This window comes from Spermophilus citellus (assembly GCF_964194105.1).
Source record: "Spermophilus citellus genome assembly, chromosome: 4".
NCBI lineage: Eukaryota > Metazoa > Chordata > Mammalia > Rodentia > Sciuridae > Spermophilus > Spermophilus citellus.
This window is the reverse complement of record NC_138185.1, coordinates 37,322,543-37,394,631: the sequence shown is the minus strand read 5'-3', so window position 1 is coordinate 37,394,631 and position 72,089 is coordinate 37,322,543. Positions and strand designations below refer to the sequence as shown.

Genomic DNA, 72,089 nt, shown 5'->3' with positions numbered 1-72,089 from the left:
TGCATATTATAAAGGAAGAGTCTACTTTATATTTCACACAAACAGTCTTGGTTTTGATGCCCAGAGCCTAGGGATGAAGAATAAAAGATTTGGAATTCTCTCCAAGAAACTTTCATTTCAGTTCTACAGGAGTGAAGACATTTGTTCGTTCATTCATTCAAACAATATTTATTGACCACCTGATATATGCCAAGATTGTTCTGGATCTAAGACAGACAACTTCCTGCACTAGCAGAACTAACCTACATTTTAATAGGAAGGATGGGATATAAGTAAATGATTAAACAAGCAATGTTGGACAATGAAAAGTAGTACTGGAAAAAGAAATTAAACAGAGCATTCCCATTATTAGTGAATCATAAGAAACCACACCAAAGGTTAATAGCAATAAACAATCATTTTATTATGCTTACAGATTCTATTACTTGAGAATTTGGACAGTGTACAGGAGGTTTGATTGTCCCTGTTGAGATATGGAGGGCCTTGGTTGGCGAGATTTGAAGGCTGGTAGGCTATACCACTCAGGGTTGGAATTACCTGAGGGCATCTCATGCACATGAGATGGAGATGCCCACTCTTACCCATGAGTGCTACCTGGAACATCTCCATGTGGCTTGGAGTTCCTCCCAGCATGGCAGCTTCAGGGTAACCTGCCTTCATCTGTGCTGGCTTAGATTTTCACAAACAAGTGTCCCATCAGGCAATGTGGAAGTTCTGTTATCCTTAATAACTTGACTTTAGACATTACATGAATTATGGACTGCATTTCTGCTGTATTCTGTTGGTTCCAACAGAGCCTTCAAAGTTGGTCAAAATTCAAGAAGTAGGCACTATCTTGTGATGAAAGCAATGTCAAAAAACTTGTAGGCATGTTGTTTTAAAACTACAGAGGGCAAAGTGACAGAGAGAACAAGCAGGAAATCAGAAAAGGCTACTTATGAGACAGTCAGTTGAGCTAAGGTTTGAGAAAGACCCAACCATACAACACTACAGAGAAAAGACTTTCTAGACGTAGGAAGCAACAATGCAACAGTCCTCAGGTAGAACAATATGGGGTGGAGGGTAGCCAGGGCTTTGGTATCTCTAGGATTATCAGCACATGGTCCCCAGTTCTAAGACTTTACCTACAAACCACTGAGGGATAGTCTGGGTTCATCAGTCTCATGTTTACCCAAATGTGAGTCTGAGTGGGTTATTTTCTATTCTACAGGTGTGAGCATAATCAAAAGTCAATTGTGGAATATTCATGGTATGTCGGCAAAGCTGCACTGTATCCCACCAATGAGATAAGTCTCAAGTAAGTTAATACCTCAGAAGAGAGGAAAAGAAAGAACCAGACTCCTAACAGACTTGAAAAAGGGTCAGTTCTCCTTCAAGACATTATGAGACAGGCCAGCCTGGCAGCTTCTCTGAATATCCAAATCTAAAATGTACACCATAACATTCCTAGAAATAATATGAGAATTTTAAAAAAGAAAGAAATCCAATTGACCAGCTGTATTTACTAGAATTCCTTGTGTGACCCTCCTGGACTTTCTTCACCAAAGCAGATGGAAGGGCTTTGGAAAAGCTAGGACTGCTTATTCCAGTCCCTTTCTTTCCATCTCTCTTGGGGTTAAGCTGCTTATAGGAAGTAAGCATTGACTCAATCCCCTTTAATAGAGAGGCCCACTTAGGTGCCCTACCATGTCTGGATGATTAAATCTGTGCAACTCTGGGGTTTCGTATTCAGAAACCCATTTCTCCACAGATATAAGCCACTCCCTCCGATATCAGCTTTACTTTAGAAAAAGTAAAGATCCATCTCTGCTCACAGTATTTAAATCATACTTCCCATTTGGTTCAGAACTTGAGTGGGGAGGAGAGAGACTTCTTATTGACACCCCCTGAAAAACAGTGGCAATTGGAGAACTGTCACAGGAACCTCAAGGAGTGTAAAGGGAGTATAATTCATGGATCACGGTAACAGGTGGAGAAGCTGGGGTGTTTCTGCAACAGGAGCATGGGCAGCCTTTTGTGATCAGAGAGAGTTGCAGATGATTACCTTGACCATGAAGCCTGGCTTTATCATTTTGCACTTGGCCTTCACCTTGATGAAATCTTTGTCCAGGGGTGCAAGATATCTTTATGGAAGCAACTGTGAACAAAAGTGTGTCTTAGTAAAGATACTGACCTTTGGTTTTCTACAAGGCACGACCTTAATCCCATGACAGGTGGACAGTGAGCATTAGCCAGTAGATGTAGTCTGGGAAAGCAAATGTCATCCTGGTGACTCAGTCCATTTTGTGCTGTAATAACAAAACACCTGGAACTGGGTAATTGAAAAAGAACAGACATTTTGTTTCTCATGGTTCTCAAGGCTGGGAAGTCCAAGATCAAGGTGCCAGTAGGATAAGAGGACTTTTTTCTGCTTTGATGATGAGGCCTTGTTAAACATACCCCAGAAAGAAATGCTTTGTCTTCACATGGCAGAAAGCAGAAGGGCAAGAGGACCAAAAGCCATGGGAAGCCTCTTTGATAAGAGCCTTCCTCCTATCCATGCAGGAGGAGACCTCATGTTCAAATCATCTTTTAAAAGCCCCCACCTCTTAATGCTATTACATTGGCCACTGTGTTTTAACACCTCAATTTTTGAGGGGTCAAAGGCTAATATGTGGTCTTAGCATGGAGCAGTCTCAGTAAAGACATGAAGTGTGTGGGTAGCTGTAGGCAAATCTGAAGGTTTGAAGGTACCAGATGCTGCATCTTGTTCTCATAAAACATCTGTGCTGCCCTCAGCACACATCCAAAGGCCAATGGGGACTGATGCTTTGACTTGGCTTTAATCCAGTAACAACTCACAGTAATTGCAACAGTTATCTATGGTTATACAGCAAACCTGGAAACCTATGGCTTAAAATAGCTGCTTATTATTTTCCCTGAGTTTATGGGTTGGTTGGACAGATCTGATGATCTAGGCTCAACTTGGCTGATCTTGACAAGGCTTGCTCATCTGTCCAGCTATCTGCTAACAGTTTAGCAAGGACAGATTGCCTTTGCACCACGTGTCCCTTAGATGCCCCCAGCAGGTAACCTGGGCTGGTTCTCATAATAATAGTGAGGACTGAAGGATGGGAATAAAAAAATACCAAGTTCCTTTTAAGTTTCTGTTTGTGTGTCATTTGCTACTGAATTGCTGGCCAATGCAGATTGCCTGGCCAAATGCAGAGTCCATATGGGCATTTACCGCAATCAAGTTGTCACTAGCGCTAACCTGCCTTATGTAGGATCCATAGAACTGTAGTTTCATAGGCTTGTGGGGCTAGAGTGAATAAATTGAGGCATCCTGGAGAGACTGAGTCCCTGCAAGAGTGGCTACCTCTCTGCACTTTCTCATTAAAACAACGACTGTTTTAAATCAATATTGACTCAGTATCTAAAGATACTTAGAATGTTGAAGAAATACATCAGGAGTCAGTCCCAGTGCCTACACATCTTGGTCCAAAGCTGGTTCTCCTGAGATCTGGAACCAAGATAAGAGTTATGAAACCCATTATCACACAACTGAGAGTTCTTTGCAGGAGAGAGAGCAGACTGGATTCTGTGCCAATTCTGACCTAACCAACTTAATGTCTTCAAGTTCCATTCTCTCGACTTCAAAAGGGGGAAAGAGGGAATGCTCTGCCTTCCCATGAGAAAGAAATTAGATAATGGGTAAAGCATTTAGCACGATGCTGAGCATGGAGTAAATACTCAATAAATTATAGCACTTACCATTATTATTGTCATCTGAGAGGACATTATAAGTGTTCCTTAAGAGTGGACATAATGAGAAAGGAGTGGAGAAGAGACTCCATTAACAGTGACAGGCTTTAGCAGAGCTGCTACAGTGATAGTGGAAAGGGTTTGATGTATATTTAAGCAAAACCTTCACTGGGATGCAGAGGAAAGTGCTGTTCTCAGGAAAGAGAAGAATCTCATGTGTTTAGCTGATGATAGCTCATGGGAGAAAGAGATAACTGGTTCACTTGAGATGGGTGTTGCTGCCCCTTCCACTTCCCAGCCTGATATTTTCATGCCCCTGGGAGATGCTCAATGAAAAACATATCTTAGGAACTGGGTCTTTAGGCTTGGGGCAACTAAGGAGAAATAATGCTCTAGGTCCTCTTTTCCTTTAGTGGGCAGGGCTTAGAACAAAAGACTGAACAGCCAGAGGAATTAGAATTAAAGCATTTAAAATTAGATATATCGTTCTTGTGTCAACCCAATTAACAAACAACACCAGGGACTTGATATGCATGGTTGCTTCATACAGCTGTGTATATTATGCTTGGATCAGCCCAGGGGAAGTCATTTACATCATAGTCTAGGAAAGCAGAGCCCCTTGACATCTCACAGTGTACAAACTATACAGCTGTATATGGTTGCTCTGCATAGGCCTAACTTTGCAAATTATTGAACTAATATGGAAATTCACAGACACTCATTGATATTAGTACTTGATCTTTGAAACATTGACAACTTTCTCTTGCCTGGACATAATGTAACATCAGTGTAAAAAGTTGGATGATTTTTGGAGTACAACACAACTTTCCTTCTTGAGAATTAGGGCAGACCTGGGATTGTGTGTAATTTTCTGCATTGCTTCCTAATATTTCCATCTACGTTTGCTCTCTCATCCCAGTGGGGGTGAAATGATGCTCTTTATCCTCAGAGATGTACCAACTGACTTCATTACTATTATTGGCATTAATGTTGTACATTAAAGCTTTATATCTCCATTTACTGTTTACATTAATAAATCGTGAATAATGTAAAACCTACACACTTGGCAAAGATGTGTCTCAAAGTCCTTTTGTGAATAAATAAATTTTCAAATGCCATCGAAGCTGTAATTCTCAAGCTAGGTGGAGAGGTAGGGTGTAAGAAGACTTATTTAAAAAGCTCAATGCCTTCTAAAGAGGTTTTTTTTTTTTGAATCTTAAAGAATTGTGTACAGTTTGAGAAAAGTATATTCAACATGCCAATAGTATTTTTAATATAAACTATGAAGGCCAACAAAAATCTTGACTAGTGGGAACAGAGATAAAATAAACTGAGAGAGCATTCAGAAGACATAAGTTAAAAAAAATTGAGTAACTATCTACTGAAACATGTAATTTCGCCTGTAAGAGTCGGTAAATTATAACTGAAAAATTTAAGTGACCCTTTCAGACTCTTGAATATTCCATAAACATAGGATTAAAGTTGCAGATATGAATATCCTTGAATAAGATATTTTCACTCTTTAATTTGTATAAAACTTTGACTCTCTGACTCAGGACTGCCTCCTACATTCTTTGTGTTGTCTTCATTTCCACAGAAGCACTAGCAGCTGAATTTCTTGGAGGAGGAACCATTTTAGGTAGAAGCAAAGCTATTATTTTGTTGAACTTCAGTCTCCTTTAGATGTCTATATTCCAAGCAGAAAATTCCAGCCACACACATTTAAATAACATCAGAATTTACTGGTTTAAACATCTGTGAAGTCCAGGAGGGAATGCTGGCTTGATTCTGGTGTCTACAAGATGAGGCTGTCACACTTTTCTCCTGCAGTTCTAGTGTCTGTTTTCCACTCTGTGTTGACTTTGTTCTCAGACTGTGACCAAGAGAATGCAAATACCTATGTCCTTGTTTACATCCTGGAGTGAGATACAGACAGAGACAGTCAGTCTTGATCTTAGTGGCAAAATTGGCTCCAATTCTTCATCCCTTCTGGAATCCCCATCCTTTGTAATATGAACTTGTGATTCCTCTCATGGGGAAGTGCAGTCTATTTTCCCACTTCGAGTCTGTGGTGGCCTCACAACTCACATTGGCCAACAGAACATGGTATACATGACAAAGTGCTAGTCCCAAGCTTAAGATTCAAGAGAATCACATATTTCACACTTTCTTGGGATTTTCCCTTCACCTCAAGCACAAACCACAGCTACTCTGATGGGAGATTAGATGGAACAGCAATAAGCTACCTCTGCTGGGCCCAACCCAGCTAACCTCCAAACACAGGAGTGGACCCAGTCTGGAGCTATAGAACTATTTCCTGATGTATAAATGACTATAATGGCATGTAGGCAATCTCAGCTGAGGTCAGAAAAGCTGCATGGCTTACTTAGAAAGTGGTGAGTTACAACAAATGTTTATTGTTTAAAGCAACTGAATACTGGAGTGATTTGTTACACAGCAATAGCTAACAGATACCTAGACTTCTAAGGCTGACTTGACTGTGCTAGGTCATGGCAAATCTTTAAATCCCTCACTATGTTTGGACCTTTTCCAATCAATGCCCACGTTGAGCTGCAATGGGGAAGTCATAGTGTAAATCTGAATGAACAACCAGGATTAACTATTAGGAAGGGAATGGAAGGAAAATGGGGAATGAAGAGGGATTGTATTAGTCAAGGTTCTCTAGAGGAACAGAACCAAAAAGGGGATTGATTAGATTGGCTTACACATCCAGAAGCTGGATAGTACCACAATGGCCGTCGGCAGGTTGAAGAGCTAGAGGAACCAGTAGCTGTTCAGTTCAGATACTGAAGCCTCAGAACAAAAGGGATCAATGATTTGACCTCAGTCCAGGACCAAAGGCTTCTGGAAACTCCCTGGAGAATCACTGGCAGAGTCTGCTTTGGAAGACTGAAGGAGCTGGAGTCTAATGTTCTCAGGCAATCGCGCCAGCAATGAAGAACTCGTTGGAGCTTGCATCTGTAGCTGCTTCCTTGTTCCAACTTTTATTCCATCCAAGCCTCCAACCTATTGGAGGCTCCACTTCAGTTCAGTATCCCATATGCCAATCATTCCTAGACATACCTTCATTGACACACCCTAAAGCCTCTTTATATTTTAAGCTTCTTTTAATCTAATGAATTTGACAATTCAAATTCACCATACAAGCTGCAATCTTTGTGAGCAAGCAATCTGAATACCACCATCGCGTCATACAAATTTTCAGGTGGATGATGATGGAATGAGACAAGGAATATGGGGTGGCCTCCCTGGATTTAGTCACTCTAACCCAAAAGCCAACTTCACAGCATATTGAGATTAAATGACCTGCCTCAACAAAACTATAAGCTACTCACTGCTCTAAAGGTTTAGGTTATTTGAAAATTCTTGTCAAATCCACCAAAGCCAATGTTTTAAGAACTAGTGTTATCCTACGCTTCATATAAAAAGTATTAATAGACCAAATCCCATGCCTTTTAAGCTCATAAAGCCTTTAAAGAACAGAGCTTCCTGAACTAAGTTGGGTGCATTTTCCCATGAGGATCCAACATAGGCTTTCAAGGACCACAACCCACACATCTTTTCCTTCCAAGCTCCTCATACAGTACATATCAATGTAATGAAACTACTAGGTAACTCTACTTAAAAACACTGTCAGGTATTGTTTCAATTTTTTTTTTTAACATTTATGTTCTAAATCTTTTTGATCAAATACAATTGGAAAGGGTTTGAAATCACCTTTAGAAAAGAAAGAATATGCATTAGAATCATGCTAACCTTACAGGTATAAATATTGTTAAAACATCATCCAGTACAAAATCAGTAATGGAAGAGGGACTTCAAAGGGCAGACATCTACCATTAAGGGAAGAGAAATCACATTGCCTTCCAATTTAGGGAAGAGATAATCACGGGGTTTAGAAGAGCAAACATTTCACAAAACTGCATTTTCTTTTCTTCTCCTTCTTTTTAATCTCCCTTCTGCTCTTAGAAGAAACATGCTAAGAAATGTATGTGCTGGGAAAAGTGACCTGTAGTTCTAAGACAACAGCTGAATATCATTTTAAAAATAGTACCTGCAAGTAGGCAGTTTTTATTACTATACAGCATATCAAAGCTTAGGGGACACCCCCAGCCTTTGTTACCAACAAAAGAGGTAACACCAGGGGATTCTGACATTAAAACTGGCCAGCTAGATTGAAGAGGACTTAACATTAAAAATTCTGTGTACATTTGATGGCTCATTCATTAAAAATTAAGGAAAATTGGATTAAACAGTTATGGAAAATGGACATGAGAATATAGGAAATGTTCACTGAGAATGCTTCCCTATAGCTTCACATATTTAAAGAGACTTTAGTAGACTGCTGTGGTTTTAAAGATCCCAATTTATTACAATAAACAGTATCCCAGGCCCTTGAGTATTATTACCCTACCAGGTGACTGTTCTTGGCCATGTATGTGTTCCCTTTGACCAATGGGGTAGCAGCAAATGTGACTCAAGTAGAGTCTTCAAAAGTGCTTGTATGTTTTCTTTCTCTTTCTATCTCAGATTCACCATCTGTTGTCATTGGATTTATGAGCCTTGGCTAGCCTGTTGCAGCCACATGAAGCAGAATTGAGTCATTCCAGCCTAGTGGAGTTTAAACCCATAAAAATATTATATTCATAGTATCTGTGAATAAGTACATCCTGTCTGATCTCATTTCCAGTACTAAAATTTGTATCAGCTATTTCTGGCTATATAACAAATTGTCCTAACATGCAGGGACTTAAAAAAAAACATTTATCATTCCATGAAATTTATATGAGTCAGAAATCTGGGCATGGCTCAGCAGGGTGGTTCTGATTTGGGGTTTATCTTGGAGTTGAAGTGAAGAGGTCATATGAAGGCTTAATTAAGGCTGGAGGATCTGCCTCCAAGATGGCTCACTCTCAATGCTGATAGCAGGATACCTCAGGTCCTTACTGTCTACTGATGGAGGCCTCAGCACTAAACCACTTGGATCTTTCCATATCAGGATCTGAGTGTCCTCATAACATGGCCACCGGCTTACATTATTGTGAGGGATCTGAAAAACTAATTCAGAAGCTATGATGTTGGCCTGGGGATGTGGTTCAAGCGGTAGCAAGCTCGCCTGGCATGTGCGGGGCTCTGGGTTCAATCCCTAGCACCACATAAAAATAAAATAAAGGTGTTGTGTCCACTGAAAACTGAAAAGTAAGTGTTAAAAAATTCTCTCTCTCTTAAAAAAAAGCTATGAAGTTTTTTATAACATGGTCATAAAGGCACACACTATTATTTATATGACAGTCTACTGAATTTCACAGATCAGCCCATTCAATGTGTAGGTAATCAATCACACCGTGATTTGAATACCAAGATATGGGGATCACTGTAGACCACATTAGAGGCTGATTACCTGAATAATTTTGTAGATTTAGCCCTACAAGTACAGAACTCCAAGAGTTGTCTGCTTTCTTCTAGATCAATCTCTTAATTATCTGAATATCTATAGTCCTGCCTAACTTTCAGGTCCCATGGAATACTACTTCAAAACTTGTTTTGAAGTCCATAGACTTACTGTCTACTGCAGTCCAATGGCTGGAGTCAGTCCACCTCATCCCTGTATCCCTTCAACAGCCACAAGAGTTGGCAGAGATTGGTCTTATCTAGTCTCATGTTCAGTTTTTCCAAACTTTTGCTTCTTTTAGCAATAGTTGCCTGTCTTGCCTTGTTTTAGTCAGCTTTTGCATCACCTTGAGCAAAATAACTCAAAAGAACAACTTAGAGAAGGAAAAGCTTATTTTGGCTCATGTTTTCAGAGGTTCCGTTCGTGGTTGGCCATAGTTGTGGGCCCAAGGTGAGGCAGAAAATCATGGCAAAAGGGTGTGGTGTAGAAAAGCAGTTCAGGATATGGCAACCAGGAAGGAGGGGTGGGGAAGCATTCACAAAGAAGAAGGACCCTTCCAGGACCTGCCCTCAGTGACCCACCTCTTCCAGCCACGCCCCACCTGCCTACAATTGCAGCCAGTCCATTCAAATGAGGGTGGACGGATAACCTACAGCTCTCATAATCTAATCATTTTACCTCTGAATATTTCTGCATTAACAGGAGCATCTGGGGGATGCCTCATGTCCAAACCATAGCATGCCTCATATGTTCACATGACTATATCTGCATGGACCTTTCCTCCTAGGCACCTATTATTTCTGATGCTGCTGCTGTTGCTGATACTACCACCTGAACTTCCATCCCCAAATGCCTCCAGATGCCCTTGTGGAGTCATGCTCTCAGAGATATGAGCTCCTCCTTAAGCTCTGACACACACCCCTCTATGTACATGTGTGCATTCCTCTGGGTGAGAATCATTTCCCTATCATAGTCTCTTCTTACTGTGGTGCAGGGAACCCCCCCACCAACCCACAAACACACACACACACACACCCATCCAGTTGGAGATCTCACACTAAATCTAAGAGTTCTGTTCTCTCCCAGCCCAGTTACTGAATATGACCAGCAGCCTTCCTTAGTTATGGGGATTTTCTTTTTCCCTCTTGACCCCATGACACTTCCTGCAATCTGGCTTGACTTGTTCCACTCTTCAAGTCCATCAGATGTGTCTATAAGTCTGAATCATGATTCTGGTTCATAAATTCTTGTTCTTTTCCTAGTGCAAGTAGGTATATCTATTTAATAGGAATATCTTAATAGTACTGAAAATTTGTATTAGAATCTTTTCTAAAATTAGTAGTAAAAGGAACTGAGTTTGGGGTGATTTTTAAGATAGCAATAACTAACCTATGCACAGATGCCCTAAGAGTGAATTTACATGCTTATTTTAAAAATTTTGTTCTCTTTCTTAGCATCAGATTATTTTGTGGTTATGAAACTTTTTACTTAAAGTCTTGTGTCAAATGGGAGATTATCCTACAACAAATAGCTCCTTCCCTTTGTGGGTACCTCATCCGGTCTAGTGCCTTTGCACCCACTTCCACCTGGACCTCCACATCTCACTTCAGAAGGAGATCTCAGATGGTGGTGCAGAGATGGTATTGCCAGTATTTGCCAGAAACAATCATCAAGGGCAGCATTGGGTAGTTGGGTTCTTCTTTTCAGTCTCCTTTCACGAGTTTGAAAAACCACTCCCAGCCTATGCCTTCAACAGGGGACACTGCAGGGAAGCAGTTCAGGAAACACTAGAGTCTTTCCAGGACCTACTAACTGTTGACAGAAGACAATAAGAGCAGTTTCCATGCTCCTTACTCTGGGAGTGTGTGTGTGTGTGTGTGTTACTGTTTCCTTTTCCCGGAAATTTTTATTCTGAATTTGATCCCAAATTTGTCTTTTTCAGTATTTCACTTTTAAGATATAAACTTTGTTATGATTTGTTTAGACCACTGGGGAAGGGAGTGGGAAGCAATAAAGAGTTCACTCATTGCACCCTTCTGACCCAAAAATCCTGGTTTATGTTTTTAAAAGGTCTCCCTTGCTGCTGTGTGCAAAGCAGACTAGTGTGGGGTAGGTTTAACTGCAGGCAAAAGCATTAGGAGGCTGTTTCAGGTAAGAGACCAGGGTGGTGAGGGCTTGAATAAAGGCAGAGGAGTTGCAGAGAAATGGACAGATAAGAGAGATATTTTCAGTGTCAAAACAGCAGGATTTGCTAATAGATTAGGTAGAGGCAATTATGGGGAAAGAATCCAAAATGATTCTGTCTTAAGAAAATTGATTGGAGTTGTGTCTTTTACCAAGATTGAGATGATGAGCATGTTGTTTTGGTTTTCTTTTTGTTTTTGCAGTGCTGGGGATTGAACCCAGAGTCTCTACTGAGCCACACCCAAAACCCATAGGTTGTTTTGTGTTTGTTTCTTTGTTGTTGTTGTTCAGTTAGCGAGTGCTAATCAAGACTTTCACTTTGGAAAGAAATCTTTCGGATGCCCATATAGAGATTTGAATGGAGTTATGAAAAGACAGCTAAGCATACAAATTTGGAACTCAGGCATGGAACTGCTATAAATTTAGGATTCATTATTCATCCTGTCCCCAAACTTAGTGAATAATAATCATTTTATTCTGTTCAGAGATTCTATGGGCTAATATTGGATAAAGCAGAGCAAGGACAGATTCTCTGTTACCTGAGAATTCTCTGGAATTTCAGCGAGAGATGACTCAAATGGCTGGAGCATGAAGGAGGATCCATTTCCAAGGTGGCTTAACCAGAACACTAACATGCCACCTCTTCAGCACAGCCACCTTGGGATGTGTAGTCCATCTATTTCATGCCCACTTGGCATTTCCAGTGACCAAGGCCATGTCCTTGCACGTCCCAGCTTGGGAAGTCACACAGCATCACATCCTCTGGGCACCAGGACCTACCCAAGTTCAAAGGAATGGACATCAACCTTAACTTCCTACTTGATGGAGTAGCAAAGAACTTAGAATCATGCATAAAACTGTCACAACTTATTTATCATCATCATCCAGCTCCCTCACTAGAAAGAAAGCTCTATGACACAGGGATCATTGTTTTGTCCACTGCTATAGCCTAACATATTAGTTACAGATCTTTGGAGAAACAAAACAATAGGATACCTGTGTGGTGTATATAGAGATACATAAAGAAAGACTTATTTGGGGAATTGGCTAATGTGACTACAGAGGTCAAGTCGTCCCATGTCATGCCATCTGCAAGCCAGAGACCCAGAAAACTGGTGGTATAATTTAGTCTGAGTCTGAACCCTAGGAGTCAGGGGTGGGGGTACTGGTATAAGTCTCACAGTCTGAATGTCTCAGAACAAGGAGGTGTAATGTTCAAGGACAGGAGAAACTGAATATCCCAGCTCAATAAGAGAGAGTAAAAATTTGTACATCCTCTGCATTTTTGTCCTTTAAGGGACCTCAGTGGAATGAATGATGTCCACCTACATTAATGAGATGGATCTTCTTTATCCATTACACTGATTCAATGCTGATCACCCTCAAAGACACACCCCAAATAATGCTTTATCAGCTATCTGGGCATCCTTAGCTGAGTCAAGCTGATACATAAAATCACACCTCAAAATACAAGCAAAGATGTGTATTTGTTGAATGAACGAATGAGGGATATAAAACTATGGAACCTGATTAGGCAGAAAGTACCAGAGGAAAGAGTACAAACCTCAATAACAAGCCCTCAGGGGTATGTCACCACTTAGGGGTCTGATAAAGGAAAGGTAACAAAATTCTTTCCTACAGAGAATCTGAGCCCTTCAGCCAGTCAAGGAAATACGGCCATCTAGAATCCATGCTTCAACCTCTGCATAATGCAATATCTGGGGCACTGTATTCTCTAGCCTCATAGCCTCAAGTGCCTCAAGTGCCCTTCCTCACAACCACAGGCTATGCCACCAGCATGTGAAGTTCTAGGCCCTAAAGGCATTTCTTCAATTTTGGATTGGAATGGACCAATTCAAATGTATGGATTGAGGAAACACACATGAGCAAAGAGACTCCTTGTGTTTCTAGATAAAATCTGAGGAGAAAACAGATAGGATGTGGCTATAGGAAAGCGGCCGAGGATGTCAGGGCCATCTCTCCTCAACTACCACATTCCCTGACACAAATCTGAGAGGCTGAGAATTCAAAACTTGAACCTAGCCTTCCATGTTTGCTCTAAAGATGTACATATATCAAAGTAGGGTGCCAGAATATATTTTTACTTATCAGTTGATTAGTTTGATGAGTATGCTAGGCCAGATTTAATATAGCAGTTTGCTTAATTTATAACTTTTAATATTTAGATATATATAATTTGTAGGTAGACATTTGTGTAATTATACTGGGTCCTATAACTGTCAGAGCTGGGCATAGCTAGATGGAGAATCTGCAGCGGAAGGGACAGTATTGCTATATCCAGAAGACAGAATATCAGAGACTCAACTCCAATCCACGTAAACCCTTACTGCACTTGCAATTAAAATTTGCTAAAATTAGATTATGTTGCCACCAGGGAAACTGTGAGAATGCCCTAATGAAATCATGATCTAAACTTCCAGGCTTTTCCAGATATGATTAACGAAGAGGAAGAATTTAGAATGCTTTCCTATTTAATTAGGAATTTTATGAACTAGGAACCCTCATTTAAACAGCTAGGCATAAATATCAATCCCTGCATTTTGAGAGGATACATAATTTAAGTTTTAAAATTCAGAAGTCGAATGTTTATGAAAATCGAGTCTCTATTACATGCTGCTAGAGCTGGGCTGATCACAGAGACCCCTTTGTCCACAGGAGGGTCTAACACGAGCCAGGTTTACTTTGAAATGTGTTTTCAGCTGAAAGTTATTGCAGTGGGTTTTGCTAGAATTGCAAATTAAATTTCAGGGGAAATGATCTCTACCCAGGAACGACATGCCATACAAAAACTCTTTGATCCTATACCTGCCACAATTTTAACTACTTTCTTTTTTTTTTTTTTTTAATTGTGGAACTTTCCAAACAGAAATATAGGTTGTACAATTCAATGATTATCATCATTTCCTTCCATTTGTTCTGTTTGGTGATAACTCTACAATAGACTCAAATACAATCCTACTCTTTACTGAAGGCACTGATGGTTTTTCTTAGTTGGTTTTGCTTTTATTTCTTAACTTTCTTTATGTGGCTACTGAATGAGATTCATGGGGTTTTTGTTTGTTTGTTTGTTTAATCATCCAGAATGATGAAAACTTGCTCCCCAGATGGACATCTGCAGATAAATAAAGGCATTCATCCTTAGTTATGGATTTTCACAGCATTCATGTTGGCCTCCCTTTTCCACCCATTATTGCACAAATGTTTCCATTGTTAACCAGAAAGGAAAATGCTTGGGGGAAGAAATGGAAAAGGTGACATCAATTTAACATAGCCTTTTGGAGTTAGCACAAAACGACAGGACAGCAGGAAGCAGTTCAAAAGCTTCCCCTGACAAGAGAAACTAAATGATTCTGAGAGCTGCTCCCAATCAGGCATGGTATTGACAAGAGACCCACTCCAATAATGACCTATGGAAGATTGCATTCTGGCCGCACACAGTAATTTGTTTTTCTAACCAGGGCATAGTGGCGGGACATTGGAAGACTACATGGTCCCTGTGTAAATGGCAGTCACACTGCGAAAACCAAGGACTAGCCTCTTCTATTGATTTAGTCTGCTAAAAAAAAAAAAAAACCACTTAACTGGGTCTGGTGACAGTGACCTTCCCCTGTCTCCATTACTGTGACAAGATGGTATCCATAAACTCTTCCACCAACCTGGTCCCTCCCTGTTCTTCCCACCTGTCATGAAATGTGGTCTTTTAGCTGTGACATGTGAATGTCTTTCCATGAGAGAAAGTCTTCACCTTCAATGTTTGCTAATGAATGCGGATGGAGGGGGCAGGCAGGAAATGGGATAGGCTGCTCAAGTTCAAGCAGAATTTAAATGTGAAATGAAGCCATTAGGGCAAGAAGGACAGAAAAGGAAGGAAGGGTGTGGAGATTCAAGAGGACCTTTGGCTTCCTGTATGAGACTGATTTCAAATGTGTAGTAAGGAAAGTTCCATAAGGTCTTCTGGCCTCCAGGGATGTCTGAGCCTGCCAGGGCAAGGCCTGGTTCTTTCAGGTAAAGAAAGCCTGTAATCTTTTCAGCTGCTGCAAGGGCTCAGACAGAGCTCTGTGGAGAGGCGTCAGGAGTGTCCTTGTTTTTGGCTTCATCCCTCAACCCTGAATGACTGTGGGTCTGGCCTGCACTCCGGACTATTTGGAAGCCCAGAAGCTGAAAAGCCCCCAAGGAAAAGACCTGAGAAGGTCATTCATGGAACTCTGGCAAAAGGCTTGGTCAACTCACAAAGGCTCCTTATAGGGTTTGGGAGACAGGCCAGGGAGATCTAACAGAACCACCTCCCCTACCCCTGGCAGCTTGTCACTATGCCACATCCCTCCCTCCACCCAAAGGAAGCCAACTCCTTTCCTTCATCCTCCTTCCAAAGGCTTTGCATCTCAGAGGAAATGGTGTGGCATGCTGGCTCTCTCTCTCTCTCTCTCACACACACACACACACACTCTCTCTCATATCTTTCTTTTCATTTTCTCTTCTTCCCTGATTGAATTTGCCTATACTTTCCTTGTTTCTAGTGAGGTCACATGCATGTTCATTTCTGGATATTTCTTAAATCAGAGGCCAAGGTTATTTGCATATATGGAAGAAAAGATTCAGTTTTATCATTCTATTAACTGTGTACCTGGAAAAGTGGGTATTTCTTTGCAACTATAGGAATGAGCTCAGTTCATTTTCTACCCAGCTTCTAAACTCTGTCCCCATGCATGAGACATCACAAAGAAAACCCATCACAGATACCCCCACCCAAACACCCAAAGTTACATAGTTATTAAATCTGTATATTATAAACTATTAGAAATAAATGTAGCTACCTCTGCTTGCTTATGCTTTCCTGGAGTATTGCTGTTGATGGCAAGATGTTTCTCCTGAGTGCTGTGGGAGAAGGGTGGAAAGGGGATGGGAAGCTTTAACATGTGGTAGATGGGAAGAGGTTTGGCCTGGGAGGTGCTCAACTGCAGCTCCAGTTTTTTGTAGAGCCATTCTCTGAGAAGCCGCCATGTCACATTGAATGTTACCAACAACCTAAACTAGATCTATGGTCAAGGACTTTATTATAGGTAAGAGCCTGAAAATATTTAAATATTTAAATACATTGCAATTGTTCCATGTTGGCATTTGTTTATTTTTAAAAATGTTGGCAGTCTAAACAAATGGAACAGCCTAAGAAAGTAATGCTCTCTAGATTTCTGACAAATCTATGATGTAAAATAAATCTCAAATTTGAGGGAAAAGTGCAAGGATTCAGTAATTCTTCCAGTAACTAAGTTCTGACTAGTTACTAATAGTAATCAAGTACAATTCCTAGGTGAGTGCTGTGGTCTGGGTCTTAATATTTGGGTCCTTACTGCCAATTCATTTAATGCAATCCTAATCTCCAGTGTGATGGCATTGGAGGTGGGGCCTCAGGGAAGTAATCAGATTATGAGAATAGGGCCCTCTTGACTGGGATTAATGCTCTCATAAAAGAGCTGGAGAGACCGTTCACCCTTCCACCCTGTGAAAACACATCTAGAAGCTGCCAATTATGAACCAGAGAGTGAGTCCTCTCCAGACACTAAATCTGTCAGTGCCTTTATCTTGGATTTCCCAACCCCCAGAAAAGTGAGAAATGCATTACGGTTGCTCATAAGCCACCAAATTTATGGTATTTTGACATAACTGCTCAAATTAAATATGACAGTGAGTAAAGAATACAGCAGGATCTGGGAGACTTCGGCAATTGAAACTTTCTGTGCTGTAGAGAAAGGACATGGGGAAAGCAACCATAGTGCTGTCCTCCAGGGGCACCAACAAGGGAGGGGCTTTTAGAGAGGAAAGAATAAATTGAATGGGTTACTTCTCTCAAGACTATAAAAAAAACTGGCCTAGGAATGTGACAAAAGACACCAGGACAAACCAATACTGGAAAGGCCTCATGAGAAACCTGTTCTGGAAACTGGGCATAGTGGTATACACCTTATAATCCTAGCTACTCAGAACCTGGGGACTTGGGCGAGAGGATGGCAAGTTCAAGGTCAGCTTGGGAAACGCAGGGAGACTGGAAGGAAGGAAGGAAGGAAGGAAGGAAGGAAGGAAGGAAGGAAGGAAGGAAGGAAGGAAGGAAGACAGGGAGGGGGAACAAAAAGAAACCTGTTCTGTTTAAGGAGCTCTTTGGTGACATGGTCACATATTGCAGTCTTTAATTAATTAATCAAGTCTTTCCTAAAAATTCCTTTGGAGTATGGATGGGTGATGTGTCCAGGTCACTGGCAGTTGGAACTTCTCAGCTCAAACAATATGGGCTGGTCTCATGTCAAGGAATTATGAAGAGATGAAGAAATCAGAGAGAAACTCCAAGTGAAAGAACTATGTGAAGCCTCTTGCTAAACAGAGGCCCTATTCTTTCTCCCACTCCCAGTCAACCCTTTCTGTAGAGCTTCTCTGGCCCTAAGGGGTGGCTGGGCTGTTATAGTAAACTGCAACTCCTTCTTTCCTGCCCAAATTCTGAGAGCCAGCAATCAGTCTCTTCCCATCTTCCTGTACCTGGATGAAGTCAGGGATCATCTAAAGAAAGTTTTCTGGGGGTGATGCTGTAAGTAAGAATAAAGAAACAGAGGAGAAATGTTCCTTTCTATTCATCCCACAACCTTTTCTTGCTTTACTAGGGTGTGGTTTCCAGAGTAAAATTTAACAGTGGGGCTAATAGAACTATATATGAGAATACAAGTGAGGTCATAAATGACAAGACAAAAATGCTACATCTAATGAGGCATGCACTAACTCCAGATGAGGGTTCCAGTTTGAGAAGCTGGAGCTAGGGGATGAGACATGGTCTGATGAAAAGCTCTGCCTGGAGGGCTGGATCCTGGGAGGGAACTCTCCTTAGCAGAGTAAAATAGCTATATGGGGAGGAAACTTGCCAAATAAATATTTGGGAAGTTTGTTCTCTGAGTACGACAGAGATTCTTCCTTCACTCCCCTATGAAAGCTTTAGTATTATCTTTATGTTCAGTAATGTTTCTTGCACGAATAGATTATCTTTGGGTAATTTCAAGTGGCATTGAGTCTGAGATCCAATTTCAAAAGGAGCATCTTCTTGATTGGTAAGCTCCTCCAAAACTCCATTAACATGGAGACTGACTGACTGCATGCATAAATCAATAAGCTACTCCTCTATGGACCCACAATGTTGGGTTATGACTTTGTAACCCTTCTCAGTAAAGAGGAAGAATCTAATTCCTCAGACTTGTGACTTGCTTTGCCAATGAAATATAGTGGAAAAGATGGTATACAAATTCTGAGCCCAAGTCTTAAGAGATTGTGCATGTTTTTTCTTGTTGCATATGACTTTTCTTGTGCCTTCACCTCCGCCATGAGAATTTGCCCAGATTAGCTTGCTGGAGGATAAGAAATAATGAAAGCAAAGTTGCCCCAGCAAAAGGTAGTCAAGTCCAACACATGGGAATGAGCCCAGTCAAGACCCACATAGCTAGCTGCCTAGAAAATCCGTGGGAGCATAAATGCATTGCCGTATGCCACAGAGGTTTTGTGTGTGCGTGTTAGGTGTTGTCCAGGCAACAGAAGGCTGACAAAGGAAGCAAAGAGAATGTATTTCATGTGCGACATTCTGGGTATCAGATCAGCAGTGAGGAGGAAAAGAACAAGAAACCGGACTACAGACCAGGCTGCAGAGGGCTAGCTAGATCAAGGGCTAGGGAAAAAAGAAAATCAGCTGCATTTGGATGCTGGAAGAGAGGGTAGCGCAGGCAAACACATATCTGAAGGAAGTGGAATGGGCACACAGGACTCAGAACTGGACTTAAACATGGGAAAGCATTGACTGTGACCTTAAGCAGGAGCATGATATGTGTTTGAGAGTTGGGACCTGCACAGACTAGACCTCTGGGCTTCTGAGGTATAAATGGAGGGTTGGGGGTCCAGGCAGACTGTCAAGCAGAAGCAAGATCAACAAACTGAGGTCAGGATTAAAAGTTAAGGAATCAGAAGCTGGGTCTTCTATACTCCTGGCTTACATCCATGATTTCAACATACTTCAAATTGAAAATACTCAATCTGGGATGCAAAAAATTTGCAACTGCACTGAACATGCACAGGTTTTTTTTTTCTTATTTTACAAGCAATACAATATGACAACTATTTTTGTAGCATTTTCATTGTATGAGGTATTATAACAATCTAGAGATGATTTAAAGCATGCAGAGATTTAATGTAAATACCTTACATAAAATGCCATTTTATATAAGGGACTTGAGTATCCACAGATTGTAGTAGTATCCAATGGGGGTCCTAGAGCCAATTTACCCATGGACAACTGGATTTCATCAGTAATGTAGATGGTTTTGTTTGGGGTCATCTCCAGGGTTCATGAGTTCAGGGTCTAAGCACTGGGCTGATTAATGAGAGTGTGTGATGTCAGGGTCCCTAGCAGGGAACATGGTCCTGAAGTTTTAAGTCCATGTGCATGTGAGTAAAAGTCTCAGGATCTGTCTACATAAGGGGCTCTCAACCCTTCAGTGAATCACTGGGAATCCCAGATCTATGTAAATCCAGGTGCCAGGCTTTGCCCTGGACCTCCTAAATGAGACTCTCTGAAGGTGAAGATCTTACAGGTTTCTTTTGCAAAACAGCTAAGAATCTGATCCTGAAAAAAAGAACCAGAAATGGACTTTGGGAAGCCAGCACCTTTGGGAAATGAGATCCTAGCACTGGCTCAAGGACTTGTAGTCTGCAGAGAGATGGTTACTCATGGGGAAGTCAGAGAACTGCCAAGAACTGGGAGGCTTTTGGCACACCTGTGTTTACCTGAGTAAAATCAATTAACCACTCAAATATTCCCTGTAATATTCACTTCACTCATAATAAAGGTCAAACCTGCTTTTGACACATGATAAATAATTTCAATGCTAAAACTGATTTTAACACCAAAATATTTGGAAAAAGGGGTTATTTTAACACTAGAACTAGTAAAGGGGAATTTTTTTTTTAACTTGCAAAAAGCATACCTCTTGGAAAATGTCTCAAAAACTCGTTACGCACACATGCGTTCAGCTTTTGCAGACAAATTTTCTGAGGAATCCTAGACAATTCCCTAGCAGAGAAGGCGTCTGATGTGCTAGAATCCATCTGCATCAGAATAAATCATTTCTGTATCTCATTAACATGACAAAATTGAAATACTTATTAGAAATTTGGTTAAAGTATGAGAATTCCTCAATACAAATCCTTTGTAGCTTCATATACTCTGAAGCTATTGACCATAGTGATTTAAAAGAACAGCAACAAAATTACTTTTTAATTGTCTGCATTGATGACTTGTTAAAGGGTGTATAAAGGAAAAGCAAACTGGTTCACATAATGTGTATATAAGGAAAGCTCATGAATTTAGTTTGTGGCCTTTAATATTTTGTTCCACTTGTAACACTTCATGGCACTTGGCTTGCCAGACACTGCTATAGAAATACTGATTTAAGTAGTTATCATAATAACCCCCTGAGGAAGGCGTTATTATCATGGCCATCATTCTGGGGGGATCGGAGGCTCAGAAGTTGAGTAACTTGCCCTAAAATTTCCATGCAGATGGAGCCAAGCTTCAAACCAGGTGTTAGACCTGCTCCAAGTTCTGAGTTAACTGCTACACAATGTCCATTATCTTTTTACCTCTTACCTACAAGAACATAAAGACAGTTGGGCACAGTGGCACACATTTATAATCCCAGTGACTTGGAAGGCTGAAGTAGGAAGATCACAAATTCAAGAATAGCCTTAGCAATTTAGTGAGGCCCTAAGCAACTTAGTTAGACCCTGTCTCATGATAAAACATAAAAAGGGCTGGAAGTGTAGCACAGTGGTAGAGTACTCTTAGATTCATTCCCTAATACAAAAAAAAAAAAAAAAGGAATGTAAGTACAGAATCAAGAGGAGTTATCTATAAATCAACTACCTAGAGAGGATGGTATAGGAAAAATGTTTATCTGGGCTGGGGTTGTTGCTCAGTCGGTAGAGCACTTGCCTGGCACAGGCGAGGCACTGGGTTGGCTCCTCAGCACCATAAAAAATAAAACAAAGGCATTGTGTCCATCTACTAGAAAAAATATCGAGAGAGAGAGAGAGAGAGAGAGAGAGAGAGAGAGAGAGAGAGTTTTTCTTCCTGCTTCATAAGAATAAATGTGAGACAAGAGGTTCCACGCCAACTTCAATCAGTCACTTTTCCACTAGAGCCTGGGGGATCTCCTCTGCTCCTCAGCTTCTTCCTTCTCTCCATTCCCCACCCTGCTTTAGTCTTCATTTACTTTACTCAGAGCCCCAATTGTTCCCCTGCCTCCGGTCTGATCCATTCTAATCTTCCTGAGCAGACCAGTTTCTAAAACACAAAGCTGTTGTCTACTCTAACTCAAATCTCTTCAATGTCACTGCTTTATGTTGAAGAATCAAGTCTGATACAAAAAGTGCTTGCTTCCTGCTCTTGCCAGTTCATTATCCTATTCCAAACCTGCCACAATAGGTAGTTTCTTTCTTCCACATGGACATTTTACCAAGCCACATTTAGCTGTCTACCATTTTCTCTCCCCTGATTATTTCACTCCTGGAATTTCCTCCCCTTTCCAATGACAATTTGAATCACCAACCTTAACCTAGCTACTTCTAAGATAGCCTTCAAAGCCCAGCTCACACATCATTTCTTCTTCCTCCTTGCCCTTTCTCAATCACGTGCATACAGACACAAGCATTCTTATCCTGTACCTTATCACTACTGATTTGTACCTACAAAATCCCCTCCTCTAAAAACTCTTCAGCTCAGAGATACTCCATGTGAACTTCATAGTAACATCACAGGGAGCAATTTCTCAGACCCCACTGAAGACCTAACAAACTAGAATTTCTAGGTTGGGGTCTGGTCTTTTGATTTTTCTGTGTGCTATCAGTACAGCAGCAATGCACTGAACTTGCCACCATCACACACACTGCCACATCTTATTGGTTTCTGACTCCCTGGTCAGCACCTTTGACTGTCTGGGATGAGGAAAAGGATCAATAAAAGATCAATGAATGAATGAATGGTGAGTTAATCCTCTAAATGATTCATTAAATCTTTCTCTTCTTCGAAGCTAAATTATGCAGGAAACACTATAAATATTCTTTGGTCCACTAGCACCTACACATATTCTTAGAATTGGAATTTGCCTTTAAGAGTTGAGATCTATGACAATTTTTAATTTTGAACTGGTTAAGGATCAGTGTATTGTGCCAACATTATAATAAGGGATACTAAAATAAAGTGAAGTTATTGCTGTTCAAGACAAACACAAAAACAAGAATTCCATAGTATGCACAGAATGTCTCTAAAGTACATTTTCATCTATTCTACAGTATAGCAGAAGGTGGTGCCCTCTGCTTCAAGTTTTAAAAGATTATGTGAGCTACCTTAAATAATCAATATCTTTCTTTATACTACTTTTTGCACATAGTAGTTTAGGAAGGAAAATGAAAATTGGAAAACCCCAAGAATGCTATGTATCAAAATATTATCTCAGACCTTTTTAGTTCCTCTCATCAGTGTTCATGCTACATGTTGCTCAGATATATTCCAGACCTTCATGTTAAAATTAATAAGGCCACTGATGTGACTTTAAAAAAAATCACTTTTCTAAATATGATTTCACTCCTTTAAAACAACTGATAAAACAAATGATGTAAACGAGATAAACTCTTAAATATAAAACTGTCCAACCAAAGTAATAAAAAGTATATCATAATTTTTGAAGCAATATTCTGGACTGTTGTCACATCAAGTGGAAAACAACATCATCCTAATGGTAACTTTTAACATACCTGCTCTGGTTACTACCAGCAGCTTGCAGAGAAATATATAACACACATTTAACTGCTGACTTTTAACTATGTAGCTATGTCCTATATACAGACCTGTTTAAAAGTAAAGATTTGACAAAGCAAAGAGCAAATTGTTTTTAACCATTTTGAGGTTAGAGACTTTAAATGACAGAGTATAGATTAGCATCTACTAGTAAAAATATGTCCACTGGACATTCAGGTAGAACGGCAAATAGAAAGGACTGGGGATATAGCTCAGTTGGTCCAGTGCTTGCCTTGCCTCCTATGCATAAGGCTTTGGGGGAAGGGGGAGATAGGGATAGAGATAGATAGATAGATAGATAGATAGATAGATAGATAGATAGATAATCTGAGAGAAAGGCAGGCAAATAGAAAAAAAATCATTATAAGGCATTCAGAGCCTGCATAAATAGGAATTATATCCTGCACATCACATTCCACTCCCCAAAGAAGTTTAGAAAAGGCTACCAAGGGGAGATACCCATGCTGGGAAAATGTACCCATTCTTTAAAGACTAATTTGTAGCTGCTGGTGTCTTACATAACTTGACATATAATCAATGGTAGTTGATTCATCTCTTCAGAGATTCATCTCTTCACAGTTATTTCCATCTTGCCTACCTGGCAACATCTTGGTTGAGAAACTTCGACAGTGCTAACATTAATTATGGAAATCATGAACAACAGAAATAAGTAACTAAAGAGTAAACTCAACTTTTAAAAAAATTGTCCAGTATTTCTGTTTCTTGACTACAAAAGACTTGTAGAGCAAGGGAAGTAGTTCATCAATAAACATAAAGGACTCTGAAAAGAATGTTGAAATGTACAAATTAGAAACTCAAAAAGCATGCCCATCTTCTATGGAAGCACCTCAAAGGACTCAAAACCTTGCTCTGACAGATTTTTCAGGACCACCTGCTTGCTTTGGCTCCTAAATTCTGTACCATTTAGTTCCTCAGAAATACTTTCCACCTTCTCTGTTTTCTCCCAAGTGTTAAGTTCCTGATTTTCCCAGGCAAGTCAAACAGTCAACTGGGAAGAAAGTATAATTTCAGTTGACTTGTTGATCTTGAGCCCCAACAATGGAGGAGGATCATTCCCAACTGTCTTGGGATAATGAAAACAAACATATGGATTAAGTTTAAACAGCAACAGAAAAGAGATAATGGCTAAGACTTTTCTGGATTAAAGATCTTTGCAATTCAGGTTGTAACTATGATTAAGCTGATGAGAATGGGGAATTCCCTTCTTCTTTGGAATAATTCCAAAAATCTTTTGAATAAATGTATGCTGTAGAAACTGAAACCCAAGAAGATGAAGTGGTTAACTATATAGGGATTTCACAATAAATTCTATCAGAAAAGCATCAGAAAGTGGCAGAGAAAAACAAGGTGTATGTAGACAATTACGAATGAATATGGGTGTGTTGTGTGTGTGTGTGTGTGTGAATAGAATGAAAAACTAATTGAGTATATAAGTATATTCAAATTTCTTGTATGTCACTTTATCTTTTAAAAAAATTTTTTTTTTATTCCTAGACTTAAGCTATTTCACACTGAGAGAAGCAGCAGCACTGGATCACATCGGAAGCCAGATGCCATTGAGTACAATACCCTGGTTAGTACAGGGAGATCCAGACATTTGATCAACTATAGCTTCAGAATGCCAGCCAACCACAAATTCCATAACAGGAATATAAATGCATCCATTCAACTCCCTCTCATTAACTTAACAGTCAGGCTTTGAACAATGCAATTGATTAACATATCCATTGTTCTCCTATGCTTTTGCCTCAAAATTTTTACTTCCTTAGGGATCAAAGATATCTGAATACTTAGCAAATAAATGCTCCTACAAAATAATTTCTGTAAAATATAGTGGCACCAAAAAGTGCCAGAATGAAACTTTTACTATTTCAAGGAAGTGACAAAATGCTAAGAAAACAAATCTATGAACCAGTTTTATTTTATTTGCATTTAACATGAGTATACACATTCATGTGTCTAACAAGATCTGCACTGTTACATTAAAAATACAGTACAATAACATTCAACATGAGGTACTTCATATTTATAGATTTTTCCTTCATAAATAATGTTGTAAGCTGCTAAAGTCAAGCACTGATGCATAAGTTGCTACAGTGTCTTGAGTTAGCTGAGCTTATTAAACACCTTAAAAAAAAAAAAGACAGTTCAGTGCAATAATTATGTAGAAATTAGACCATTTACTTAAATACTATTTTAAGATATGCTTAAAGAATGTTACATTAGAACTGCTAGCCTAGTTACCCTTTATCCCCAGTATGAACAATGACAAAAACTGCCAGATACATTGGGAAAAGCATCTACAGCGTACTCTGTTTAATAAAGTTGTGTTTATACACTAGAGTTGCCTGCCTTGTCAGAACAATGGTTTCTAATTTTAAAAGCTACAAAATTCAAAATTACCAAAGAAAACAAAGCAAGTACATTAGCTTTCATTCCATTTTGTTGAAATGCAGAAAGGAGACTTGGTCTAAAATATATAATTTTTATTCTAAATACAATTTTCAAATTTTATCCACAGGCCAATCAGATGGTGAAAGTGTTTTTTTTTTTTTTTCCTTTTTATTTTTCTTCTCTTAATTGACAGAAAATTAAGTTCTTCTATACCCAGCGTACAGGATCTCATGTGGCTTTCGGCAGCCTAGCTGTGCAGAGGGCAACTCATGTAACAGGAGTGCTGACAGAGCAGTGAAGGAATGACCCCACTCTCAGGTGGTCCATCACACTCACCCTCTCAACTATGAAATTAGTGCCGAGTAACATTTCTTCTCCTCTGGCTTCACGTCAAGTGCCTTCTAACCAGTTTTACCATTTTGCTTGATAGTTATGAGTTACTGAAATGTTTAACCATAATTTTAGAATAGAATCCCTTGCACAAGTATTTTTAAGTGAAAATTTATCTTTATTTCATTAATGTTTTGCCAAAACTATAACCTGTCATGTCCATAATAAGAAATAACTGTTAGATAATTCTAGAAGGCTGTTCTGGCAGTATTCATCTATAGTCACCAGTAACAACTTTCAGTCAGCTATGCTAACAGACGTAGGTAAATGGCAAAAGTGATTAAAACAGTTCCCATAATCCAGTGTTCTCCTCCATCAGGGACACTCGCCAAAGGCGACAGGCCCACATCTACAGAGAAAAAAAAGCAGCCCAGAAGCACAGTGAATAAGCAAGGGCAGTCACTCATTGGGCCTGGCTGGGGACAGCAGGGGGACCATTGTGTCCCACCTCTCACTAACCAGGCAGGGAGGAGGGAATTCCTGAGTGGGCAATCGCACTTGCATGCGCATGGGCTCCCGGGCTCACAAGCACACACACACCCCAGGACTAACTCCTGGCCCCAGACAAGCCAGTTTCAGGCTTGCAGAGCAGGAGAAGGAGGCGGCCAAGGGACCACACTCTAGGTGGCGGAGAAGCCATCTCAGGATCACACTGAGCAGAAAAGCTGCCCAAAAACACATGGATTCTTCAACTGGCAGTGATCACACTGGGCACTGCCAGGGTCACAGGCACCAAACCAACAAAAGCCATCACTGAAGGAGAATTTTTTAATGAGCTTTTCCTCCTTTGCTTACATTAGCCATAGACAAATAAGAGAGCCAGATGTGCTGCTGATGCAGTGAATTCAGGGACAACAAACTCTGTTACTCCAACCAATTTTTGAAAACCCTGCAGGCATATATTGGCACTTTAAGATGGCCAGAGGCCAGATTCTAGCAGTCCAGAATGAGAACACAACTATAATCAACAAATAAAATAGCATATGGTCAAAGATTAGATAAAGTATATTTCAGATTAAAAAAAAACAACAACAAATAAAAGTATTTTATGACATTAACAATGTAGTGCTACAAAACCAGTTGTTACTCCATTCCTCTAAAGAAATGTTTGGTCCTCTTTTAAATGGGGGAAAAGGGATCAGGAATTCTATACAGTACGATTTATAAAAACAAGCAAATGATAGGGACCCAAAGCTATGTGGCAAGAAAAGAGTGCCTTTTTCAAACGCAGTATCAATTAAAGTATTTGTAGTATGGGATTTTTTAGGTTCTCTTTTAAAACCTTTACTGTAAATTAGCAGGCCTGCAATTTTTTTCTATTGACAATAAACTTTTATAATTTCATTACTTCCAAAAAGAAGTGTTCATATTGTGTTACCTTGTCTTCTTAAAAGAATTTAAGTCTCCTTTGCCTATAAAACACGACTTAATTCCTTAGTTTCTTATTTTACACTGCCATTTTGAGTTAATGTATAATAATCTTATTGGTTTAGGATTAAAAAAGCAAAGCGAGAAGCAACAACTTTAAAAGAAAAAAATGTAAGAGCCAAACATGAATACTTTCTACATTCTAAATTATTACTTATTATAAAGTAAAATTTCTCTCAAAATTGTACACTGAGGTTTATCTGGTTTTTTTGGGGGGTGGGCTTTGTTTAAAAATAACTCTTGATTGTTGTTATTTTAGACTATTTCCATTCATCAAATAAAATCCAAAAGGAAATTTGAGGTGATCCAAAATTTTCTTTAGAGACATGAAACTGGGAGGTCGGTGGGGCATCTGAGAGAGCATAATCTCCCCAGGTGTATAGACGCAACTCTGAAAACCACAAAGCCTTAGTAAGAACTTGGCTCTTTTAAGCATATAGTTAAAAGCGGAATGCTGCATTTTAGCCTGTACATAATTAAAAAGGGTAAAAGAAATTAGAAACTGCCTACCGCTTCATTCATAACAAATTACCTGCACTGATCACATATCTGCAGATGAGCTAAGCATCAAGCAAGGAGGGGCCAGATGTGCACCCGAGCTCACACTGCTTGGGGAAGTGAAGCTTTAAGCATAGAATATAAGTTCAGGGATCTGCCCTCCCTGTACCCCAGTGCCATTTGTGCTATCTGAGGAGCATTGAAACTGGACAGTCACTTTGCCACACTGAACTTCCGTCATGCCTTCTTGTCCAAAGTAGCTGAGTTCATTGCCATCCAGTATCACACTGGCTGTGTAGAAGGTGTCCGGCTCGATCTGCACAGGATACTCAAACCACACAGGGAAGGTATTGCTGGATCCATCTGAGAAGTACTTGCTCAAGTTCTGCCCCAGGACAACACCCTGCCGCTTGAGTTCAATCTTGGCACTGTATTCTGCAGAACCACAGCTGGAGCCATACAGCCCAAAGCCTGCAATAAACACTCTTTTATCAACAGCAAATTGGATGCTGTCACAGCGACCCCGATAGCGCCACTGGTTGCTCCTATAGGCACAAGATTGGAAACGGTGACAGCGCTGGGGGACAAGGCCCTTGCGGGCTTTACTCACAAACTGCAACTCTGGCTTTTTGGCCGCAGTGTACCAGAGGAAGATGTCATTGGTCTCATTGAGAGTTAATACTCCGGACTGGGCAGCACCATTTGCAAAGTCATCAAGGGCCATTGTGGGTATGCGGATCAAGTACAGTGCCTTTCCTAGGACCTTACGTTTATTTTCAATGCTCAAGGCTAGATCTTGTCGCTGGCATTCTACTTCAGCCCAGTTGAGAGCTGCCTCAAAAACCACGATTTCTTTGGCATTCAGAGTTTCCCTGCGGAGGATACTTTCTAGTGTCTGGAAGTCGATATCACAGAATCCCTCAGACTTGAGAGCTAACTCAGCCTGCGCATCGATTACCTCCCAGCAACGCTGGGTCAGATCAGGCTCCTCAAACAGACAGCTCTGGGAGAGGAGCACACAGGCATTCTTGGCGCTCAGGCTTGTCTCCAGGAAATTAACACAGGCTCTGGCAAGGTGAGGGACAATGTACTTTTTGGCAGCATACAGTGTAGCCAACACTGTGTCAGCAGCCAAGTCAATTTCATCACAATAGATATATCTGAAAGAAAACATACAATATATAAATGGAATTTTCACAAAATGAGCATACTCAGCAAGAAGCAACTATTTTCACATTTGTTCCAAGAACATCATCTTATGTGACACTTATTATAAACATGCTTAAAGAAATATCTGAATTATATTTATAAGTTATTACTATCTCAGCTCAGTAGTAAGTTTGTATCATGAAAGGCATTAACTTAGTATTACCATTCTGGCCTATGTTTCACATGCTATATATAGTGTCTTCTCAACAAAATAGAAGATACTGTAACTATTCAAACTTGACTCAACATCAGAAAAAATAGCAAAATTATATTACATATGTTATATTTAGATAAAAACAAAATGCCTTTACTACTATAATTTCAGCATTAACCCTATCTTGATGTTTTTGGATTTCTCCTAAAGATTAAAAAAAAAAAAAAACTGATACTAAATATTTTTCAAATAGATCCAAGTTCACAAATAATCAAATATGGACTTCAATTCTACCCTCCAGGTTACTTAGAACACAGCAGGCTCTGTGCCAGTTTATTTGTTTAATTCAAAACTTCTAAATTCCTCCCACATATATTCTTTTCACCTTCAGAATTAAAGAATACATTTTTTTCCATATGTATTAATTAAAAGACAAAATGGGAAAACTTAAATGTAGAGTTTCTATGTCAATAAACCACACTTTGTGGTATTTTAGAGGATAGTGATAGTTTCTCAAAATGGAATGTGAAAGTAGAAATTATCTGCTTCTGGTAGATGGTTATGGTTAACATAAAAAAAAATAGAAATAATAACATTTACCTTTAACTTTTTCTAGCTAAAGTGCTAGGTATTTTATCTGAAGTCTTCCTGTATTTATTTTATTTCATCTTAGTAAAAGACACGTAACTCAAAAAATCAGCAATACCTTCTGTGAAAAAGTAGAGAAATTCAAGCATGCAAAGAGAAAAATGTCCACGATCACAAATGAAACCTGCCCTTTTGCTCCTAGGAAGCCCTTCTCCTCTCTTATAGGCTAAGCCAGATGCCATTTGACAATACACTTGCAGCTCAGTTCTGCTTTGACCAAGAGCCAGGACTTTGGGAAGGATCCTGGAACATGGTGAGTAGGTTTGTAACTCTTACCCTATAATTGTCAAGGGCACAGTCATCCCCTTGACAATCTCTTCTCCTGGAATACTGGCTTCTCACCCACAATGTACAAGGAAGGAAATCTGGTCATCAGTATCACAACTATGGCATGGCAGCCAAAGGCATCTTACAGCATCTCTGATTCCTACCACTTTATGTGGACTGTGTGTACAACTTTAAAAAGCTATATTAATACATGGTCTAGGTGATACAACTATGAGAAAAGACACTTGACCAATGCTGAATCAAATGAGTTAGGTGAGATATAGCTCTTGGCCATCTTACTGCTTCCTAATTATGCATATGTCTAGAACAACTCAACAAACTACTTGGCTGTAGTGAAGCCCAAAATGCTGAAGTATTGCTGTATCCTGCTCTGCAAGAGATAATACTGTCAGAGACACTGAGTTGCCTTCCTCTGATGGAGGGTGGGTGAGAGGACCCTTAGAGGTAAAACTGATTTCTGCACGTACTTCTCTAAAAGACCACAAAGATTAAAACTGGTGGATTAGTTTAGGTTTTGGTGCTTCACATGCTTACTTGCCTTTCATTTCCCTATATTCCACTGTGAAAGTCCTAGTCAACAGCAATTAGATTTCAGAATTTTAATATGAATAAAAAATACGTTTAAGCTCTAGAACTATAATTTTTCAGCAGACAGTAATAATACATAGCAACATTTTAACCATTAATGGGAACATTGTCCAACTTGTTGACCCACTGAATGATTTTTTTTGACAATAATTTTATTTCAGTGAAATGAAATCCCTAGAGCAGCAGATGACCTTGAACTCAATCTTTAGTGTCCTAGAAATGAATGCAGATTAAGAGAAAGCATATAAATAATATTTAGAATAACACTAAATTTTAATAACAGGGTAGACTATCACACATTGTCTAGCACTGGTACATAGTACAGAAGATGATTTGTGTATCTGCTTGACATATACTGGAAGCTACAAAAGACCCACTAGATATAAAGCTAATGTAAATTAATATTACATATACTTTTGTATTTCTAGATTACCAATTGAAGTTTTTCTGTATACATCTACATGAAATCATAGAAAACGATTTATAACTTCCAAAAATTTCTCCTCTAATATCAAATGCAAATGCTTCTTATTCTGGAGAAAGTGTCCAATTTTATAGAAGAGTAAGTGTACCGTATTTGTGCAAAAAGATCGGACTAAGTCAACAGACAACGAATTCTACATTTGCTGTTAGGAGATAACAACTCAGAAAACTTAGAAGTCTTCCAAATTGTAGTGTTTAAATAAGGTATATAATTTCTGGAATTGTGAAATAAAAATGTATTTCTTTGAAGACTTCTTCACACATACTGATTTCAGATAGAACATGTGCTATTAAACAATGCCTACACCTGAAAGTTATTTTTCTTTAATTACAAGCCATTAAGAACCAAATTGCTAAACATGCCACTTGCCCCCACATCCTGTGCCAAGGTGTGGATAAATCCACATGCTTTCATTCCACATGCTTTCCAATTAAAGATGAACAGCAGTTTTCTCCAAAAACGTACAGGATAAGCAGCACCCTCTTTCTTCATCAGAGTCTCCTTTTTTTGTTATGCAGAACTTATATTTAACTTTGAAGCCAGCAGGGTACAAATATAGCATAAACAAACTCTTTCCAAACATAGAAATAATGCTTACTTCAGCATGGCGAGAAAAGCAGCAGGTTCGACATCTGGTATACGGATTTCATCTTTGTCCTCGGCAAGTTCTCCGTAAAACATCGCATGGAACACAGAGCTCCCAACAGCTAAGACATACTGTGGAGAAAGGGAAATCTTATTTCATGCACTAAATTGAAAGTGTTTTCAGCAAATCAATCCAGAAAAACAACTCTAAGCAATCAGGTTTAGTAGGCATAGAGTACCTAAACCTGTTCCTTTGAAAAAACCAAGATACAGGGTATTTGGCAGGGAAATATAAGATGTTCATACAAAATAGCCTCTATGCTAATTATTTCAAAGCTTTCAGAGATTAACGCAGGGGTCCCCTCATTGCAACATAAATACAATAAAAGCTTATCTCACTATTTCTAGGAAAGGGGTCAATACATGACTTTCCTAACCTGTCACAACAACTTCCCAGGGCTGGAGAGTTAAGAGGGTATGTTTCTGTGAGAGATATAAAGCAGTATAGTAGGAAACAATGAAAAAATTAAGCGTGGTCAAAGCCCTTTGGATAGGGTATGCTTTCTCTGTAACTGGGGGAAACATGCACTGCCTGCCATTGGCAAGCTGCCCACACCAAGTTCCAGGCTGACTGAGAGGGTCCCTTTTTGTAAATCTCAGGACAAAACCGGTAATGCAGCTGTTGCTTACTTTGTGTCCTGGCAACCGCTGAGTCCCACCTGGTGGCCCAACCACAAAATGTACATCTGCCATCAAATCATTATTGAACATCACCGCATTTCTATAAACAGAGGCAATTCATTAATTCACAGCAGCCAGCATTCTTAATCCCTTTCTCCAACATAAAAAAACCCATAAAAGACTCACAAGCTAAGCAACAGTTTAGTAACTTCATAGCAAAATTTAAAAAATAAAGATTGAAACTAAACAACTGTGTTTGTAGTTATTGCAAACACACAGGAAGTAGCAAAAGTTTTTTTTTTTTTTTAAGTTATACAAACTTTTCACAAGGCTAAGGACAAATTAAAGGTTTCTATTTTTCATGGCCTATAGAATATAACCCTGTCACTTAAATATTACAGCTTGCAAAAACATTTTTGTCTAAGAGGAAAACAGCTGTACTGTTTTGGAAAAGATACAAGGCAGTTTTCCATTACCAATAAAGCTTCTGGGAAAAGAGGAAACACAGATTTGTGTTAAAATACATTACAGGTTGTTCAAAAGCACAAACTTCAACACAGGAAAACTTTTAAAGTACATGTGCTGGCTCAGTACTTACCTTTCTCTAATGGTGGGATAGAGACCCTGCCAGTTGGGGGCCGGGATCAGGTTGTTGTTGCTGAGATTCTGTTGGTGGTACTGCTGGACAGTGGTGCTGCTGGAGTTGGCTGGTTTTTTCCGGGGAAATATATCAGCAGCCATCTTCTTCTTCTTTTTAGTCTTCAAGGTAATTATTTCATAACAAACTGGGGGCAACTTGCTGCTGCTACTGCTAGTGCCGCTGCTGTTATTTGCTTTCTTTGAGCTTTTCTTGGACCTGTTCTTTACCGTCTCTGGAAGCATCAAGAAGAAGGTGAGACATTTCATGTTCTTTTCCTTGTCATCTACCATGAGTACAGTATGTTTCTCTTTACAGCTAGATATCCCAAACTGGTTCAAACATCAAGGAAAACAGGCTGGCCGGAGCCAAGATGTTAACAGAAACCAACAAGCTGATATTTTGCTTCTTTTCTCAGCCAGGCAAGGTGACCTTTTCACTATGTTGAATAGAAACTGGCTTTAAGTTTTATCCAGTACTGGGTCTGTTAAATACATCCCCATCATGATTCCTGTTTCTCTTACTTGCTCATAAAAACAACCGTTTCCTAGATCACCTGAAAACGCTACACTGAGCAAAGACGAGAGGCACAGAGCTGTAGCACTTGTTTTCTGAATTAGGTTAGCAAGATGTGCTGGAGCCGAGGGAGTCTGTTCAGCCAGCTGAAGTTGTGTGGTGAATGGATCGGAGGAGAGTAGGTATTACAGCCCTGCAGATGGAGTCAGACAGCCAGTGCTCGGAGCCAATAGCTGAAGTCACCAATCATGATTGGACCAAGCAAACCAGTGACACCTATTGTAACGTGCATAGTTCTGATATTAAAGGAACAGCAGTTGTATTCTCTGTCTACTGTACATTTAAATAAGATAAACAATGTATGAAATATATTTGAACATAGGAAGAAAGGAGTTTATGCCCACAAATTTCTCTTTAGTTAGAATATACATTTTTATTTTTTCAGCTAAACAAGCAGATCAAATTAACAAAGCATAGGAGAGACAGCTATTTCTAGATTTCTGGTAAAAATATTTTTTACAGCAGCATTTAATTTCAAATATTTTAGACAAAATCCTCTATAGTCTGTAAGTTTAAAAGGATTAACAATAGCAAAACCATATTAAACATATTTATTACATCTGAAAGAGGAAGGAGGTTGTTTTTGCTTTTCATTTTTCAGTGTCTTTAAATGCAAGTTATATTCCAGTATAAAAGAAGAGAACTAAGGCCATGTGTTCATTTTACCTTCCAGTGTTCTCTAGCTCCTGTCTAATGGTCTTTAACAGGACTCCCAGGTCACAAAACATTATTAATTAAGATAAGATTATACCAGTAGGCTGAGCTACACTGAAGCCTAAGACAATTTCTAGATGTAAAAATAACATTCAAATGAGATAAATCTGGTAATCAGTGTTTAAAGGCTGTAATTCACTAAAAATATGTCAGATGGTGCTCTGTTCTGGATCTCAAAATTCCAACTTAACTGTTATTTCCACATTTAATCTTGTTATAATTTTAAAGAATATAATCTACAATTTCTAACACAGAGCCAATAGTAAGGCTATTTAAGATGATAAATGTCTGATGCTACCTAGTTAAAATGCAAACAGGTTCTCTCTGCTTTGGATCAGAATATAAACTACTATATGGTTTTCAAAAATATGAATCCTCCAACAATTTCTAGTAAAAAACAAAACCAGAAACACCTGCTGTAGAGTCTTCATATGCATATTTATTTGTAAAGAGGGACTAATGAAGATATTTAATCTCACCCCTATCTATTTGGATTATTCTCATTTGTGGGAAGCACAGCAGCCACTTGCTGCCCCCCACAATCTAATGTACCCTTCTCAACCACAGCCCTGATTGTTGCATTTTATGTAAGTAATGACCAACAAAATGAGAGCTTAGCATATGAGAACTATTAGTGTTAATATTATAATTAGTAATCTAATAAAGATAATTCCAACAATTTTTAAACTCCCAGAATACTAAATCACTAAATTAAACCAAACAATATCCTCCTTTCTGTCATTACTATTATTCTAAAAACTATTTCAAAGACACTGCAGAACACAACTGTGTAAAGAGAGTCACAATCTTTAGCATAAGGTTACCCATCCCAATTTTATATGGACCCTGAGTGCTGCTAATTTATTGCAATTATTGTATTATCAACCACAGGGCTAATATATCATACATCTATACATACAAATGACCTTCAAATACATTTTAATGAACAAAGACAACGGGATCTGGAAAGGAGTTTAAAAAAGCACCTGAAAAAAGGCATGAAGAAACAAGTAGGCTCCAATTTAGGTATCTACTCAGAATATGGTTAAAAACCAAAGGATTTCAATTCTCCACTGCTACTGAACTTGGATCATATCCCTCCTCAGCAAGGCCCCACCCTGGGAAGGCCCTTCTTACAGAAATTCATCTCACAAATCTAGTATCTGGCTTTTCAGGTCAGAAGTAATCAGGATGGAAAGAGACACCAGCCACTTTGAGGAGACATCATTAACTAGCAGATGAATGAGACAAAATAGAAATGGAGACCCTCATTGCTATACAAAATTACATATAAGAGGTTGTGAGGGGAATGGGAAAATAAACAAGGAGAGAAATGAATTACAGTAGATGGGGTAGAGAGAGAAGATGTGAGGGAAGGGGAGGGGGGATAGTAGGGGATAGGAAAGGTAGCAGAATACAACACTTACTAATAGGGCATTATGTAAAATTGTGGATGTGTAACCGACGTGATTCTGCAATCTGCATTTGGGGTAAAATTGGGAGTTCATAACCCACTTCAATCTAATGTATGAAATATGATATGTCAAGAGCTTTGTAATGTTGTAAACAACCAATAAAAAAAATGTAAAAAAAAAAAAAACAACAGAAAAACATACAACAGCAACATGGAAGGCTTTGTAATTCTTATTCATTTTGCATATAGCTCAATATTCACCACAAAGAGAGCCTCTAAAAAAATATGGCTTTTGCAACACTAAGTTGAAGAAAAAAAAGAGTATATGCAAATACTTTTAAGAAAGAAAATTCTATAACATTTAGAAAATGATCTTTCTGAAATTAAATATTCAAGTTATGTGGAAAATTAAATTTTGTAGAAAGGCTTGAAAATCCCAGTTAAATGAAGTAGTGCTAAGTCTGAATCACCTAGAAAAGTGCTGCAAAGAGGGGTATCATTAATTTTCACTCAGGTGAATGTTGGGACAGATGAGAACAGCTGTTTAAAATCAAGACAACGGGGGCTGGGGTTGTGGCTAGCATGCGTGAGGCACTGGGTTTGATCCTCAGCACCACATAAAAATAAAATAAAGGTATTGTGTCCACCTATAACTAAAAAATAAATATTTAAAAGAAATAAAATCAAGACAACAGAAAAATGATCAGACAGCTATCTTTTCTTGCCACAGTAATAAGTCGGGTAATACAAGTTCTTGCTACTAAAAGTGTAGTCCCAAGATCCAAAGTAGTATCTCTCAGGAGTGTTTACTGAAACCCACAATCTCAGCCAGATTCTGCATCACAATCTGCATTTTAACAAGACCCTTCACATTTATAAATGGTATGGAATTCAAGTTTGAGGAAATAACTCACAGAGAAACTAAGGACATTATAGTGCCTTCCCAAAAATCCCACACCAACATTTCAGCTCTCAAGTGAATGAACAAAACAACTCAAACCATTTTAATTTGATTTTGAAATAAAAATTAGCCCTTCATATCTTGTTCTGAAAGTTCTTCTGGTTAAATGTCAACATTTTAGGAATAGGGGTGCAGACAGCCAACTGAGAGGGCTTAGGATATCTGCTAATCCTATGGAAAAGAAGTTTAAGATCAGATTATTTTAAAGGATAATGACAGAAATTATTTTAGTGGGAAAAACAAAGGATTCAAAAATGCCAAGTGTGAAGCAGATGAACTATCTTTTTAAAATAATCTACTTCACAATTCTGTTTCAAAAAATTAGCAATGCAGCGGGGTAAAATTAGTAACAAAGTAATATGGTTCAATCCTAGCTGGACCACTTGAAGTAACACAGGGACAGCAGGGATTTAAACAAATCATTCAGCCTTTAAGGGCCTCAGTTTCCAGTTATAAAGTGAAGAGGTTCATTTACAATAAAAGAGTGTTTCTCATCTAATAGATGAGTTTCTCCAACTGTACACTCAATCCATAGTAAGAAGTACATTTTATATTCTGACAGTATAAATACAAACACATAGATGCATACAAATCAAAAGAATGAACAAAACAAAATTTACTCTGATATTTTCTACTTTATTCTTTTGTTTTGTTTTAATCTGGACCCATTCAATTGTTCTCATGATCACAGTTTAATAAACATTGATCTAGAGTATTTTGAGGGGCATCACCAAAGAGTTTACCAACCAGAGTTTTTTTCTATCAAGAATTTGGACCAAGAATACCAGATGGAAAAGTAAGGCTCCACCCACAATGAGGTATCCATGAAACCTTTCAACCTGCAGGTAAAATTGGCAATGTGCATTTATTTTTCTGGAAAGAGTAATGATAGCTTTCATCTATCCTTTTGAGTAATCCATGACACCTAAAACAATAAAATCTCGTGAAAACTCTAGTATTGATTTAAATATACAATTTTATGACTTATTCTCCCTTGATTAAATATAAACAGTTGAAAATCCCATCTATTCAGTCTATAACCCAAACCTATCACATACTGGGTTGAAGGACAGTAAAGGATAACAGCCTAAGACCTACTGTCAAATTTTAACTCTAACATGTCTTTCCAACTAGCATTCCATCACTTGTTCTTACACTTACACTTCCTGGATTTTATAGCTGCTCTGAGACACAGTGAGTCTGCCTTAATGAGGTAAATATCTGATCAAGAAACCCACCAATCTTTAATGAAAGCATTCCCAAAACATACCATGCTGATTATTATTGCATGTTGTGCATACAATAGGAAAGATTAGGAACCAAGCTCAAAACTTGTAAGTTAATAATAGTGGGGTTTCAGTTCAGCTTACAAGCACCACAAAGTTAAATCACCATGATCGATTTCATTAAATTCTCAATAATGACAAAATTACCAATAGAATTTAAGGTCCAAAAGAAGGTTTACAAGCTGTCCTACCTTTAGTACAATTTTACATACACAGATTGGGGACATGAATGAGATTTGGAATTGAAAGGGACTCCAGAAATCATGTAACACAGCTGTTGGCTCACAGATAATGCAAGGGGATATCAGAAATTTGTAAAGATTGGTGAAAAGTCCACAATTAAGTAGTGGGGCAACACCTGGACTAGAAGGCGGAACTGCATGCCACGTTCTGTTTATTCCACTCTGATTTTCACTCACAGTAATCAGTCCATATCCTTACACAATGTTCTGTTTGTATTTCTAATCTACTGTATAAGAAAAATACATGTGCAGAGTTCAGAGATGAAAATCATGAACATGTACCATTCACAGCCCTACAGGAGCACACTACAGGAAAGAATGCTGAGACACTTTCTGGAAAGAAACAGGAAAGAATGTAACAGGAAGGAAGAGCCAGGAGGAAGCCTAGTGAAAAACAGAAGAGGCTCTCCACATAAAATGAAAGTTAGAAAACCAATCATTTACAGTTAACATCAAGTTCTACATCCACAACTCACAATACTGGCAACTCTTGTTTAACTTGCTCTAACTCTGGACTCTGTCTGGACTTGTACATGGTTTACTATAAGACACCTAAAAAGTAACAGCAGTGAGGTTAGCTGAGGTTTAAACAGGGCAAAGCAGAATAAAAAAAATATCACTTTAAAAAACGATTCATTGCACATAACAAAGTAGTTTTATCTGATAAATCAAAATGAAATAGTATTTTGTTTTCCTTATTTTTTCTTTCAATACTAAGCAAAAGTTAGTTATACTTGTTGATTTGGGAGGTAAGAACATAAGTGGCAAAATATTGGCAGTTCATAAAGATAGTAGCAGCTGCTGGAAAACAAACTATATGCTTGCTAAATTTGGAAATAAATATGGAATCAAGCATTGGCAGCATATATAGTGAAAAAAAGCAAGAGCCAAATGACCTTAAGGCTAGTAACTTAGGATCTGTGAGTCTCATCTGCCAAATGGGTAATTATATCCAGTTCACCCTCTCATGTTTACAGTAAATGCAAAATTATATGTTTGTAAAAGCACTTTGATAAAGGTGGAAAACACTACAAAGGTAATCTCTATTAACATTACTTGTGATGCAACCAACAAAAAACACAAAACCCCAAATAAATATGGCTCCCTATCCTTGTACTCTTCCAGGCTGCATAGCTCAAGACCTCTCTCTCCAAGCCTACCTCTTGCCCCATCTGTAAGCCACATGGGTCCTGAGTGGCTATAAATCTTGCTCTGATTTTGCAAATGAGGGTCAATAATCAAGATGCATTGTTTTATGTTTTGATCAGATCCACACTCAATGTCTGAATCCTGTAGCATTATTTTTAAAGCTGGACTTGGAACCCACATTCTAGGCCACTGTGGACTTCAAACCACAATGATGCCCTGGTGTACCTACCTTCTGACAAAGCCTGAAGCTTCAAGCAGTCTGTCTAGCCAGCCACTCTATAATGTCTATGCTAGCAACTCAATTTGGCCTCTCTCAACAATGAGCCAGTACGAACTATAACGCCAAGAGTAATAACTAATATAAACCTTTGAGCATGGCATACCTACCCAGAGCTGTCTAGAAGGATGAGGCTCATGGTCAGTTTTACCAATTCATCTTCTTATCACAACACAGACCTCCAGTTAATCCTGAACTGTACTTCTTAAATTTAGGGAGAAAAATGCCTAAAGTTAGAATGGGACAATTCTCAGGAGGCAGGAACAATGATTCTTTTTAGAATTCTATATGCCACTTAACAAGATATTTCATGATTACAGCTCTTAAACATACTGTGTCTCAGGTTGCATCTTGTTTGGAATACTAAACAACTCATCTAAATTCCAAATTATTCTCTTTTATATGTTAAGTGAAATGATCTTGAAAAGGAATATTTAAAGTTTATCATGAGAGATTCTAAAGATCGCTACTTAAAAGAATAAAAGTTCTTTTATAGAGTTTAAGATACTTCAGTAAAAAAGTAGTCAACTGGAAATTGTTACATAATATAGATGATCTTATAGATTTCCTCAAATATGTGATTTCTTTTCTGATTCTGGTTTTCAAGGATTAAAGAAACTATATAATATTTGGCAGAAATAATAATTTTAAAAGTTTCCTTTATATTTAATATTATGATTATGACCTTTACACAACTAAAGTGCTATGTGTAAATATATGTGCCATATTCTATTGATTATATACTTCCCCACAAACACACATACATTTTAGCATCTCTGAAATTAGGTTGTATCTTATAATTGATGGCATCAACTGAATATAACTATTAGGATTTTTTTCCTTAGTGTACACAAAACAATGGCATATCTTATAACTAATGGCACTTGACAGTCAGTGAAATAAGGAAAAATTTATGTAATTCAAAAGAAAGAAAGGAATTTCTTCTTTAGGTTTGTTAATTATTCCCTTAACCAAGCAAAATGATGGCTCAGAATTCTGGCTGAACTACATTAGAATAATTGAGCTTTCATCAAGTAGTCATTTGATAAAGTATATAATCACAATTCTCAATTGAGACTGCTACTATGACAACCGTTGATATGGTAGAAAATCTAGATGGAAATCTCAAAATGAGAACTTCCATTGCTAGGACTAGTAAGAATTCCAGCATTAATATAATCCATTTCTAATACTCTCCCATAGCACACAATTATACACGTATATAAAACTGATTCAGAGTCTGTAACTTTCTGGGCAATATTTGCTGAAGAAATTTATCAATCTAAGATTAACTTAAAACATCTTCCTATAAAGCATAAACCTAGAGCTAAATGAGTCCTTAAAAGATACTGAGTACTTTCAAACTTCAAACAAATAGAATCTAAAAATGTTAGTTTAAAAGGGAGAAATATTATCATATTATAATGATCCCATTACATACATATATCGACTTTCTGTTAGGTACTTAACACAGTTTAACTAAAGAAATGTCCAGGGCTCAGGAAGTCTCTTCTGAAAAGTCTTAAAGGGAGATAGTCTGTTCCAAAAGGAGTTATATCCTACTAGAAACAGCTGGAACAGAACAACCTCACCCAACCATTCTGTGGCTTTTTCCAAGTCATTTGCTTTAGATGACAGAGGAAGAAAATCATGCGTTTTGATCAAAGAAAACAAGCTAGTTCCAAAGATACTGTTTACTTTGGCTGGTGATTTTTTTTCTGATATTAGGAAGATAATCAACAAGAACATCTTCACAATCATATCAAAATCCAAAGCCCCTGACTTATATACTTAAAGAATATCTTACTCTGCTTGGGAAAGTCACCCCTTTCCAGTGAGCACATGCAATGGAATAAAGATTCTAGCAATCTCCAAACCACTAAATATTCTGCATCAGTCCTGACTATTAGTGAAACTGCAAATGTCCATTTTTTTCCAACATTCACAAATCTTAGGGAAAAACCTTTATGAGAAATCAAAGATTCCAAATTCAAGTTAACTATGTGTATTGTTAAAAGTTAGTCACCCAAGGGTGCTTAGAAAAAAATTTTTCTCCCATTCTTCTACTTATCCCCTGCCTCCCCAAATACCTGAATGAGACAAATAACTTTAGATTTTAAATTGTTTTGAGAAAAGGCAAGGCCAGAAAACTCTGAAAGACATTTTTTTTTTTTAATTTTAGCAACACTTCACAGAAAAGACCCATTATGATTTTTTATTTTAATTATCATAAGGGTCTCACTTAATTAGTACTTAATGAAACATCATCCTTCATTTCTACAATGTATGTGATTAAAATGAAACATGGTAATTAAAGGAAAACAACACAAGATCTAAATCTAAGAGGTCTGCTATGCTGAGTGAGGTATGAAAAATACTACTGTAGGGAAAAGAAAAAAGTTGTGAAATTAGAAACTACTTTTACTTTCAACTTCCAACATATCTTCTCTTAAGTAGATACCAACAGATGTAATCAAAGTCACATACATTACTAAAATGAGTAAAATTATTCCCCGACAAAAAACACTATGTGGCATTAGAAGCCTGTGACAGGGTTAATGTAGAAACCAACTTCTGGCAAAAACTCAAAGTAAAATCTCTCCTGAGTCCAAATTAAAAAATGGTTTATGCTACTTGTAATTAGTTTTAACCTATATCCCCTGGGCATGTTTTGAAGGACCCAATATTAAGGTACAGTGTACTATAAGAGCTGGTATAACCTTAACTATATCAATACCAAGTAACCTTCAGAGACTCTTCCCATTTGCTGCAGGAAATAATCTGGCACTGATAAAGTACTCCTTTGTTGCTCTCATCCCTCACACTGTTGAAATCAGACTTGAAGCTGAGGAGTTTATATACTTAGCTTGACTTCATGTGTCAGAACTAAAAAAAAATTAGGTATTCCAAACAAAAATTAAAGTCTAATAATATATTCAGCAAGTCTATTTTTCATTTTTGTAATTAAGATCTACTATTTAAGTAGGCCAGTACTTGAACTACCCAGAGGTATAAAATAAAATAATCTAATTGCTCATAAAATAATACTCAAAGTTGTCTCACTTATAAAGTCAAGACTATTCATGGAGACTTGATATTAATTTGGGTTTCCCCAATCTCTATATCACATAGACACAGGCAGACAGCCTTTATATGTGGACCTCAACTCTAATGAGCAGACTAAAAACATTATAGTCAAAATACACCTTCAAAGGGTGGCAACTCAACTGTCGGTACCGAAATTTTGTTTTAATAACATAAGCAGCAGCCATTTCTTTAGTTAACAGTTGCATGGACTTATACATATGAGATCCATGCTAATGATGATAACTGGAACCAGACCAAGAAAGAGCAGAGAGTCTCTGAATATAGTTTATATTATAGAGAAGAAAAAGCAGTGAGGTTGGCAGGAAGAAATGGAGCCATGTGCAGAGTGAGAAACAGTCCATTTTGCAGGGTAGGTGAATAAAGAAGACAAGTCAAAAAAAGCTAATGCTGACTGGAGCAATGACAGAGCTCCATAATGCACAATTCGTGTGGCTTACCCTCACTGAGAAAGCTAACATTTGAGTCAGTTTCCTCTTCTATAAGTAGGTAGCTGTGGGATGACCGGATTTATTAAGAGTTTAGTACAGGAATCCTAGTTGATGTCAGTATTTGCTTAAAGTAATACCCCCTTATAGAATTTAAAATAAAACATTTTTCAAAAGACCAAAAAGAGCCAGGTACAGTGGTGCACACCTGTAATCCCAGTGGCTCAGGAGGCTGAGGCAGGAGGATTGAGAGTTCAAAGTCAGCCTCAGCAACTTAGTGAGGCCCTAAACAATTCAGCAAGACCCCATCAATAAATAAAAATGGCTGAGGATGTGGCTCAGTGGTTGAGAGCCCCTGGGTCCAATCCCCCTTAGCATTAAAAAAAAAAAAAAAAAAGAAAAGAAATATCAAGTGCAGAGAGTCTCAGAATATAGTTTATAGAGAAGAAAAGGCACTGAGGTTGGCAGGAAGCAATGGAGCCACGTGTAGAGTGACAAAGAGCCTGTTTTGCAGGGTAGATGAAATCAAGAAGAAAGTCTCTGAATATGGTTTTATAGAGAAGAAAAGGCAGTTTAAACCATGTGCAGTGGCAAAGAACCTGCCCAAATCTAAACTGTACTTTGTGATGCTCTTCCTACAGAGGTTATCAAGTGAACTGAGAGTGGGCTCTTCTGCATGCCAAATGCATGCAGACAAAGCATCTACCCAGATAGGGTAAATTTTATCTCACATTTCTCAATGAGGGGAAGCCACTTGACTTGCAATGCATTTTGGATCTCTGTGACCCCACTCCAACTCACCATCAGTTCTTTTGATTTGTTCTTGTCGTTTACTCATCCTGTAACCAGACAATACTTTCACATTACAAATGGTTCCATTGCTTTATACCATCTTCACTATCTTTTCTTCCCTACAAAACCGCCTACTGAAATTTTACATGTCCTTCAAGATGCGGTCCACAGGGTAGAAACCACAGCAAGGGGACTAGGGTTGTAGCTCAGCAGTAGAGCGCTTGCCTGGGTTCGATCCTCAGCACCACATAAAAATAAATAAATAAAGTAAAGGTATTATGTCCAACTAAAACTAAAAACAAACAACAAAAAAAGAAATCTCAGCAAGGAAGGTTTCCTGATGCTTCCAGACTCTCTATGGACAACTGCAATACTTTCTCACATTCTATTTTTCCTTATGTTGCCTGACAAGAGTGTTCATTATCTGAGGACTGCACCCTATATTTCCAATGGGAGCTAACAGTGCCACACCCACACACCTGGCTTTTCATTGGTTATATAAGAAAAGGTTCAAACCCAACACTCCAAGTCCAATTAGCACTCTAGATTACATTTGTGGAGTACAGCTAGTCTAGAGATAAAATTGTCTGAGACTGAGGTTTATAATATGTTTTAGTTGTCTGAGTTGCAAGTTTAAACTATGTGCAGTGGCAAAGAAACTAGATACCTATTAAATGTGTCCTGGGGCTCTCCTGAACATGTCTAAGCACAAATATAGAATTATAATACTACATTCATCTTGCAGCTAATCCAAATGAAAATACTTAAAACTCAACTTAAAGCAAGTCCCTACATGTGCTCAAAGTAAGGCTTCATTAGAAGTCTAAAATTCAATGTAATGTAGATATTCAGAGAGAAGTATGGGTTAACCAGAAATAAGAATCAATTACCAGGACAAAGCTGCTTTTATCAACCAACTTCAATTCATGGTCTGGCATATTTATTTATAACACAAATAGAGAATTTTGGTGATTTAATGAACTGGAAAGAATGAAAAATTCTCAGTAGCTCACATGAAAGGAGTAAAGCAGTAATATGAATAATCCCCAAAAATGGATAATTAAAAAGACTTTTTATGTGGCTGTGAAATGTGTTTCGTCTGTATTTAACATTGAATGGATGAATTTCCACTACATTAGACACACCCAATCTTCAAACAAAGTAATAAAATAGGCTTGTGTATACAGGGCAGTCTACAAACTCATGCTTCCTCTGCAAACAAATCACACTGCTAGTATGGGAGATACCTCATTTTAGATGGCTGCAGAACATGGGCACAAGCAGCAAAAATACACTATTTATATCTCTGCTTTACTCTACTAAAAACCAGAGTGTAATCAGGCATTTGACTTAAAATAATAACAACCACCACCTCAAATTCTCAACTTCAGTCTATAGTCCCTTACAATATTGTATCAAAATAACTGGAAATGGTAATATCAATAATGAAGTACCTAAATATTTTGGGCATGGCTAGAAAGTCTCTGGGTGGACTACTGCCTTTAGCAAAGGAAACTTGTACCACCAAAAATGATTTTAAAAACCATTAGTAGTGCTGAAAATGTAAACAAACTGTTTTAAAGTCACAGTATGAGTTTTATTTTGGTCAAAAACAAAAAAAAAAATAAAACTGTTTAAATGTTCATATAGCAAATTCAATTAGTTAGAAGTTTTTCTTAGAAGGTAGGATAAAGTAAATATATTCTGAGTGTGCCTGTAGGATATGTGTATGATTTGAAACCATTAATCATTTTAAGCAATCCTGAACTTCACCAGTTAAAAAAAAGTATCTGAAGTAGGCACAAGTGACAGAATCCCTCGGAAGCCTCTCAGCAACATCTGGTCCTAGTGACATGACTAAATGACCTCATAGGAGGCCCATTTGCTTCAAACAGAAAGACAGGGTTTTCTTCAGAAGCTCCAAAACAAAAGGACAAGTTTTCACTATCAAGCTTCTGGTTCCTTAGCCAATTGAAGGTCACCCCAGGGAACCCTGAACAGCTGAAGGGAAGACAGGCTCAAGGGCCCATCCAGTCACCTTTTCTTCTCCATTCTTCACCATTCCCACCCACATGATGGGGGATTTAGGCAAGTAGTGAAACAGCCTGGGTGAATGAATGCAGATTAGCTACTGTACTTTACCAAAGTACTGTTTCTTGAGGAATCATTGGGAGACGCATCAGTAAAAACTGTTTAATTTATTAAACCTCAACCCTTGAGTACATACCTTCTTAATATTCTGTGTCACGAAATGGGGAAGCATGCATAAAACATTTCTGATGAAACTGAAATAGAATGTCTGCCTTCTATTTCTTCTATTGAGAAAAGACACTTGTTCAACTGTTTGTGTTACGAGTCAAACCAGTAGCTTTTTAAAAACATCAGTGTCACTTAAGAGAATAAAGTGTGCTTATTCAGACTGAGGTATCTGGCAGACATTTTCTCAACAATGAATGAAGTGAGCCTGTCACTTCAAGGAGAACTGACAGTATTTATTGCTGATGATAAAATTCAAGCTTCAACCAAAAATTAGAATTTTGGGAACCTTGATTATGAAACCATAAGTCTGACAGCTTCCTAACACTTAGACTGTTCTGATGGGAGCAGTGATAGTAGATGAATGTGATTTATTTGATATTATATAATGAAAAGTGTCAACATCTGAAAGATTTGCATTACTCAGTGAAATAATGTTTCCTAATAACAATGCAATTACTGTACAGAATCATACACTGGTTTAAAAAAATCCATTCAAAGTACAAACAGATCAATGGATTTTAGTACAATAACTGTACAAAATGTTCAAAGATACAGTTTTATATTCCACATGCAATTAATCCAAAAAATTACCACTTATCAAGTTTGGGTGAGGTATCAAATATACACAATTATCTGGAAAGGCTTTAAAATATTCCTTTCTTGGGCAGGGGATATAGCTCAGTTGGTAGAGTACTTGCCCTGGGCACCACACACACACACACACACACACACACACACACACACACACAAAATCCTTACTTGTCCAGCTACTTTATCTGGATAGGGTCAGATTTTCTTCGTATGTTTCAACCAAAATAGCTACTTATTTTTAAGTAAATATTTAGAATTTTTATATTTCAATTTCTACTCCAGTAAAGATTAATAGGTATGACTCCCACAAACAAGTTTTCTGGGCTTTTCAAAATATTTCAAAGTACAGAGGGTCCTAAGACCAAAATGTATGAAAACAACTGATGCCCAGATTCATAAGTAGTTTGGAATTTATTGGTAAAAACTTTCTTAAAAAACTACACATGATCAGGGCCAGGGACAGGTTTTTACACATACCTGTTTTCCTATTTCACTCAACTAGAAAATAAGAACTAATTCTTAGAGCATAATTTCCAACCATTTACTCCAAAATAATTTTTTGTACACTGTAGACAGACTGGAGGACGCAAGAGAAATATGACAATCTGTGCCACAAAAACTAACATCAGCATTCAGAGCTAATATTCTGTTGTTCATTACACTGTGTGGCAGCTCGGCACTGCCAGATCTCAGAAGATTCACAGACTATGAAATACAAGATCATTTTAATTGATACCTTAGGTTGTTTTAAAAAAAATTAAATAAGCTTTTGAGTAGACTCTATTCCTATAAGCTTCACACACACACACACACACACCAAAAAAAAAAAAAAAAACAGAAATAAATATTTTTCTACACATTGCTTTCTCCTATACGAAGCAGCAACCTCTGCTGCTCTCCAAAGTAAGCATGGCTGTCGATGCTCAAGAAAATTTTTTCACTGTTTTTTCATTTAAAGAGACACATTTGATAGAAAATGCTCCTCCCATCAGTGTCATTTTATTATCTACCTAAATATTATACTGATACGATTGATAGTAGATAGTATACAATATCAAAACGTTCTAACAGATTAAATAGAAGAAAACGGCTTGTTGGACATAAGGTTAAGACTTTGAAAAATTCCAAAGAAAATATTTCATCTACCAGCAATAATTTTTCATTAAAAATAGTCTTTTACTTACAAAGTTGGTATTGAAACATTTTCTCAGCTTCACTCTTCAAAAAATGTTTGAGGTTGTGCATCTTAACAGGATTCTGTTTCTCAAATTATTGCACACTTAATAATGATATCATGTTACAGAAAGACTGTACAATCAAATATAGCTTGTCCTGATTTGGGGCATTTCATTTTTTTATAATCCAACCCAAACATTATTATATACTGACATCTCTAATCCATACCCACATGGTCACATAACTCCCTGACTAATGTTGATAGAGTATATACCAGAAGTCTTTTGCTAACCAAGAGTTCAGGATTGATTTTGGCATTCTGATGAGACCTTCTTAACTTTGGTAAGATAAAGTCTCTAATAAAGTAATCCAAAATTTCAGGTAAGATGGACAGATTCCACAGGTCTCGAAGAAATACTGATTAAATGGTATAAGTTAACTAGAAAATATACTAATTGCAACAAAAGAAGTTAGACAGCATGTATTAAATATGTGCTGAAATCACCAGAGCGAGTGGTGGGGAAATCTACCATGCAAGACTGACCATGACTGCACAGTGTACTCTTCCCTCCACTCTCTCTCTACATTCAGGTAACAGCTCACCTTCCAACAGAAGCACTCCAGCTTCAAGCACATAGGTGCCCTATATCCCAAGGTGGGCACACTCTGGGATGCAACTCCACTTACAAAGGGGTTGGGGCAAAGGCTGCATAAGAGACAGCAACAACTGAATCTGTCCCCTTGAACAGGGAGGTGCTTCTATGGAGCTTCTCACCATTTTGAATGTTGGTAATAAGATTATTGGGGGAACAGTAGTCTGCTCTAACCCCAATTAAGAATTTTATCAATTTTCAGACTTTCTACGAACATAAATAATTCCCTGAAAGCACATTAAATGTAGTTTGACTTTATTATAATTACATTCAACTCTCACCTACATTTTCCATTAATGCAGGTTATGAAATAGGTGGTGGTCTATATTATAAGTCCTTCTCTGTTCACAGAGATTTAAAATATAATTGTATCTGAGGGCCAAAATAAGTCCCTCACTACTGAGTAGATATGTTTGCTTGTGCTGGATAGGCAAGATCACTACTTCCAAATAACAAACAAACAAACAAACAAACAAAAACAGATGAGTAGAAGAAGCAAGGGAGCAATTCAAAAGAACTAAAACACTTTCATGAAGACAGCAATCATTACAGAGTCTCTAAACAAAATGTAGAACTACAAAAACAAGGTCTGTTTTCCAAATGGGCTATCCAGTAATGTAGCCTAAAGGATGGGAAATGCAATCCATCATCAGAGAGTAAGGTCAACACTTTCCATTCAGACTTGGCCCATAGTAGTGACTATTTAGGATTCAATACAAAATAACTTTTTAAGGATGTGATTTTCAAAAGTGTGAGTCTTCATAATAGCAAAACAGATCTAATCAGAGTTTAAAAGTCAAGACAAATTCATCAGGTAGACTGAGTCAGAACAACATGCTTATGAAATTTTATTTCTGTATGGTAATAATGGCTAAAATGTTTACACCTCTAATTGAACAGGGGGCTTTTCTTGCTCATATACTATCAGAAAAATTAAGTAGAAATAACATACATGAGGAAGTAGATACACCTTGAAAAGAATAGTAGAATTGAAAATTTTCACATTTTTGTGTTTAGATAACAGCTGTAAGGCTTATACATTTCTAGAGATGCATTCATCATGATTTTTACTGTCTAAACTTTAGTTGCTTTATCTCTAAAATAATTATCTTTTGTCTTATAAGAGACACCACTTAGCTGCACAGCAATTCCAAACAGTACAAATCATTCAAATATTTCTTATTCTCTTAAGAGTCTGAGTTTTTTAGATATTCTTGGATTTGAAGGGCACAAAAAGAGACTAGAAACACTTTAAGTGCAACTTGAAAAATACTGCTATAATGATTGCTATAGGGATGACTCCAGTATACTCTTGTCTGTGAAACAGAAGGTAAAGGACTGAAATCTTTGATTTTGTGGATTTAGTATCATGTTCAATCATGTGCCTCTCTGGGGTCTGAAGAGTTTCAAAATCACCTTATAGAAATGATTTCAGTTAGAACCTCACAGGGAAAAAGGCTTAAAGGAGACATGAACGATGTCCTGAATACTAAGAAAGCATTGAAGAAGAAAATGGTTACATTCCACTTTAAGAGATAAATGCCAATGGGTTAGAGAACAAAATATAGTTCATTGATATTTAACAGGGAACCCAGGCATATTGTAAAAGGCTTCTCAGTGATATGGCTATCTATTATTGATTAAGCTAAAATCTGAGAGAAGTTTGTAGAATTCACAACTGAGGCTCTTCTGAAAGTTAAGTGTGACCTGGTCCTACACATTAACACAGCTTAGTGCTTTACACACGTACCCTATTTAAACCTCATAAGCATTCTCTGTATCAGTACCACCATTATAAATTTTACATGCCCTGGAACTTCTCCCTTACTGGTGGGATACTAAACCACTGGTGTTAGATTCACAAATGCCAAAAGATTATGCATATACTGCTTTCTCATGAATTCACTGGGGGGAAAAAAATGAAGAAAGACTATATTCATTCAAAAAATATTTACTGACCATCTTCTATGTGCTAGGCACTTTGGGGACACATTAATGACCAAACATGAAATATTTAACTGGGCACAGTAGTGCGTGCCTATAATCGCAGCAACTTGAGAGGCTGAGGAAGGAGGATTGCAGGTACAAAGTCAGCCTCAGCAACTCAGCAAGGCCCTAAACAACTTAGTGAACCCCTATCTCAAAATAAAAAACCTGGGGATGTGGTTCAATGGTAAAGCACCCCTAGGTTCAATCCCTAGTATAAAAAAAATAAGAAAAGAAAAATTTGCCTTGATGGAGCTTATAGTCTAGCAGGGGTAGGGGAGAGAGACATTTCACACACAAAAATAATAATAAAATAATGTATCCTATTAGTGATTTAAAAGGTAACATATAGTATAGAAAAAGAAATGGCAGAGCACTGCATGAGAGATACAGGCTACACCTGGCAATTATAAAGTGAAGACTTGAAGATGAGGGAGTAGATCGTGAACATATCTGGAGTGCGGGATGCAGGCAGAAGGGAAGCCCACAAAGTGGGAATATGCCTGCCATGTTCAAGGAAGAAGGAACCATGGCTGGAGTGGAGAACAAGAGGGAGAAAAGTGGTGGAAGAGATCACAGTTAGCAGGAACCAGATTGTAAAGGACTTTGTGACTCTTAAGGAATCTGGCCTTTTTTCCAAGAGATCACTAGAAGGTTCGGGTTCTTGTTGCTATTTTGCTGGTCTATGTTTGTGGTACTGGGATAAAAACAATCTGACTTAATATTTTAAAAACATTACTCTGGTTGTTATATTGCTAAAGAGAAACCAGGGAAGGAGAAAGGAGACCAGTTATTTGTTAGGAGGCCACTGCAATAATCCAGGCAATAGATGCTAGAAACTAGGGCAAAGATGCTGGAAGTAGAGGTTAGAAAAGTGGTCCGGATTTACTCTGAAGGCAGGATTTTGGAATCATTTATGAAGACAGTGCAACAGGACTTGCTGCCAGCCTGGATCTAGAAAGAGAAAGAGAAGAATCAGGATGACCCCAAGCCTTTAGATATAAACAACCTGGAAAATGAAGCAGGATGCAGGTGGTGAAGGTTTGCCAGAAAGATCAGAAATTCTGCTTTGGTACAGTTAAGACTGAGTTATATTTTACATATCCAAGTTACTTGAAAGAAGTAAAAAAAAGCAGTCAGCTCTACAAGAGTTGGAGATATACATTTAGGAGTCTTATGCAGCTACATGGTATTTTATTCTAGACTTGTGATTATCTGTGCCAAGAGCTTGGCAGGAGCTGAGCCTTGGTCCTTTACAAATTAATAGACTGGGTTAGAAGAGAAAACTAGCATAAATTTTAAAAACAATGGAAAAGAGGAAACCAGCAGGCCAGTGGTACAGAAGGAAAAGCTGAGTGTGTGGAATCCTCCAAAATCAATTGCAGAAAGGGCATCAAGAAAGAAGGGAGGGAGCTAGGGATACAGCTCACTTGATAGAGTGCTTGCCTTGAAAACAAAGAAGGTATGACCAATTTTATAAACTGATATAAATAGTATAGATGAGAAATTACTGTACAATTTAGCAATGTGAAATACTGTCTTTCAAAAAAAGCTCTGGTGACTTGTCTTCTACCCAACTTCACTCAAGATGATTACGCACTGAATACCACATAATGTTTCAATGTTCTCATGAATTCATTGTTTCAAGAATTATCCCCAAGGAAGAATTTGATCCAGTTTGATATTTGAGACTCTGGTCAGTAGACTTGTACCAGTGATAAAATGCTGATGCCAGTGGTCATTTGCTAATATGTAATTCACATCCCTTAAAAAACAAAAATAATTTTAGGTAAAATTGGAAATAAAAGGATAAATTTCCTTTGTCCTGATGAAGAACCATGATAAATCAAAAGCCATTATTTTTTTCTACTGCTGTGTTTCCTATTAAAGAACAACACGAGTTTGTATAATATCATCATTACTATTTGATAATGTTCCAGAAGCATGTTATAACATTACAGAACGCTAACTCTACTGCAACCTGCCATAAAACCAAAATAAAAGGTATAATTATTAGGAAGAAGCAGACACAAGTGTCATTATCTGCAAATGATTATATAACTAGAAAACCCAAGAGAATAAACTGCAATGTTTTTAGAATAAGAGACAACTATAAAATAAATACATAAAATGAACAACCATCTTAGCCTAGCAACAGCCAATTTGATAAACACATCACAATAACAACAACAAAAACCTGAATACCTAAGAAGAACCCTAACAAGAAATACATGGAGTGAGGCAAAGAAAACAAAACTCATTCAGGCATGGAGGTGCATGACTATAATCTTAGTGACTCAGGAGGATTGCAGGTTCAAGGTCAGCCTCACCAACTTAGCAAGGCCTTAAGCAAACCAGTGAGACCCTGTCCAAAAATAATAATAAAGAGTTAAGGAATGGGGCTCCATGGTAAAGTACCACTATGTTCAATCCCTAGTCCCACCCCCAAAAAAAAGTAAAAAAAAAAAAAAAAAAAAAAAAAAAAAGAAGAGCAGTGTGACTTGCTCTACTAGATTTCTATATATTCTAAATCTAAGATTAAGAGGATTTGGCCTTAAAATTAGAGATCAATTGTGTAGGTGAGAAAGATCTAAAACAGAAGAAAAGATATTAAGATTTAAAATTTTTATGAAGTAAAAAACACAAAATAATGAAAAAAGGATATACAGTGTGACAGAATTAGCAAATGGGAGGGAGCATGATATAAGATCAATTCATCTCCATATACAACTGTACAACTATAGAATTTTAAAAGATCTAATGTTTCCCAAGTTTTTGTTTCATTTACTTCACCTCTTGGCTTTCTAAGCATAAATGTTTACAAGAAAAAACAATAAAAAAAATATAAGATAATAGGCCTGACCACATAAAAACGGTTTTTGTTTAGAAAATACCATCAAGTAAATTATAAAACAAATAATGAGTTGTGGGAAAGGGAGAAAAAACTCTACAGATATGATAAAGTCATAGTATTTTTCATAAGACAGGTATTTTCAATCACCTTTAAAAAAAATCATTTAAAAGTAAAGTAGCAAAGTACCAGGACAACTCCCAAAAGGAAAACAAGAAAGCAAATCACTAATTTCATTAGTTGAAAAAAAATTAATTACAATTAAAAATAATATCAATTTTATAGAAAATCAGGAAGGATTAAACACTGAAGTGCTGAGACAGTGTGTAAAACAATGTGTCATGGCATAAGCAATTTGGCAACAAGCCTCACAGTTCACCTCTGCCCAGGAATTCTGCTGTAAATCCAGCCTAAGCAAGTCACAGGGAAGCAGACTCCAAGCAAAGGTATTTATCTCAGCTCTTCCTGCTTAACTGAATCTACACCCTGGCCAATCTCGATTAGCCTTCCTATATTTGGTTTATTCCATCTCACCAAAACTCTATAGCGTGTGAATGACTACTCTTATCCCCAAAAAAGGAGATTAAAGAATTAGCTGATTAAGGTCACTTTGACAAGAGGTGGACAACCCAGGTTTTGCAACCTGAAAATTTAATACCATATTCTCAAACAGTAAAAATGGAAATTAAAAAAAGTATAAATGGAAATAACTAGGCATATCCATCATTAAAAACTCTATTTTCAAAGGACTTAAAGGAAACATCTGTGATATAATATTAAGTAAAAAAGCAGTTAAAACTATATGTAAAATTAAAATGCTGATTTTGTTACAAACCATGTTTATGCACACAAAGAAAAAGGGCCAAATTGAAGCATATTGTCCAATTAACTCATTGATTTCTGGATGATATGACTGTTTGAAGGATTTCAAAAAACAAAATAAAAAGTCTGAAACATAAATAATTTATTTCTGCACTATTGTACTCAGAACAGTTTTAACAATTCTAAGATAGGCAAACTAAAATTAGATGACTACCAATTATCTCTTTTGAGCATGAAAGAACGAACACTTCTTAAAAAATTGATCTTTGTGTGTGTGTTGCGGGAGGGAGGAAATGGGCAAATGCTTAAGACTGTGCCTTTCCCTTTGTTAAGGTATAACATTACACACAGTTTAACTTTGTAAAGAATCTGGGGCAGAGTACTTTCTAGGAACAAAACAACTTGAAAATCTGATACTGGCATTTTTTGCTACAAATTGTCCAAAATTTTTTGCATAGCTGTAAGACATTTCACTATTCAATTGCTTACATATGTTAGGGCTTTAGAAAAATGATGCACACATTTTTAGGTTTGTGTACCTGAAAGGAAAAGTATGAGACACAAACTGTTTCTACCTCATTTTGGAACTTGGTTAAACCAGTTTTGGGTGCAAAGATTTGGAGAGAAAAAATATTCTGGGGAGAACAATATAGTGGCAACCAGTATCACCCTATACAACAGCAATGGTTCTATAATTATCTTAGAAAACCTGGAACTGGATATGCTCACCCTTATCTGCACTGAGTGTAAGAACTGAAAAGTGATGTAAAATCTTCAGAAAAGAGTCCTGTTTAGAAACTCAGGGGCAAGAGGGCCTGCCCACTTCCCCTGAAGGACCTGTTGCTATGGAAACCCACTGTAACTCTTCAGGTACAGTATCTGATTCTAGAGAGATTCTCTCTAAGGTTGGAATATGGTAAAAGAGTGGGGCTCAGGGAGAGGAATTGAGAAAAGGTTAAAAGGAGAAGCCCCGTGGCAGTGGCAAGAGGTCATAAAAGGCGAGCCTAGTAGCCCAAGAGGCAGAGCAGCAAGGTGTGAGACCCAGATCTGAAGAATGAGATCCATGGAAAAAAAGAGGGTAGAATAAAGTGACAATTTATTTCTTTCTTTAAAGAAATTGAGAAGAATTGCAGCTTCCAGAAGGGAGGGGTCCTGAATTGATCACCACTGAATAGCTATTGTCTAGAGATTTATATGTAATTCCTGGAGGTAACCTTTAAAGCTATTGGTTTATGACCTTTGGGGAGGGGAGTTTCTGCATTCAATCAAAGTGAGACTCTGACTGATCATGCCCCTCCCACCCAATCAGGATGTTGATCATGTGCTGTTCACATGCTTAACCACAGCCCATCAGACACTCTGTAACAGGAATTGTTACAATGAAGCTCCAACCCTGTCTGCCTACCAAGTTTCTAGCTCCTGCTCTTATTCTGGCTCTGAGTAACCCTAACTGACATTAGGGTATTTGGAAGGTGATCATCTAGCTTCTGCAGGATAAATGGGAGTGTTGACTGTGGTAGTTAGGGAAACTCTTCAGTGGGTCTATCTAGAGGACCTCAAGAATGCATCTGGGGCTCCTTCTTTAGTACCACCTGAAGTTTGATTGCTTCTAGGCAAGAAGATGTCATTAAGGCATTTATTTAACATACAAGGACCTGAGACCAAAAGTAAACACACCATAGCTAAGAGGACAAGTAAGAGCCATAACCATCTAAGGAGTTGTGCCCACAGTGATGTCCAAGTTACAATCTGATCAGAGTTTTGTTAAGTGGACCTGAATCTGGCCAAAATTGTTAACATAAAAATAACATTCTTCTCGAAAATACACAAGTTCTCCCAGCATGGGTGGTCAAAAGGTCCAGGGCTTGATAGTAGGACCATCCCTGCCAAAGGGTCTACCTTTTGGGTTAGTTTTTGCACCCTTCCTCTTAGCCAGCTGGGCAGGGACGTCCTGAGGTTCCTCCAACAGCTACCCCTGCTGTGCCTTCCATTCCTTATATCAAAGGTATTAATTATAGGGAGAGCTGCAGGTATTGCCCTTTTGACTATAGAATAGCTTTTAAAGATCAAGGATCTGAGGCATCTTAGTGTCCCCTGGTACTACTGAAATTTCTAGGGCTAGGTGGGCCAATGAGCAAAAGCCTGTCCAGACAGGTGGCAAGGAAATATATGCCTTATCTCCACAAATGAAAAATAGACTCTGTTCTGGCTCCAGGTTTATTTGGAATCCATACTGAAAAAACAAGGTAGGGGGTTTTTGCTGAGAGTATCTGGAGCCAGAAAGTTCTTCGGAAATTAAATCATCATCAATTTTATTCTACTTGAATAATGTATTGGCCCAAACTCCAATAATATGCTTTTTTTGTTTTTTGGTAGTACTGGGGATTGAACCCAGGGCCTTGTGCATGCAAAGCAGGCACTCTACCAACTAAGCTATATTCTCATCCCCAATAATATGCCTTTTTAAAAAGAATTTTTGAGAGGAAAATAGTAAAGGAGGTCAGTTCCCTTAAAAGTTCCTGAACTTCATCCTGCTGAAAGACTGGAGGTGTTAACTTTGGAACAGGAGGCTTTACAGGGAGGGGGAAAATTTAAGCTTAAGAATAAATGTTTCTTTTTTTTTGGGGGGGGGGGCTCTGCATGTAATTGACTATATAGGGAAGAATTATACCCTCTGTTGTGGTGTATGTCACCTCAAATGTCCAGGAGCATAGTGATGTATTTAGAAATCCCAAGACAGGTCCATCAGATGGAGTGTAAGAAGAATTTTCAAAGAAAACCGGAAATGTCAATTAGGTGTTCATATGAAGCTTACTGAGCCCAGAAAGGGTCACAGAATCATTACTGATATTAAATTGTTTGGCCTGGCTCTGAAAAATCCTCCTCCCATGCTTTTTTTTTTTTTTTTTTTTTTTTTGTACAGGGGATTGAACTCAGGGGCACTCAACTACTGAGCCACATCCTCAGCCCTGTTTTGTATTTTATTTAGAGACAGGGTCTCAATGAGTTGCTTAGTGCCTTGCAGTTGCTGAGGCTGGTTTTCAACTCGAGATTCTCCTGTCTCATCCTCCCAAGCCTCTGGGACTACAGGCATGTGCCACCACGCCCAGATCCTCCCATCCTTTAAAAAACAGTCTATTTCTTGATTAGGAAATTATTTTTCATATTGCATCTGAAGTGACACAGTGCAATTTAAGTTTTTCCAAGCCTCCAGAAGGGCAGGGATAATTCCAAGTGATTTTCTTCCACATACCCAACTATCAGGTAAGTTAAAGGCAGTAGCCAAAAGTTGAATCCATCATAATACAGTTCCCATATCTACATAAAAACAGTATGATAACTATTATCCAATATCCCGACACAACCATACATTTTCACACCTATTCCAAGAATCAAGGGCAACTTATGTTAGTCCTACTCCCAAGAGCAGTTATCCAATTATCATTTATCAGACCCCAAATTCTCAAGGGCACTGCTACTTATGTCTCTTTCTCTGAACAGAAGTTTGAAATCCTCCAGTGCCTCACAGGAGTACTAGTTGGTGTCTTTTTCTCCCTGGGGATGCTTACCTTTAGGATTTTCTGCTGGTTCTCCAACCACTTTAAATGCTGTCAGAGAAACCAGGATTACTTGTGAGGGCCCTCCCTGGGCCTAAAGATGGAGAGAGGGGAGAGACTTGACCAATACTAAATCTCTAGGACTGAACAGCAAAGGACCATAAGGACCAGTATTTCTAATGCATGCCCCTGAAAGTTTTTGTAAGGTATTTCAGAATTTGGCTAGGGCTGGTATATCCTATATTTGTGCTATTTCTTTGTTTTTTTTTTCTTTTTCTTTTTTTATTGGTTGTTCACAACATTACAAAGCTCTTGACATATCATATTTCATACATTAGATTGAAGTGGGTTATGAACTCCCAATTTTACCCCAAATGCAGATTGCAGAATCATGTCGGTTACACAAACACAATTTTACATAATGCCCTATTAGTAATTGTTGTATTCTGCTACCTTTCCTATCCCCTACTATCCCCCCTCCTCTCCCCTCCCATCTTCTCTCTCTACCCCATCTACTGTAATTCATTTCTCTCCTTGTTTATTTTCCCATTCCCCTCACAACCTCTTATATGTAATTTTGTATAGCAATGAGGGTCTCCCTTCATTTCCATGCAATTTCCCTTTTCTCTCCCTTTCCCTCCCTTCTCATGTCTCTGTTTAAAGTTAATCTTTTCTTCATGCTCTTCCTCCCTACTCTGTTCATAGTTGCTCTCCTTATATCAAAGAAGACATTTGGTATTTGTTTTTTAGGGATTGGCTAGCTTCACTAAGCATAATCTGCTCTAGTGCCATCCATTTCCCTGCAAATTCCATGATTTTGTCATTTTTTTAGTGCTGCGTAATATTCCATGGTGTATAAATGCCACATTTTTTTTATCCATTCATCTATTGAAGGGCATCTGGGTTGGTTCCACAGTCTAGCTATTGTGAATTGTGCTGCTATGAACATCGATGTGGCAGTATCCCTGTAGCATGCTCTTTTAAGGTGTTCAGGGAATAGTCCGAGAAGGGCAATAGCAGGGTCAAATTGTGGTTCCATTCCCAGCTTTCCCAGGAATCTCCAAACTGCTTTCCAAATTGGCCGCACCAATTTGCAGTCCCACCAGCTATTTCTTTGTAAAGCAAGAAGTCATTATTCGAGCGGTGGAGGGCGGGGTAAGATTGGAGGAACTTGAATTGGGCGAAAGGGGCATGGGGGCAGGAAGGATGGTGGAATGAGATGAACATCATTAGCCTAGATACATGTGGTATGACTTTACATCTTGTACAACCAGAGAAATGAAAAGTTCTGCTCCATTTGTGTACAAAGAATAAAACTACATTCTGCTATCATGTATAAATAATTAGAACAAATTTTTTAAAAAGTCATTAGGGAGGAATGGTAATCCAGGTAACATTTCATAGGGGCTTAAGCCTAAAGTCTATGGTGTGTTCCTGATTAGTAGTAAGGCTATAGGGAACAAGGTAGGCTACAGGAAGTGGGTTTCTTAAGCTAATTTTCTAAGGTATCTTTTGAAGATATTGTTGGTCTTTTCCACCTTTCCTAATGATGTGGGCCTCCCGGCACACATTTTAACATTTGCAAATGTTATTGCAAACCAAGGTGCTGTAGATACACTTTGAGTGACAGTTGCCTTGAAGGACAGGTCCTTGTCAGTCTGTCAACTTCTGGGAAGTCCAAACCTGGGAATGACTTCAGAGACCAGGATTTTAATTACTTCTAAGGACTTTTCCATCCTGCAAGGGAAGGCTTCCACCCAACTGGTGAAAGTGTCTACCCAGACCAGGATGCATGCCTCTTGATTTTGGCATAAGTGAAATCTAGCTGCCAGTTTTCCTAAGGATATTTACCTTTATGTTGTATGCCTAAGGGATCTATCTTTTTATTGAGGAGATTGTTCTTTTGACAAATTTCACAGGCTTAGTGATCTGGTGAATCTGAGATTTTTGCCTGTGAATAGCTTTAGTACCATGTGATGAGTTTTGTCTATGCTCAAATGAAAAGATTGGTGGAAGGTTTTAATGAACTCTCACTGATTGGCCTCCTATTTGTTTGCTACCATCCTTAGGGGTAAGGAGAGTATTCTTGTGAGAGGGCCCACTCTTTTTAAGTTCAGAGTATTGAGGCTGCATCTCTAAGAGTATTCCCAGATCACAGGTGCCTCTATTGTTCTTACAGTTAGCCATTCCTTGGCTGCAGCTGTAGCAGCCTGATCAGCTAGTTTGTTGCCTTCCTTTGTCATGACCCCTACAATATTTTACAGGGACTTCAAATTGACAGAAAAAGCGTTTGTCAATTTCATTATGGTATTTAACAGGAGATCCATTAGTTGTCAAAAAAAAGTCTCAGGCTGGGGTTGGGGCTCAGTGGTGGAGCGCTTCCCTGGCACATGTGAGGCACTGGGTTCAATCCTCAGCACCACATAAAAATAAAGGTATTTTGTCCACCTACAACTAAAAAAATACATATTAAAAAAAAAAAGAGTCTCTCTTTCCAAAAGCAACATGGGTATAAAGAACTAAAAAGGTATACTTGGAATTTGTGTATATATTAACACTTTTATTCTTTGCAAATTTCTACAATTCTTGGTGAGAGCTATGAGTTTTGCACACTGAGCATTAGCACCTGGTGAGAGGACTGAGCTTTCAATAGTTAGTTGCCTCTAAGGTGACCACTACATATCCTGCCTTATGAACCCTCAGCTCCATAAAGGAACTTACACCTGTAAAAAAGAACTAGGTCAGGAGTTTCTAGGAGGGTGTCTTTTAAGTCTTCCCTAGCAGCATAGGTTTGGAGTACTACTTGTTCACAGTTGTGTTCAGTTTCCTTTTCCTAAGGAAGAAAGATGGCTGTCCCTACAAAGGGACAGGTTTTTAATTGGACAGCTGATTCTTCAAGTAATAGCACTTTGGTACCTGAGAGCCAAAGACTCCCTTTGTCCTCTAGGAGTCTTGTCACATTATGGGGAGTAAGTACAGTTAAATCTCTTCCTAACATCATTAATTTGGCAGTCTTGGGGATTAGAAGTGCCACTGGTGTTACTGCCCACAAGCAGGTTGGCCATCCTTTGACACCTAAGTCCAATTCTTTGATCAAGTATCCCACAGGTGGTTGTATGGGTTCTGTTCTTGAATCAGAATTACTAATGCTTTCCCATGTCTTCCATAGACATGTAAATAAAAAGTCTGTGCAGTGGGGAAGCTCAAAGCAGGTGCTTGAAGTAGTGCCTTTTTAAGTTGGTCAATGACCTGTTCAGGTTCCCATTCCCAAACATGGGTATTTGAGCTTTGCGTGTTTTTTTAATTAACTGATAGAGAGGACGGGCTATTTGCCCCATACCCTGGAATCCGTAGTCTACAAAACCCTGTTTTACTCACAGCTCTCTTAGTTGCTTCAGAGTCCTAGGCAGTGGGAAAGAAGAAATAGGTTTAATCCTTTCCTCTCCTGATATTCAACACTAATCCCAGGTATTTGACAGACACTTGGCAAAGCTGGGCTTTAGGCTTCGAGACCTTGTATCCTTTTCTGCCAGAATATTAAGTAATGCTTTGGTATTCCTGTGTGAGATTTCATCTGAAGAAGCACAGAGGAGAAGGTCATCCACATAGTGAAATGACCTCTGTGGATGGCTGAACTGGAAAAAATCCTGAGCTAGGGCTTGTCCAAACAAGTGTGGGCTATCTCTAAACCATTAGGGTTAAATAATCCAAGTGAACTAAGTAGACTGGTCAGAGGGGCTCTTTAAATGCAAAACAAGGCATCTTTTAAATCTAACATTGAGAACCTTTCAGAGTCCTCTGGAATTTGAGATAACAAAGTATAAGAATTAAGGATTACTGAGCAAATGGGGACCACGACTTCATTTACCAACCAAAGGTCTTATACTAATTTCCATTTCCCATTGGGCTTTTGTACCCCTAAAACAGGAGTACTGCAAGGGCTACTGCAAAATTCAGAAGGCCATGTATTCTTAAGTTATCTATTACAGTTTATAACCCTTTCTTTGTTTCTGGTTTTAAGACAAACTGTTTCTGATGTGGGAAGGAGATGGGACCCTTATATGGATCTTAACAAAAGTTGTTCTTCTCTTCCTATTTTGCCCATGCTTCTGGATTAATATTAGTCTCCATCAATGCTAGACAGAAAGTTCCTCCTGGTGCCATGAGAATGGATGGATATACACAGACTAAAATGTCCTTCCCCAATAAAAGGGCTGAGCTCTCAGGTGTGATTAAGAAAGTAAACATAAAAAGAATGCCATCCCATTCATAGCAGAGGGGTCTTGAGAAGCTTCTGGTAAGAGGTCTTCCAGACATTCCTTTTACAGTTACAAGAGTGTTGAGACGAGACCAGGACTTGAAAACAGGGCAGAAAAACGGACTTCAAGTCCAAAGGGAAACTAATTTCCTCTCCCTCTATGGTCTTGGTCACTCAAGGTTCCCTTATGGACATGATGGTTCAAGAAAGGGGAGTCAATGAGAGATGCCCTGGGCCTCCTCAGTCCGGCTGCTGGACCATCAATGAAGTGTCTAAATTAGGGGACCTTCACCTCTAGGTACAACCAACTTCCAATAGTCCCCCTTGCAAACAGTACAAGGTTTGGGAAGGCGGTCCCCCACCCTTGACTTCCATGGTCAATCCTACTTGAAGTATCCTTCCTGTCCACAACCAAAGCAAGTAGAGGTAGGCTTCCTTTCTCCTGAGCCTCACTTTGAGTTGACCTACTCTGTTGTAGTCACTAGAGCCACTATCTTTCAAAAAGTTCTGTTCCTCCTTCATTTAAGTTTCCTCCTGATCTCTACTGTAAAAAATCTTACTGGCTATTTTAAGAAGATTGTCCTGAGTATTGTCAGGTTCTAAGGGAACTCTCTGGGGTATCCTTTTGATGTCTGAAGCTGACTAGGTTATAAAGTGATCCCTTAAGATAAATTGGCCCCCCACAGACTCTGGGGTCATGCTGGTATATTTGGTCGGAGCCTCCCTAAGTGTTTCTAGGAAAGCAGAGGGGGTCTACCTGAGCAACCTGAGATAACTTAGAGTAACCTAAAGGCTTAGTGTAAGTCCTCCTGAGCCCTTCTATAATACAGGAGCTGAAAATGTTTCTTTCAAGTCCTCTCTGGAACAGTTAGGATCCCAGTGGGGATCATCTTGGGGCACTGCTTGTCTTCCCTCAGGGAAGTGTTCATTTCCTTGGCCAGTCAGGAAATCCCTGTTCCCACTGGTTGCATATGTTTCATCCCCCACACACCTCAGCAGCCTGTAGGGCTGCCATCTTTTCATCTGGAGTCAGGGGTTCATTGAGAAGCCACATAACATCTTTTCATGCCAGGTCAAAAGTTTGAGTTAGTCTCTGAAAAAACTCAAAACAGCTGTCAGGGTCATCTGAAATTTTCCCTAAGTCAGCCTTTGTCTGCTTTAAACCATGTAAAGAGAAGGGAACATTCTCTTTACATGCACTGTGGTAGGTCTCCCATCTAGGCCCATACCTGCTTCTTACAAAGGCAGAAGGGAGGAATAAATACGGGGTGTTATCTTAGGGGCCTTGGGCATCTTTGGGATCCCTGATAGGAAGGGCAGTTACATGGGATATTATTCTTTTTTAAAAGGGAGATGTCCTTCCATGATTTGGTCCTAAAGTGAGAACAGCAAGAAGTACCATATCTATATAGCATTTGTTTTTACATAATTTGGGGTTGTCCCTTAAGGCAAAGAAGGCCTGCACATAAGGGACTTCAGACCCTTTGTTCTTGTTTGCAAAACAGGTCTAACTGTAAAATGGTGTTATAGTTGATATTTCCCTCTGGAGGCCATTTTCCCCATACTCCAGGTTATACTCACACGAGGCTCCTGTACAGAAAAATATCAAGCATTTCTTTTTTACAGTTTGTGGGTCAATCTGATCTCAACTATTTAAGATACATTCTAAGGGTGTGTGGTCAGTAGAGGGAGTAATTCCCATCTGTAAATCAAAAAGGGAAGGACAAGATGTCCCATTATTCCTTTTGTCTCCCAACCAAGGCGTCCCCTGGTGTTCCTCCCATTTCTCATGAGTGAGCAAGGTAAAGGAATGTAGCCTATCAAACTGGTCACTCTTACTGATGTGGCCCTGAATCCTGTAATTCCCTGTCTGTCATGATAAACTTTGACCTACCTGTGTTCGGACTACCACTAGCTGAAAGACTTCTAGAGGGAGAACCAGTATGAAGGTTACTCAAGGGTTTCTTTAAGGGCAAACCTCAGTCCACTGACACATACCAAAACCCAACACCTCATGCATCAAATCAACAAGGTCTTCTCAAAATACCAATATGGTCCCATCAAGATAATCTCCTACATCTACCAGGCCCTCACTACTCAGGCAAACCAAGTCTCAAAAGAATCAGAGCCCACATCTGTTCAAAAGTCCCCAAATGACCACCACATAACTGGGTAAACAAAACAACAATCATTCTAGGCCACCACAATGCAGGCAACACACCAAATATATGCAACCAGAGATACACATCTGAGAATCAAACATGCTCACTTGAGAGCCCCATCCAAACACCACTGCGGAAGTCCACAAAATGAAAGTCCATTCAGACTTAACACAGGTAAGGCAACCATCTCGCCTGTACCAGCCCATTAGAGCCTCTACTTCACAAACCCATCAACACTAAGATAAAACTCCTGGACAAACATATCCAGCCCCTAGATGTATATACGCATCCAGCCAAACACACCTAGGGCATTGACCATACTGCAACAACCCAAAACATAGGCATCTGTTCAACCAGTCATGAAGCAAACATTTAAAAGACCCCAAAACAAGTATAACTCCAACCTTCCAAGCCCCAGCCTCCAAAGCAACAAAAGCCCATGAGACACACACAAAAAATCGTCCTGACAATTAACAGCAGACCAAGGCTCCAAGAAACACTGCCATCCAACAAAGAACTAGACCCTTTCCTGTACCAGCACACCAAAACTTGACCCCATAAAAATCTCAAACAATGTTAACCAACTGTACTAATTATAGCCAATTAAATCACATACACAAAATTTTTGAGTATTTACCTTCCACAAACCATCCACAACTTTCTTAAACATTCTATAGCTTCTTTACATCCTTAGTTTTGTCCTTATCATACAATATACTTTCTCTTCAACTTTTCCTAGCAAAATATATCTCCATGCCTATAACTTTCTTTTATCTCTTTCCTTCTTGGTGATCCTTTCACATCCTGAATACTTATGAAATTCCCAAACATTACTCCCTTCCACAACACAAAGCGCATTAATAATAAAACAGCCCAAACTCCCACATTCCCTGCCTTTTTCCACAGCCTGGACAATGTTCTGATAATGTTCTGAGTAATATCCCCAATTAAGGAGAACATACAATTGGGTCCCTTCTACTAGAAGAGATGCATGCTTATTTGACTATGATTAGCTTGAATTATATCTTTCATCCTAGAGTCTAGCCTAGGAGCTGTTAAGAGAATTGAGGCAAAAAAAAAAAAAAAAAAAAAACCCTGCAAAATTGGTGCCTATCTCAGAAGCAATTACCAAGGATATGATTGGGGTTCCAGCTCAAGGACTTGAAAATTCCCAATAGCCTTGATGGGGGGGAGGGGGGCTGAGAGCAAGAGATTGATTTTTAGCAGAGGAGTAGAGAAAGAGACAGATTGCTCGATTCATGGTCTGCGAATTTATGAGTTGCCTCTTTTCCAAAGACTTCAGATCAACCAAGTCTTCATATCTGAATCCAATCTGCATGGAGTGTAAGTGTCCTCCACCATGGAGCAGAATCTATCAGAAAGTGAAAGAAGCAGAAACTTGAACAAATAGGTTGACCTGGTTCCTGTTCCACAGAGAGAAGCTGAAGTAGAGCTTGACCAACATTCTTCCCTCCAGACAGAGGGGATTGAGTAAACCTCCTCCAATAAGTCTGTACCCAAGTATTTAGACCAGCCACGAAGCTACTAGTTTTGTCAGTGCATTTTACTCACCCTTCCCAGGAGCCCCAAGGAGTCCCCAAATGTGAGACATCCAGCAGCAAGATGTAGGTTCTTTGTCTCGAGGATTCAAAGAATGAGACCCACGGACAATAGATGGTAAAGAGACAGAATATATTTCTTTCTTTAAACAGAGAGGAAGTGCAGCTCCCATAAGGGAGAGGTCCCAAATGGGTCCCTGCATAGCTACTGTCTATTGGTTTATGTTATTGCTGGAGGTGACCTATAAAGCTATTGGTTGATGACGTTTGAGAAGGGGAGTTTCTTCATCCAACCAGAGTGAGACACTCAGTGACCATGGGGGGGGGGGGGCTCCAATCAGGATGTTGATCAGGTGGTATTCAAGAGCTTGTTCACAAGTTATTTGGCCCCTCAGATACTTTGTACACTGGATGTTGCAATGGAGGTCTTCCCCCTCCGAAATCAAGTTTCTAGCTCCTGCTCCCAGCCCCAGCACAAATTCAAAAACATTTAGAACAGGGGCTGGATGTGGCTCAAGCGGTGGCGCGCTCGCCTGGCATGCGTGTGGCCCAGGTTCGATCCTCAGCACCACATACCAACAAAGATGTTGTGTCCGCCGAGAACTAAAAAATAAATATTAAAAATTCTCTCACTCTCTCTCCTCTCTCACTCTCTCTTAAAAAAAAAAAAAAAAAAAAAAAAAAAAAAAAAAAAAAAAAAACATTTAGAACAATGTTGTGCGCACCAGAGTCACATTATATTCTGCTTTGCTCCCTCCCTGGTGGGAAACAAACCACCCTTTGTGAGTTCCTATCTAAGGAAAATGAGCTGGAATTTCATGCCATCAATTATAAACTGAATGCCATTACTTTGTAAAACTCAAGTCTTGACTTACGCCAGCAGTTCCCAAACTCTTCAAAATTACCTGGGCATCTTTTAAAAAAGAAAACTACGTTGTGCTTTAATTGGCCTGGGCTGCAATTTGAGCATGCCAGAGTTTTAAAACTTCCCAGCGATTCTCCTGTGCAGCCAAGTTTGGAAACTACTTACTATGTTAAAGGATTTGCGAGGTGACGGGGAGTATTTTCAAAATAAGTCGAAAAAACAAATATCTCCTTTGGTCTTTTTGAAACTAATAATAGAATTAAGATAGTTTTCTCCAAGCAGGCACAGACAATAGGTTGCTTGATAAATAGGAATCCCCAGCAAACTCTAACAAAACTTTCTTTGAGATAGTAAGACAAAGCAGCATAAGACTTTTCTTCCCAACAGAGCAAACATCCTTCTTACCAAAACACCAAACTTCTACATCTATCTTAACAGTGAATGAACTACAAATGCCACTCTGAACTTGGGAGGACGCTCTCCTAGCACCAGAGGGAAATCAATCCCCGCAATCGCCCACCATCTCTCGCCGAGGTCCTGCGAGGACCAGAGCTGGGCAAGCCTTGGGTGTCGGTCTGAAGCACCCAGCCACACATCTGTCCCCCTAGACCCTGCAGGCAGCGCCTCAATAAAAGTTACTTGGGGGAAGTTTGCTCCCGTTCCCAACTGTGCGCCTCTCCGGGCGAGGGGGTGCGGCCGCCTCCCCGCCGCCCCACCTGCAAGGCTCCAAGATTTCCTGGCCGCGCCCCCTCCTACGACCTGTTCCCCCACCCTGAACCTGAGCCCCCTCCAGAGTCGAGCACCCAACTGGCTGGAGCCCGGGCGGGTTCGCCTCGCCCTTCCGTGCGGTCGCTGGGCTGCAAGCAGCCGGCCCTGCCCCTGGCCCGGGGCGCCCCACCTAGAGCGCCCTCGGGAAGCCCGTCGGTACGGCCAGCGCCTCTCGAACCGGGGCGAGAGTCCCAGGAGCCCATGCATGCCTTGGCTCGAGGTGGGCCGACAACCCGATGCCTCCGGCCGGGCCCCGCCGCAGTTGGACACTCTGGCCGGCGGCCGGGCGCGCGCCTCTGACCGGGCGGTCCAGCGCTGCGCACGCGCGGAGGTGCCCGCCCGCTCGCCCGCGGCGCCCTCACTCACCGCCCAAGCTCCTCGTCGCCTCGGGCGTCGTCGCCGCTAGCCACCTCGGCCCGGTGCCGGCTTCTCTGGCTCCGGCCGGGGCACCCGGGGATCTAGCGCCCGGCGGGCTCGGCGAGCACCCGCACGCAGGGCACGCTCCCCGGGACCGCGCGCGCGCGCCCGTGCGCCGGGAGGAGGCGGGGCGACGCGCCCGTAGGAAGCCCTGGATACAGAGCATGCGCAGTGCCTGCTTCTTCCTAAGGTCGGAGGAGTGGGCGGGGATCCTGGATCAGTGCAAGGGAGAAAGGTGGAGGGGAGTCAGCTCTCTTCCTTCACAGGAAGGCGTCTTCCTCCTCGTTTCCCTAATTTCTTTTGTCTTCTCTGGTTCGTGTCACAGTTAATGTATCAAACATTTATTGAGCACCTACAGAGGCAGGATAGGGCATCCTCCTGCAAGGGGGGATAGATTGTATTTGACTTTGGGACTCTTTTTTAGACACTGATTTCAGTGCTTTTTGAACAGATGAATAGAGATCATGCATTACCTAAAACTGCGAACTTTAATCCCACTCAAACGATCTGGAAACTTCACTGAGAACTTCACTGAGAAACGAAAGGATAAGCAGAAGCGGGATCAGCAGTTAAGTTCATCTGGCGAGAAAGATGAACACAAAGGCATTAATTAGCAAAATGGGCAAAGAATATGTGAACCCATGAGTCCTCTTGGGAGCAAGTTTAGTCCGACAGTTGTTGACAGTGAAGGGTTGAAAGGCTGGAAAGGTAGTTGAAGCTCATCTGGAAATAATTTTTAACGCTTAGTTCAGGACTAAATGCAGAGTTGGGGAATATAAAGTGAAGACTAAAGACTCAAAATGCCACAATAATTTGGAATATACTATTGTCATGGTTATAAATAGTAGAGCCTTAAGTTCAATTGTTTGCATCAAGAACGGAAATGATGGAAAAGTTTCTGGATTGTGAAGGACAAGGTGACTTAGTTTTTGTAACTCCTCTTTTTACAGAGTTGTCTGTCATGACAAGCATACATTCCATTAGAAGAGATGGTCATCTTTGGTTAATGTTTATATCAGTGGCTAAAAGACACCTAAAATATACAGCCATGGTCACTAAATGCTTCTTTTAGCATGAGTTTGTCTCTAAAAGAGCATATTTCTGCTTAATTGAAAAACCATTACTTCCACAGACATCTGGGCTTTGGAAAACAAAAACCACTTTTATACAGTCCAGATGCCCCATAATAAACTGTCTATTAGTATCCAAATATCTCTGAGTCCTTTACTGTGCTCATCTATAACATAGGATTATAACATTTAACTTGTATAATGGTGACTTTTTTGTGTTAATTTGGCTAATGCATGGTACCCAGATGGTCAAACGTTATTCTAGATGTTTTTTTAATAAATGTATGCTTAATCTCATCTGAGATTAACATTTAAATCAATAGACTTTGAGTAAAGCATGTTACCCTCTATAATTCATGTGAGACTCATTCAAACTAATTGAAGGCTGTAAAAGGAAAGACAATCTCCCCAAAGCAAGAAAGAATTCTTCCAGCAGACACAGTCTCTAGAATACAAGTCTTTCCTGGGTTTCTGGTCTGACAGCCTAACCTGCAATTGCCTAGATTGCCCAAGTATATGGACTAATTCCTTAAAATAATCTCTCTATATATAGACAGACATATTCTAAAGAATGTATATGGATATACATATATGTACATATAAATATACATACATATATATTAAATATGTATATAAAATACTTGTATAAATATACATTTATGTGTATCTAGAATATGTATTTTTACACACACATATATATATATCTCCTTTAGAATATGTATGTAGATATATACCCTTTAGATATATATATGTCTACATACATATTCTATATATTGAGAGAATATATATACACGAATATATAAACATATATTTATCTCAGGAGAAACGGGATTATATTCTAAGAATATGTTTACAGATACATATTCCTTAAAAACACATACACATGTTGTAGTTTGGATCCCTTAATGTCTTCCAAAGGCTCACTGTTGGAGTCTTGATTCTCAGCTGGTGAATCTATTGGGATGTGGTGGAAAATTTAGGAGGTAGGAACTAGTTGGAGGAAGTGGGTCACTAGTGGCATGACTTTGAAGGATGTATTTTCTCCCTAGAACCTTCCTCACTCTCACAATTTCTCTATCTATCTATCTATCTCTATCTCTATCTCTCTCTCTCTGCTTCCTGGCCACCCTGAGGTAAGCAGTCTGACCACACATTCTTGGCACCATGATTTTCTGCTTTGCTTCAGCTCATAGCAATAGAGCCAGGTGACCATGAAACCTCTTAAATAAAAATTTAAATCAATATAAATCTTTCCTCTTCTGAGCTGATTTTCTCAGGTGTTTTGTCACCAATGATGGAAAGCTGTGTAATGCACATCTAAATGTAACATATATGTATCTGTTACACACATCTATATTAAAAAAAAAAAAAAAACAAACAGCAGGTCCAAAATGGAGTCATTCATACTAAAGTTCCACATCAACACACCAAAACCTGAGCTATTTACTTATATGATGTGACCTTCTGAGAAATTGGGATGGAGATAAAAGCCAAATCCAATTGAGCCAAGAAGATTTTGTTACACCCCTATAAGAAAGTAACCTTGAAACAACCAGTCCTCTATTTGTTCCTTGTTCCTTCTTTTTCTATCAATAGTACTCACCCATTCTGATTAGCACCTTGGAGCGCCTTTCTGTTTCAAAGGCTGGTTGCTGCTCAGTTCATGAATCGCTGATAAAAGACAATCGAATCTTTGAAACTCAATTTGTGGAAATTTTTTTCTTTGTTGCATATGTATAAAAAAATACATTCTTTTGGCCCTGTTTCTATGGAGAACACTGGCAATTTTACCTTGGAAGTTTATTTAAAAATATATAAATTAATTCTGATCTGTAAAACAAGCATTATAATCTTTAACTTGTAGGTTAGGAAAAATGAAATAAAAGTGGGTAAAGCACCCAGTTCATAGCAGGGTCTGAATAAATGGCAACGACTATTATTTGTGAATGAACAGTGAAGGCAATAACTGAAGAGAAGGGAGAGGGCACTATGAAAGCATTTTCTCAGTTCATGTACAATATATATGTAAAAAAATAAATGTGTGTCTCTAGCAAACTAAAAAGGTGATACATATGTATGTTTTAACCACTTGCAAATAAATTACCTAGTGAGCCATTGTAACAGTGGTCCACTTTCTACTTTGAATGTAGCCCTTGCTGCTCAGCCACCTGACTTACTTTTAAGAAGACATGTTTCTCTTCCTCTTTCCCTCCTCCCTAGTCTCTCCCCATCCCTAATCTCAGGGGAAACAGGATTATCTTTCTTCCCCAACCTAGGCAGAGCTATCCATCCTTGAGAACTCACCTACCACAGAAAGGAAATAATTCAGACTTGGGGATGGTACCAGAAGGTCTCAGAAATTATTATCTCCTGAATTAACCAGTGAATTACAACTCAGAGAACACATGGAATGTAGCCTTTCAATCACCTCTTTAAAAATCCCCCTGTTCTTGCTGATGGGCAGAATCACAGCCTCTGGGACAGGAGTCCCCTGTGTTTTTGCTTTGCTAGCAAAGCAATAATTTTTTTTTTCCCTTTTTCTCAAACTCATGTCCTCATTATTGGATTGGCATTAGGGACTAGGAACCAGCTTTCTATAACATAATTAACCTAAAGATAGAGCATAGCTATACTCTAAAACACCAAACATGCAAAGCAGAGATGTGAATCACTTCTGAACATTTTATTCTAATTCAAGTTCCAGTTCAATTCACTCTACTTGCTTCTAGGAAGGAAAAACCTAAGAAAAGCTTACTTTTGAAATAACTCTCAATCTCCACAGAAAAGTTGCATGATGCAGCATTCAATCCATTTCAGTGTGTTTATAGAATCCCTTCTGAGGAAGCCTATAGCTATAGAGAATATGCAAAACAAATGGTTAAAATATTCCATTTTTCCTAAAAATATCA

General features: G+C 38.8%; 1 protein-coding gene across 3 annotated transcripts; it reads right to left on the bottom strand.

Annotated features, from left to right (window-relative positions):
• Window positions 1-25,175: 25,175 nt before the first annotated feature.
• On the bottom strand, window positions 25,176-68,194 carry BTBD3 (BTB domain containing 3). Of its 3 annotated transcripts, none has more exons than XM_081289117.1 (5): window positions 68,060-68,194; window positions 33,204-33,477; window positions 32,615-32,705; window positions 31,938-32,056; window positions 25,176-29,128 (listed from the first exon to the last, which is right to left on the bottom strand). In XM_081289117.1, exons 2-5 carry the CDS (start codon window positions 33,344-33,346, stop codon window positions 28,096-28,098), a joined length of 1,386 nt encoding a protein of 461 aa, XP_081145243.1. In that variant the 5' UTR covers window positions 33,347-33,477; window positions 68,060-68,194; the 3' UTR covers window positions 25,176-28,095. The 3 variants fall into 3 exon arrangements, with proteins under 3 accessions (XP_081145243.1, XP_081145242.1, XP_081145244.1); XM_081289116.1 differs by having other exon boundaries at window positions 33,204-34,034; window positions 68,060-68,180; XM_081289118.1 differs by lacking the exon at window positions 68,060-68,194 and adding an exon at window positions 67,903-67,978.
• Between the last annotated feature and the right edge of the window lie 3,895 nt (window positions 68,195-72,089).

Bases quoted from the DNA above. Each gene is read 5' to 3' on its own strand.
- BTBD3 (XM_081289116.1), bottom strand. From the start codon at position 33,535: ATGGTAGATGACAAGGAAAAGAACATGAAATGTCTCACCTTCTTCTTG. The intron at 32,706-33,203 runs GTAAGTACTGAG...CTCTGTTTATAG, and splicing joins TATCCCACCATTAGAGAAAG to AAATGCGGTGATGTTCAATA. The intron at 32,057-32,614 runs GTAAGCAACAGC...CTTTCTCCACAG, and splicing joins AGCGGTTGCCAGGACACAAA to TATGTCTTAGCTGTTGGGAG.